General features: G+C 42.3%; 3 protein-coding genes across 5 annotated transcripts in view; 1 reads left to right on the forward strand and 2 right to left on the reverse strand.

The window, feature by feature from the left end:
- ppp2r2ab (protein phosphatase 2, regulatory subunit B, alpha b) overlaps positions 1-9499 on the reverse strand; it is a 12214-nt gene extending 2715 nt beyond the window's left edge. Inside the window, exons 1-8 of the mRNA XM_047570151.1 lie at positions 9169-9499; positions 6915-6983; positions 2887-2984; positions 2380-2545; positions 2033-2145; positions 1432-1609; positions 813-977; positions 483-652 (exon numbers count right to left, since the gene is read on the reverse strand). Coding sequence (XP_047426107.1) covers positions 483-652; positions 813-977; positions 1432-1609; positions 2033-2145; positions 2380-2545; positions 2887-2984; positions 6915-6983; positions 9169-9175 — 966 coding nt within the window. The 5' untranslated portion in view covers positions 9176-9499. The remainder of the gene's footprint in view (positions 1-482; positions 653-812; positions 978-1431; positions 1610-2032; positions 2146-2379; positions 2546-2886; positions 2985-6914; positions 6984-9168) is intronic.
- A 5411-nt stretch (positions 9500-14910) lies between these two features.
- On the forward strand, positions 14911-33279 carry gsna (gelsolin a). 2 transcript variants are annotated; one of them, XM_047568974.1, is made up of 17 exons: positions 14911-15076; positions 23283-23483; positions 24821-24975; positions 25251-25412; positions 25534-25683; positions 25760-25849; positions 25948-26080; positions 26713-27017; positions 27252-27385; positions 28030-28120; positions 28323-28349; positions 29663-29833; positions 30521-30695; positions 31278-31399; positions 31790-31867; positions 31965-32025; positions 32280-33279. In XM_047568974.1, the coding sequence occupies exons 2-17, from the start codon at positions 23288-23290 to the stop codon at positions 32447-32449; spliced, it is 2220 nt and encodes a 739-aa protein (XP_047424930.1). In that variant the 5' UTR covers positions 14911-15076; positions 23283-23287; the 3' UTR covers positions 32450-33279. The 2 variants fall into 2 exon arrangements, with proteins under 2 accessions (XP_047424930.1, XP_047424931.1); XM_047568975.1 differs by lacking the exon at positions 28323-28349.
- An 82-nt stretch (positions 33280-33361) lies between these two features.
- On the reverse strand, positions 33362-44706 carry stom (stomatin). Of its 2 annotated transcripts, XM_047568976.1 has the most exons (8): positions 44538-44705; positions 43920-43952; positions 43513-43622; positions 43270-43342; positions 39282-39364; positions 38864-39067; positions 36335-36469; positions 33362-35438 (listed from the first exon to the last, which is right to left on the reverse strand). In XM_047568976.1, the coding sequence occupies exons 1-8, from the start codon at positions 44590-44592 to the stop codon at positions 35250-35252; spliced, it is 882 nt and encodes a 293-aa protein (XP_047424932.1). In that variant the 5' UTR covers positions 44593-44705; the 3' UTR covers positions 33362-35249. The 2 variants fall into 2 exon arrangements, with proteins under 2 accessions (XP_047424932.1, XP_047424933.1); XM_047568977.1 differs by lacking the exon at positions 43920-43952 and having other exon boundaries at positions 44538-44706.
- Between the last annotated feature and the right edge of the window lie 27383 nt (positions 44707-72089).

Consider the following 72089-nt stretch of genomic DNA (forward strand, 5'->3'; position numbering starts at 1 on the left):
ACACTACACTACAAAAGACCCCTGAAGGTGTGCAGTGGGATCAGCAACCAAGAAGTTAGCAGCAAATTTTTGATTGTGCACGTTTTGAGGTGGGGCATCCATTGATCAGACTTGTTTGTCCAGCCCATCACACAGTAGCTTTGATGAACTGAGACCTAGGGAATTTGTAGATTTAGGAAACACCTTAAACAACACCTAAAAACCACTCCTAAACTATTGTTGCTTTGTGGAAGGGCGCGACCTGACTGGTCTGCAACTAAGTAGACCCATACACAACAACAGTGATGCACAGTGTGTTGGCACACCTTTCAGACCCAGTGTTAGTTATCAGCAATTTGAGCTACACTACATACAGTTCAGCAGAGTCCACAACCATCTGACACACAATCTGTTTACGGTTTTGGGAAACAAATTGTAACAAACTCCAAGACACAAGAAGTATCCAAGTACTCAAGTATTGAGCATGTATTTGTCATTCTCACCTGATAGGTCTCCACTGGCCTGTTTTCCATGTTCAGATCCCAAATCTTCACAGACAAGTAATCTCTGGTCATCATGTAGCGTCCATTGTGGCTAAACTTAACATCCGAGATGGAGGATATGATCTCGGAGAAGAAGGAGCGATTACTAGGATCTTCCGGCTCCTCAAACACTGGACAGAATAAAGAAAAGAAATAATGTCAAATTGTAAATGTCAATAATGCCAGTATTCTCCACAGACATCAAGTGCAAAGTTTAGTGACAATCAAGGTGCTGAGGTGCTAATCGATCCAGGATGACGGTGATTAAAAATGACCAAAGTAGGTACTCACACTTGGAGTGCTTGTCACACAATGCTGAAACCCTCATGTCACACAGACGGATGGTGCCTTTGCTGCTGCTGTACACAAAGGTGTTACACTGATGAGGATGGAACTCTGCTGCCGTGATCACCTCTGTTAGCTCCTCCATGTTGGCCGGTTTAATGTCAACAACATCTGAGGTTCACACGGTTAAGGAAGGATCTTTTATGCTCAGAGAATTGTAACAAGTTCGTTTAGTGGTCAATTTGACGTTACCGTCTGCTGAATATATCATTCAGACAGAAAATACAATAGCATCAAGTGTCTATCCTTAAATATTAAGGTTGACTATCCAGTCTTATCCCATTTAGCAGATGGGCACAAGACAAAAAAGGGCAACTAGAACAACCCATAGAGTTAAGCCCATCACATGTTTATATATTACTTTTTTAAGAGTCCTCAACATTGTTAATTTGACTAAATTCTTGTGTAAATTTTGTCCTTTTCCCACAAGCAGGCTTAACACTCAGTATCACTGAGTGTGAATTTCAGAACCCTGCTTTTAATCATTAGATCCTTTCATATTCAAATCAAGTTTCGTGTTTTGGTGAGGTGCACAGACCACTATTCCATAAGCATTAAAGGATACTAAAGCTGCGGTCGGTGATCTCAAGGTGCCAGAGGTTGATGCGGAGGTCGTCTGCGGACAGGTAGGTCTCATTGTCACTGTTGACTGAGATAGAGTTGATATGGTAGGTGTGAGCATTGGCGAACACCCTCCGTGGACTGGCTTCCACCATGAGGTCCATAGGTATTAAAACTGGCACCTGAGATAAGAACCAAAAGACATAATCTGAAAATCATGACACCAACAATGAATTATGAAGCTGTGAAAGCTCCAACTGGTACATTACTTTTCTATCCCAAAGCTCTACAGACATTTTACCCGATTATGTGGCAAGTATGTGACCTAACATTTTATGTTTGATTAGCTGCATAATATAAGTACTGAATAATGTTTTTTTTAGTCACCAATCCAAGCCATAGATTAAAAGAAGAACAAATAATTCTGACAGGAAACCAAACAAAAGCACTTCAGAGTTTCCGTTATCTTAGCTACCAGCAAAAGAAAACAAAGTCAAATCAGCACTAGAGAGTAGTTTGGTCATTTTTCACCGAGATCGTCCTCAAGAGCTCTTGGTTGACTGACTAGCCTCAACCCTCAGGGAGTGTTAGACAGAAAGACTGACCCGCAGTGATGTGATAGTGTTGGGGTCTTTGTAGCGTCCATCCTCCTCCTTGAGATTGTAGCCTTCTGGTCTCTTGTCTCGTTCACTGATTTTCCACAATTTAATTGTTTTATCTGTGAGGAGAAGAAAAAATAACAACACAATTCCATAATCAAAATAAGATTTGAAGAAAATGGGAATTTGACAGCTTTCAAAATGATTGAGTCCTTAGCTGATTAATAATGCACAATCACATTTTGAGAAAATAAACCTAAAGGCATAATAACCAGAAAGGTGAAGCCATTTATCCATCCACTACGTGTTCTCAAATACATGGAGAAAACCCTCGATTAAAATGACTAGTTTACCATTAGTTGACAACAGGAACTGAGCAGCATTTTTCTGCGGAAGCCAGCGAATCTTGTTGATCTTCTCTTCTATCTCCAAACTCTTCAAGTAGTCAAACTCGGGCTCATGGCTCTGGAAAGTGCTGTAAACATTGTACTCGCTCCGGAACTGAGGCTGATTCTTATTCTGTCAGAAGCCAAGGGAAATTTTATACAAAGATCAGGGGTTTAGTTGTTCATCATTTGACAAGTTTAATTCCAACAAAACACATATCCATCTTTTAGATAAGAACTGAAAGCTTTCTTTCAGTAAAGGCATAAAAGGACAATTGGCATGGAAATAAAGCATGTCACTAGTTAAAATTAGACCCCTAGAGGGTTTGCTTTTGAATTTTTTATTTATTTACAGAATATTCTTTTAAAAAAAAAAATCATCTGTTTTTTAAACTTTGTATGACTGAGTTCATAATGTGACCTTTTCTGAAATGACCCTGTGTGGGAATACAGAAGTCAAACATGCAGCTGTACCTCTATTTCCTGCTGGAAAATGACTACACGCCCCCCCTTGTCTCCAGTGGCTAGCAGCTCCCCTGTGTGGTTGAACTCAACTGTGGATATAATGTCCGCTGAAAGAAAAAGAAAACATGTTATAAATTACACTTTCGGTCATTTTAAAACTGGTGCACCAAGAAAGAACATTTTCTTTCAAATACAGATTCCAACAGAGGAAGCGCTGTCTTAATCCCAACTAACCCTGGATTTCACTGTGGGAATCAGTGAGCAGTAGATGGTCAAACATGTAGGCGGGAGAAGCAGAAGATGTCACAGTATGTAGAGCAGACGTTAAATGATGAGTAACCTAGTTTTTCCCTTTTTCGCTCCCATTTACTCCGGCAGCATTACACATTTTCCCCCAGCAGCAGTACGTTGCTTTATAACCTGAAGCTTACTCACACACAGATACACACTTGCTTAACCCTTTGTTGTCCATCGGAGCAGAAAGACAACGCACCAATAGTTGTAGCGAGGGGCCTTTATGAACGTTATTCTCTCTGAAGCACAAAGCAGGAGGTAATACTACTTGAGGATAGACTTGTGCCAAAGAGCGTACAACCAATGACTTGTAAATCTAAAACCTTTAAACATGTTAGCATAATTTATGGACTTGTGAGTCAGGTAATTGTTATTACAAATTATCAGCTGGAGGCAGTTCCAGACCTTGGTATTCAACCACAATGGTACTCCTCCAAGAAACTGAAACAGGATGTGAATATAAAGAAAAACACTTCCAGATTTCAATTTCTAGCATTAACTGAAAAGCATTAACTGAATCAAGATGAGATCTGCAAGAGCTGGAAAGCTTTCAGGTAAAACTGCAGTCAGGTGGGTAAGGTAAAAAAAAAAAAAAAAATGCAAATTTCACTGCAATCGAGCTGCAGGAAGGTATAACAGGGAGAATTGTTCGGGGGCCATTCTATGTGGCACAACCAGGGTTTCCATGGAACAGTCACCACAGGGAAACCTTACATGCAAACTTATCACAGACTTCAACAGCTGTAGCTTGTACTGACATGTGGATGATGCCAGATGAAACTTTAATGGTTTCAGAAACAAGTGCAATGGACAGCTGATGTTAAAATTGCTCATCAAAGATGTGTTTGAGAGAAAAAAAGAAGACGCATTTGACGAGAACTACACCTTGCCAAATGCTAACAATCTGGATGAAAATATAAACTTTAACCAGACAGAGATTCCTCTGAGTAGCAGCTTATTGTGGATGCAAAGGCTTTGTGGCCATCACATGTGTAAAAGAGGAATCAGATACTCCCTCGACTTAAACATATTAGTTATTAAAATCCAAAAAATGGCCAAAAAAAACAAACAAAAAAAAAACAAAAAAAGGCAACTGGACTAGTTGAGTGTTTCTGGAGACGGTTCACCACCATGCGTCGCCTTCCAGCAAACTCAGCTTGCCCAGTTGCCTTTGATTTAGTTTGTGTTTTGGATAAACCATGACCTGGATGACCGAGGATCTTCACAGACACGTTAGTTATTAATGATTAACGGAAGTCGCCATCTATTTATATGTGGACGCTGCATAAACCAGATACAATGAGAACCGTAGGCCGAACATAATGTACCATTTTGTTGTCACTCCACTGATGGAATGTGTAAGTGCTGAGAGACGCCAGATTGTTGTAGAACACCGTGGACTGAATAACATTATCACATTATTATAGTAAAGCCTGTCGCCATTCTTCTGATTCTAAATACATGGTCATGTTTAGTGTAACATTTTACAACGGATAAAGACCTATCTGCAAAACAATAAAACACAAAATACCTCCAGATTTGGAGAGAAGGCTCTATGAAACATCTGTTATACCTCAATAAATACAAAATATATGATCTTAATTGAGAAATCCTCACAGAGATGCATCAAGTGTGAGCAGATTCATTTGCATTTCCAAACTCACCAAGACAATTCTGATTCTTGGACTTTGGTGCCATTAGATTTCATAGATAGTTGTGGCGAGGAACAGGAAGTAAGCAAGTTAGAGAGCAGATGTCTCACAGTTCAGGGTGCAGACTGGAATAGAACCTGTGTTACTGCAGTGACAACTAAAAACCCCTTTGGTGTGAGTAAACCGGATGATTTTTTTTGTGGACCAGGAATATGTTCACTAACTCTGACTAGTAGTCTGAGTAGACTTGTTTTTGACAATGGTGGAAGAATTTTTTTTTTCAATCTGAATATGTGTGGTGGCTCACTCTCCAGGACCACGGGTGTCACTCGACAAGGTTAACGTTAACTGACTGCACCAGATTGGCCGCCCTGCACGCAATAACATAACGGATGGACGATCAGACACAATCACCTACTCAGTTTATTAACCTAAAGTGAGCTATCGGAGTGTCCCTCACCAACATACTGACGTACACTCACTCATTCATTTATGAGACAGACCTGCAGGTGTACACAAAGAATCCTTTCAGATACTTGGCCTACCATCACCCAAACAAAATACAACATTACATAGTACAACAGCACAAATAAATAATAAATCATTATTGATTGGATTCATGGCAAGCTTTATTGCTGTACTGTTGTTTTAGCCTGCATTTGTCTTAGCCAGATGCACCTAATCAACTGTTAGAATGCTACATTGTGATTCAGTAAAAGATTCTCAACTCATTACAAAGGTAATATACCTTACACTATACCACTAATGCTGCCATTTAAATTACAGTCGCTTACTTGCTGCATTTACATGGCCCAGTGCAAATAAAAAAAGCCACATGTTAGTTAAAACAGACTGCCCTAATCTGCCCAATCTGAAGGAAATTTACAGACAGAGGGGAGGTATACGCCAAATATTAGCACCCAACAACAATGTGAACATTTGATCAGACCGTTTCTCATTGACTGCAACACATAAAGTTTTCTGTTCACATTAAACATCACGTGAGGTGATGAGTTTTAGGGAGGTGCTGAAACATGCCGTTGGCAAAACCAGTTGTTCAAACACGTGTTCGAAAGAGATTAAAGAAATCTTATTCGCTGTCCATCATGAATGAATTCAATGTTTTCAATAAGGACTGTGGGGAAAAACAATCACCTTTATTACAGATTCAACACACCACAACCAGCAGAACAACCTTATGCATAACATGTGAACACATGCAAGTTGCTGGACCAATTTGTTTAGCATCAATGTAAGCTGTTCTAATCAGAATGGTTAAACACAGTAATAGAAATGGAAACAAAAAAATCCTTGTGTACTCTCCAGGAACCCTATCTGAGTGTAGTAATAACCACAGTATTTGATTAAGATTATATGCAGCAGCAGCATCTGAGCATTTGTCTGTCACCAGTGAACTGGTCTACTGAAAGATGCGTTGCCAGATTTCTGTGTAGTACGACATTTGCACCACAAGCAGCTAACATCAGAGTACAGGACACAGCACAAGCGGTGCTGCACTAAGCAGCAAGTCATCATTTAACAGCTGACTGCAGCTGCTTCACTTATACCATTCCTCTCTGAAATACTGAATTCCAACATGTGAAAAAAAAGTGCTTTAAAAATGTCCATATTTTGCAGCTTGACTGATCTACACAAGCACAACCTTCTAGTGACAAGAACGGCAGCATGGAGTGTTTGGTTTGCATAAGCACTACCATGACAGAGAGTTATGTTATTGGGGCTGCAAAATGTTTGGAATTTCAACACGGCCAAAATCTCCCCCCTCTCTCTCTAGTCATCTGCAAATGATCAGCCATTAAACCAAATCAAACAACACAGCTCGGTTAAGGGAATCACACTTAAAATTGAACTGTACTATACAATTGTGCAGTTTAAATAGGCAGCATGGCTCCTAATACCACTGCAAAGCTAAAATGGGATATATTGCTATATCTAGACAGTGGAAATGGAACAAATGAGAAGGAAGTTCGGCTACTGTCTGCCTACGCATAGCAATTTTTATTGCCCAACATAAAATCTCTGACACTTTCCCTCACATTCTAAACACTGAACAATTACCAAAGAACATACCTTCAGCTACGTCATCATCAATGGCTCCTTTCACCTGAGAGAAGCACCACTGCATGTCACCTCCAGGTCCTGGAAAAACATAAAAACATAATATATTCAAGTACAGGCTACCTACAGATTTATTACAGACTTTGATATCAAGATTTTAACTGACTCGAGATAAACTAAGGTGGCCAAGTTTCACAACGATGGCTCAATGTGTGATGACGTAATCAAAACAGAGAGAAAACTATGGAAACGTTTTGGTTACAACATATTGACTTTCAGGCAGCAAAGTATAAGTGATATGCCAAACTAATTTGCTCCTTGTACAAAGCTAAGTCCTACACAAAGCCACTTGTGAGTAACTTGTTTTAAGACGTATTTTGTTATTCTTCGGCTTTTAACCCAAGATGACACCCTACTCTTTTAGTGCTTTTAGTATTTTTAACGTTTTGTTCTTTTTGTTTTACGTCTTATGCTCTTATTCCTGCCTAGGTACAGCACTTTGTTTCAGCTGTAGTTTTCTATAAAGTCCTCTATACATAAAGCCGAGTTGAGATATGATGTTGGAACTAAAAACAAACAAGTAACCAGTTTCAAAAAAGTGTGCAGTCATACATGTGCACATATCCTCCCACAACTTCTGCAAGTCTAGACTCAAAGAAAATGAATTGACATTTCAGTCTTTTTCCATACTAATATTTATGTCCACAGATTACGATTACACGTTTGACTCCTGAAAACCCAGGTATATTATGGGCACATTAGATAGCCAACCAAGGTATGCAACTGTTATGAACAGGATAAAAGCCCTTTAATATTCAGTGATGTCTAAATAAATCTTTCCGTATAACGGCCTTGGAGGGAAAGTTTGGTCAGGAACACCGACTCAAATACAGTTCACAGTGACAATAGGTGAATTCTGTCCTGGAGCATCTTTACTTTAGGCCTGGTCACCTATTGTCAGGAGCTGTTCTAACACCAAGCTCCTATACATAAAAAAACATGAAAATACACGCTGCCTTTTTTGATAACCTCAATCACTCGCTTCAACAGGTTCTCTGTCAAAGCAGCTCATTGCACAACAGACCTGGGTGCATTCCGCATATTTTCACAGATGATTATAGGTCTTATTACACAATGAAGACGGGTTTGATTTGTAGATCGCTGCGTCCACCCATATTGTAACAGCTCTGCAAAGTAAGCAAGGACGTCTATGAGTCACCATGGCTTCACCACACACGAATTCTCAAATGAATCATAAAAAACAGGACAGGCTTGATACTGCACCTTGTTCTTAAAAAAAAAAAAAAAAAAAAAAACGTCTGAAAAGCAAACAGGTGTTCTAATGTGCAAATCATCGCACCAATCAAATTCAACATGGGGATAATGTGCGATGTCTATGGCCACAGAGCAGTGTCCCTCCCCCGCCCAAATGCACCAAAAGCACGAACTAAATATATTAATAGTGACCCATATTTTTGCTAAACGATAACGTAGCAGTCAACGCAAATCGGCTGCGAGACGATAAAAGGCTCGCGGGATTTTCTGATCCAAACTCCACAATCATTTTTACCTCTACTGCAAGTACCAGTAAATGAATGAAATGAAATGCTACGCTAGGCTAAATAAATACGGGTCCAGGCGGTTTTTATTCGAGGTGATAGGTTTTAGTTTTTTAGCATATGGACATTCTTAACACTGGCTCTAGACTATTGAGGTTGTTTTTATTAGCAGAAAAAAAGCACTAACAGTCTGCTCAATCTGCAGCAGGCCTGGGTTGCTAGCTTCCTGCATGTGGGCAATGTCAAAGTTTGCGCTAGCTAGCCTTGCTTGTAAAGCCAACCCTAGGATGTATGAAATATTATTTTCGGAGTGGACACGGCCAGAATTATCACCAACTACAGCTGTATTAAGCGAGACATTCATAAAGCGGTCGTTACAGATGTGAGAACTTAGCATTATGCGGCCAGGGATAGATATGTTTGGCTAACGCGGTGTGCATAGTTAGCCTGCAAAATGGTCCCGGGCCGGTGAAACCACGGTAAACAGCTAGCAGCTAGCTGGCTAGCGTTAGCCGGGGAAGACAGGCCGAAGGGGCGACGACACTGGAGTATGCTAACATTAGCACTGGCTAAGTTTGGTTAACTAAACAGTAACTCGTCTGTCTTAGCGAGACCTTGCAACCAGCGCGACTAAACAGCACGTCGGCACAGACTGTCGTTATAAAAACAGCGGCCTGTTCGCGGTGTTTACGGTTAGTCAGCATTACCTGCCATGACGAGACAGACAGCGGCGCTTGCCTCAGTCAGTCACGACCCTGCTTCCCACTCCCACGCGCCGATTCGTGGGATCTGAACTTTTTCTTCCGCGCAGTGTCCGCCGTCCGTGTGTGTGAGCAAGCCTGGACGCCGGGCTCCAAATTCGCCGGGATATTTTATCACTCTCCCCTATTTAGTTCCCGCTCCTCTCTCCGATGTTTCTCTCTCTATATGCGTCTGTCTGTCAGTCACTCTCCCTCCTACGTCTTTCTTGCCGCCGGCTACTTCGCATCCCACGAGTCACTTCTTCCCCTCCCCGATCAAGTCTCTCTCTCTCTCTCTCTTCCGCACGTGAACCAAAGGCTTTTTATAATGTGCGCGCACACAGCAAAGCGGGTGCGCGGGAACGCGCGTGCACGTCTGCACATAGACAGGGATATGCTGCAGATCAGAGCTGTCAAACTCGTTGTAGTTCAGGGGGCTGTACAGCCCAATTTGATTTCAAACCGCGTGTTAACCTATAAATAACGATTGATAACTCCAAATGTTTCTATTTGTTTTAGTGCAAAAAAAGCACATTATGAAAGTGTTTACATTTAATGAACTGCACTATTACAAAACATGTAATGAACAACCGGATATTTCTTAACTAAAAGAAGTGCAATTTCTGTGTAGTTCTGGGTCTCAATGTTGTGTTATGTCCACGGGTCTTACTAAAACTGTGTGAACCCGTGGAATGGCAGCTGCTTTTATTGGAAAAAATGCAAAAATGACACTGAAAACAATAACTACACTCTGCAAATTCATCCCGTGGGCCAGATTACACCCTCTGGTGGGCCACTTTTGGCCCGAGGACCGTATGTTTGACACTTGTGCTGTAGATAGTATCAGACTGTTCTACATACAGAGTATTAATGATGATTTACACAAACTTTATTAGTTACATTGAAAGTAGTCGTAGAAACAAAAACAAAAAGTAGTAGTAGTAGTAGGAACCCTATTGTTTTTGTCTGGATTATTATTATTGTTAAAACTTTTCATGCATGTTTAAAGGCACATAAGAAATGTGAAAAAGTAGTTGTCATATTATCCTTCTTTCCTTTCCTTTCCTTTCCTTTCCTTTCCTTTCCTTTCCTTTCCTTTCCTTTCCTTTCCTTTCCTTTCCTTTCCTTTCCTTTCAGAGGAAGCCAGATATCAACTTCTATCCATTGGTATGACGAATAATGACTTTCCATACATCCATTGTGTTTTACAGAGGATAATATAGATCATGTATCTCTTCGCTATACTTCCTGTCATTATGGTACGGGTTGAGCTCAAATATGTCTGCTCTGTTTAGAGCAGTAGATTGTGTCTACTCTTGTCTTTCTGTTCTTGAGCTTCATGAATGTACCTAACTGTTGTTTTACCCACTCCTAAGGTTCCTGCTGTCTCTCATCAGCTTCTTTAAAAGTGTCTTGTTTTCCGCATCATGCTGCTAACATGTGCTTTAATTGCCCCCCAGGCACAGATATAGTTTTCTGAATATCTGTCTTGTTTTTGCAGCCTAAGGATGATCTCTTTCACTTGCACAGAGAGCAGCTTTGAACAGTTGTGATTCATCAGAGAATGGACATGGACCTTCTGAGGGTGTTGTGTGGTGACTGGAAATACAATGCTGTTAGTGGGGGCCTTTGGGTTTTATGAGGTGAGAGGAGGAACCTCTGTGGATCATCCCACAGATAGTTGATCAGTTTTGGATCTAGTGAATTCGGAGGTCAGGTCAAAACCTTGTGCTGTTTTTCATGTTTTTTGAGTTCCTAAACAGTTTTTTGTGTGTCTCTGTGCCAGGCTGCATCTTGCTGCCATCAAGGAATGTTATTGTATTAGGGTGGGCGGGGGGCCTGGTCTGGTCAAGCCTAGGTGGGTAGTCCATGTCTGAGTAACATCCACAGGTCCAAAGGTTTCCTATAGCAGAACATTGAATTGTCACAATTGTCACTGGGTGTTATTCACTCCACCTGTCACCGGTCATAATGTTGTGGCTGATCAGTCTAACTATAACTTCTATTAGTTTAAAATGCTATAAACTAATAATGCTTTCAAAAATATAAATAATGATTGTTCATTTTTATCAATTTGATGGGGAAAACACATCAAGTTTATTTCTCTTCGAAATCAGGAGATGTCCCACAGAGCCATCAGCTCAGAACTGTCAGAAACCAGTGGGACCCAGGTACACCCATCTACTGTCTGCAGAAGTCTGGCCACCAGTGGTCTTCATGAAAGAACTGCAGACAGAAATCCATAACTCTGACATGCGACTGAACTATGCATGAAAATATAGGAACTGGGGTCAGAAAAAATGGCAGCAGGTGCTCTGGACTGATGAGTCAAAATGTCAAATACCTGGCTGTAGCAGAAGGCAGTTTGTTCACCGAACGGCTGGACAGCTACAATAACAAGTGTCTGCAGGCAACAGTGAAGCATGGAGGAGGTTCCTTGCAAGTTTGGGGCTGCATTTCTACGAATGGAGTTGGGGATTTGGTCAGGATTAACGGTGTCCTCAATGCTGAGAAATACAGGCAGATACTTATCCATCATGCAATACCATCAAATGTATTCTGCAGCATGAGCCCAAACCTACAGCCAAGGGCATTAAGAACTATCTTCAGCATAAAGAAGAACAAGAAGACTTGGCATGAGAAGTGATGGCATGGCCCCCACAGAGCCCTGATCTCAACCTCATCAAGTCTGTCTGGCATTACACGAAGAGACAAAAGGATTTGAGGAAGCCTACATCCACAGAAGATCTGTGATTAGATCTCCAAGATGTTTGGAACAACCTAACAGCTGAGTTCCTTCATAAACTGTGTAAGAATAAGAATTGATGCTGACTTAAAGGAAAAGAGTGATCAAACCAAATATTGATTTGATTTAAATTCCTTAATATGTTCATTCAATTCCATTTATGAAGCATAGCATAGTTTACAGCATTTTTTATGAAAAAACAAATATACCAGACTGCTGCATGCCTGCTGCTGTATTTTTCATAATTTCATTCATGACTTTCTGTGCCTTTAATTGCCTGTCAAATTTTGTACAATATTTTCAGGAAGTAAAGAACTGCTGTCTGTGTGTGCACTCTGGAGGGAACTGAAGAGCTTGTAAAATGCCTCAGCACAAAAAACACTCAGGCCTTCAGATGTACAAGCAGTAGTTTCACCACCCACATGGACACTTGAGATCCTTTATCTCCTCTCGAGAAAGCAAGCCGACAGAAGAAAAGAGAAATACAACGTTCCTAAGCTGCAGCTTGAAATGCAGGAATGTGAAGAATATCATGAAATGATAAGCCCGAGAGGGGGGGAAAAAAGGCACGATGTATATATTTTTTTTTTTTTTGCCAGAGGCTTGTTGAGTTGGTGTGGAGCTATCAAAGCTGTCAACTGAAATATCTTATTAGACTTACTGCAGCTGTCAGTTCACTCCGGGGCACTGCTTTCTGACCCAACTTTTCCAAAGACAAGATCTGCCTCAGTCTTTGTCACTCCTCCACCTGCCCAGCACCTGGCCTCATCACAGGAAAAGGAAAGGAAGAGAAAGGATAGCTGATGGAAATAATGGACAATCCTATTGAAAGCTTGCAGGCTGTGTTTCACTTGAATGTCCGTATCCAGCCATCAAACGTTTTAACTGGGACACTCTTTACCAGTGCCTTACAACTGTCCCACAACAAATTTCAATTAACAGCAGAATATGCTTCAATAAACAATGCAGCATTGCCAGTGGTTTAGCAGATACACGCCTAGCTTGCTGCCATTAGCTAACATATACTACTAAGCACCGACTAGGGGCAGCAGGACAAGTGTACATGTACAATCTGATAGAAGAAAGTTTCATAGGAATCTAGACAATAGCCGATACTAATGAAAACCACAGCTGTTAACCTCAATGTAACACAAGAGGACAGGGGGAAATTGGGATGGAGAAAATTACGAGCATTCTTCTACTAAGATCCAAAGATCTTAGGAGTTCTCCCCCGAGGGCCACAAATGTTAATACAAACTTTGATAAAACTCAGTTATGAACAGAGTTATTTTGTGAGATGAGTGAAACAATCCGCAGATAGCGCTGCTGCTGTGGACCACGGTATCTATATCTGTCCATTTTCGTCAGCAGTATATTTAGTAGTTGCCATTAAACGTCACTGAAAACAAAAACGTGCAAGAGGAAAAGTCAGGGGATCTGCAAATTCTGTAGAATAAATATCTCCAAACTTGGAGGAAGTGAGTACAGCTAAAAGCGAATGAAAACACAGCAATAGAGACCTTAAAGATTTTTCAGATTTTGTTGAACTGACATTTGAGTCCAACTCTAGTCCCAAATGTATATCTCTGGCTGTTGGCGGTTACAGGACATTCTGCATGCCAGGTTTAGGGCAGCACGTGAGCTGAGCTGACAAGGTGCAGTAACAAGACTTTCTGGTCCATGACTGGATTTTTTTATTTTAACCGTGTGCATGGGTTACACACGATTCATGTCCTTTCCTATTTTTAGAAAATTCTAGGCAAAGCTAGTATCTTATCAAAGCAACAAATGATGCAACGCTGTTTCCTCAGGGAGTGTAAAATGTATTTTTGTCATGTTAAATTCCATGAGGGCAACAGCCTTTGCTGTTCAGCCAATCAGAGAATGTCTTAGTTCGCCAGTTGATTTGAAGATTCTGGCCACTAGAGGGCAGTCAAGATGTGAAGATGTATTTTTCTTCCAGGTTGCTGGGGTGCATTCATATCTATATATTACCAGTCAAAAGTTTAAGAACACATTATTTCCTTTTCTTATTTTATTGAAATTTATGCAGTTTAATGTCTCATTTTAATGAAATGAAAGCATAGACTAAATAAACAACTGAAGTTAAAAAAACAAAAAAACAAAACATACAATTAATATATAACCAAAAATATATTCGAAACTTTCGAACCAAATATTTTTCAGAGAATTCTTACCAATTTTGTTGCAGAGGTTCCCTGAAATGTGAAGCTTTCCTTCCACTCTTGTGTCCAGTTAATCACAAACCAGCTCCATGGGGTTAAAGTCTAGTTTTTAGTCATGTTTTCAAGCTTTCCATCTTGTTTTTATCCTGAGGTAGTTCAGGCACAGCTTGGACTAAATCTTTTGGGCATTATCTTGCTGTAGGATGAAGCCAACTATACCAGAGGATACTGCATGCCGCGTGCGTGAAATGATGGCAAAACCAATTACGCAATTAAAAAAATGACGTGAATGCTGCATGCACATTTTACGTTACAGTGATGTCTGCAGTAGGTTTGTCTGGGTACCATCTGAACCAGACAGGGGCAGTGTTGTTCAAGAGGCTCTCTCGGTAGACTCATGGCCGGAAGTCTCAGTGCAGTTGAGATCCTTACAGCTCCTTCACCACAATATTAATAAAAACTACACTATTCATTATTGACACTGAGACTGCGACAGAGAAGTCCAGTCTCGGCTCGTAATGTCCAAATTAAAGCACCACTCTGGAATTAAATTCAGTAGGATAGATAAAGCCAGAGCATCCTAAAACATAGACTTAAAACAGAAGATCTTATATACTCTGAGGATTCTGCATGTTTCTTGTGCCTAGATAGATAGATAGATAGATAGATAGATAGATAGATAGATAGATAGATAGATAGATAGATAGATAGATAGAGTTGGGCCCCCCTCTGCAGGCGGTACAGCAGGCCTGCCGGGGGGGAGTGTCATAGGGAGTGTCCCGGGCCAGGAGCATAAACAGCGGCTCCGCGCTCCGCTGCCACGCCGACTCGACGCCTCTCTGCTCTCGCTGCAGCTTTGAAGCGCTCACCGCGGCTCAATCAGGTCCACACCCGTTTGCCTCTCCGTTCTCCCCCGAACACAACCCACAAACCCTGCATTCAGGTAGGACCCTCATTATAACCCCATTTTCCCCATTTTTTTTCTTCTTCTTCTTTTTTTTTTGTGCCGAATGGAAGAATGCAGCGTGCAGCACAGATTCAGAGATACAGGGGCGGTGATTTAATGGCTTAGCCCGTTTTGTCTAATGCCCGTTAGCTCAGACCTGAACAATGCTTTGACATCTAAAACAAGAGCGAGTCGTTTGGTTTTACTCTGGCCTGCATCCTTATTTTTGTTTAAAGCAAATTTAAATACACTAAACCCAGCTTTTATTTGGTCAAATTGCAACGCAGCGGTTTCCATATATGGACAGCAGTGAAACCCTGGATGATGACAGAAAATGCAGTGCAGTTAAACTGACCACAGACATGCTCACAGACTTTCTTACATAAATTCAGACGACCACGATGATATAAAAAACATTTAAACTTGCTGCGTTCTATATATAATAACACACACACATATATATAAAGTCATTTGTTTGAGCATCTCAGTTAAAAACAGTGAGACCCTCATCACCAGTTTCATACCCAAATTCTTTTCACACATCTGCGGTTGCTATGGCAACAACCAAATACTGAGGCTGTTTTTAAGGAAGTTTGTCTGGACATCCTGAATGTGGCTGCTTGTTACAGCGACCTGTGGGGAGTGCGTCAGACAGTGCGGTTTGCGTGTATGTAAATTTCTGAGGAAGAGATATAGATAGACATTGTTGGCCTCTTAGGCAGAGCTGTCGGATTCCTCTCTCCAGAGATTATGGGCTGCCTTAATTCACCGGCTGTAGACTACACCCTGCAGACTCATAAGCCCCGAACAACTGTGCGCATACTTTCTGGAGGCCTGAACTGGTGGGCATGCCACCATGCTACCCCATATTTAGAGCTAAAACTCAATTTGTGTATGTAACTACACAAACTACTTTGTCAAATCTGATCTCGGGTTTCTGGGGGGCCATTTAGAGCCACTGTCCTCGCATGAAATATAACAACATGTCCTGTGTTCTTTACTTAAACATACGTTATGGCTACATTTTCTTTCAAGCGATGTCTTGCGGTCACGTAGTCATGCACTGTCTGTCTTCCATGTCCTAGTAAACACTAATTTAGTGATTTGTAGGTCCGATGCTTTCTAGACTTCAAGGTGACCGTCTGAGCTGCCTGACCATTGTTTCAACATTCAAGTCTCTGTTTGACTGCAGTAGTCCTGCGGAAAGAGTGTAACATTTGTTGCCAACATTCAATCAGGATGTGAAAGGTTCACCCGTCACTTAAGTTGTTACTTTCAGCTTGTTCATTGTCAAACAGTGGATCACCAAGTTTGTTTGGATACTCAATAGGAGTGAAGGGTACACGTAAGCAGACCTTAACCACAGGGGTGGCAAATCAGAAACCTCTCATGAGCTGTTGGTTGGTTGGTTTGGCGAAAGACCTCAAGCATAACTTCTTTTCAGCCTTGATTTCTTCTACATGGGACCGTCCACACCTCTCACTCAGAGCACACACGGGCAATATTTTAATGGCTGCAGACACATTAACTGCTACTTTGTGTGTGGTACTGATAGTACACCATATCTTAAGGAAACTCAAATCAGAAAAACATAACTTTCTGCGTAAAACTGCATTTTCAGTTCCAGTCTAAAGTTAGAAATAGAATTAATGTAAGTGATTTGATTAATGAGGTAAAAGAACTGGTTAGAGAGTAGGCTACTTAGAGAGTAGTTTCCTAGATGCGTTTTCAAGTAGATTGGTCCTGAAATAACCTCATATCCTTTAATAACCACCCATGTATCATAGATACTATGTACAAAGGTATAAACAGCCATTTTGATTCTTGTTGTCTGATGCTGTGTAAACAGATGAGAGGGAAGCATAGCAGCTATAAAAAAATCTGTTGGGTCTTATCTGATGTGTCCGCAGCGAGCTGCAGGGCTACAAAACAGCATTGAATAGGCTGAGAGTAGCATGAGTGGAGAAAATGAGTCATCAGAAAGGCCCTTTCGTGAAGGAGTTTATTTTTTGTGTGTGAAAAACTCTGGATATGTTGTAAAAAACCCCAAATCCAGATTTCACAGTACTCTTTTGAGTTTGATTTTGAAGTGGGATACATGCAGATAAAGCAGTCATATGAAGTCATATGAATCCACACTTGCTGTCTCCCACTGGATCCAGTTTTCACTTGGGCCTGGAGCACAGGCAGACACAAAGACAGGCTAGTGAAAAATGGGGGAGGGGAACAAATAACTGAGGTTGGAATGACACACTAGTTGGAGGCAAAGGGGTGGTCGGGTTGGAAGGATGAGGCCACAGACGAGGGGGTACAGACTCTGTAGAGGTGTAGCGTGGGCTGGGCAGGCTGCACACACTAGCTGCTTATCCCGGGAAGAAGCACGTACTAATAGTCATGTGACGTGTTCTATTTAAGTTTGAAACTGTGAGAGCGCTGAGTCAAACAGATCCCCTCTGCTTGAGTCATTTTATTCAAGCTGGAGCAGCCCAAGAACATTCAGCGGTTAAAGCATGCTTTGGTCAGTGGATACTATTTAAACAACCAAAAACATTCATGGTTATTAAAAACTATGTCCTCTAACCTCATCCCTTATGAGAGTTTAATGACATTCATATCAACTAAATTCTGTAAAGTCACGTCTGTCGTGTGTGCGGCTGCTGACTAGAGATGGTTAACTATAAAAAGTGGATGCAGGGTGAAACAGCTAACTTTGAAGCTTTAAACCTAAATAAAGCACCTTGGTTGTGAAAGAGTTTTAGTCAGCTGATAACGTTAATTCATTTTTACGAAGAGAAAAGTGCTGGGCTGCTGACCAGCAATGATTAGCCTAGCTAAGCAATACAAAAAAGGAGGCGGGTGGAGACAGCTAGCTTCATTTTGTTTGAATAAATTTGAATAAAGCGTTAATAACAAGTGCTAACTTGGTTGTTAAACCGACAACTGGAAAATTAAACCGTGTTTAAGTCAGTAGATGCTGTTTGTACAACCAAAATGTTCATTAAAAACTACATTCTCTAACCTTTTCTCTCATGATAGTTTTTTTTTTTTTACATAGATGTTTCATTATGAGATGATAGCTTAGTGACACTCATATCCCTAAATTCAGTAAACTCATGTCTGCTATGTGTATGGCTGGTGGCAAGGGATTCGCATTAAAAAATAGAGGCAGGGGAAAACAGCTAGTCTTTCTCTATCTAAATAACGTTGAATAAAGTGCTAATAACACATGATTTATTGGTTACTTAATCTGTAATATGTAAGTGATGTTTATTAAAAATTATGTTAGAGAGATGATTAGCCTAGCTCAGAGCCAGGGTAAATGGCTAAACTTGCTCCCTCTGATTAAAGTTGAATAGAGGGCTAATGACACATGGCATCTTGGTTGTGTAATCTGAAGACAACAGTGTGGGTTGCTGACAAATGATGTTTAGCCTAGCTTAGCATTATAAAAATGGATGCAGTTGGAAACCTTGCTATCCTTGCTCGGTCTGAATAAAGTCAAATAAAGCGCTAATAACACATGCTAGCTGGGTTGTTTAATCTGTAACCAAAAAGTGAAACCACGTCTTAGTCAGTTGATCCTGTTTACACAACAAGAAACATGCTGTTTATTAAAAACTACATCTCCCTCATGTTAGTTCTTTACATTTGTCAATGTTGTGTCATTTGTAATACCAACTTTGATTCTTCAAAGCCTGTTCAGGGGTTCTGATGTTTGCTTTACTGAATCTCAGACAGTACCTAACTCTAGGATGAAACAGCTCAGATGTACAGAGACAGACAGAAAAGAAGATCAGAGGCGAAGGCTGTCATATTTATTTACAACCACTGAAACTATGATGTGCGGTATATGAAGATGCACAAAGAGTGATACTCAGGTGATTTTGTATACAAAGTCAGTCTTTTTGAATGAGTCAACTTTTCACTTTTCAAGTTTTTTTTTTATTAAAAAACACAGCTTTAGTCTCAGACATTGTTTTGAGCATTTCTAATAGGAATTGAGTGGGATATACAGAAAGAAATCAGGGGCATGGTGTCAGATTGAACATCTGTGCTGTACATACACTGTCTGGCCACTTTATTAGGTACACCTGTTTAATTGCTTGTTAACACAAATAGCTAATCAGCCAATCACATGCCTGCAATTCAATGCATTTAGGCATGTAGAGGGGATCAATGTCGAAAATGCCTTGTTGTCAGAGATGTCAGAGGAGAATGGGCAGACTGGTTGAAGATGATAGAAAGGCAACAATAACTCAAATAACCAAGGCTTATCAGATGGGCTTCAGCAGCAGAAGACCATACCGGGTGTCACTCCTGTCAGCTAAGAACAGGAAACTGAGACTACAGTTCACACAGGCTCACCAAAATTGAACAATAGAAGATTGGAAAAACTTTGCCTGGTCTGATAAGACTTCAGCTGCGACATTCGGATGGCAGGGTCAGAATTTGGTGTAAACAACATGAAAGCATGGATCCATCCTGTCTTGTATCAACGGTTCAGGCTGCTGGTGGTGTAATGGTGTGGGAGATATTTTCTTGGCACACTTGGCACACCAAATTGAGCATAGTTTAAATGCCACAGCCTACCTGAGTATTGTTGCTCACCTTGTCCATCCCTTTATGACCACAGTGCACCATCTTCTGACGGCTACTTCCAGCAGGATAATGCACCATGTCACAAAGCTCATATCATCTCAAACTGGGTTCTTGAACATGTCAATGAGTTCACTGTACTCCAATGGCCTCCACAGTCACCAGATCTCAATCCAATAGAGCACCTTTGGGATGTGGTGGAACGGGAGATTCGCATCACAGATGTGCAGCCGACAAATCTGCAGCTACTGCAGGATGATATCATTTCAATACAGACCAAAATCTCTGAGGAATGTTTCCAACACCTTGTTGAAAGTATGCCACCAGTGTAGATCTTAATGCGGATGTTCTTGCATTAATCGCTACTGTTTCCTGGGTATTTATGTTAGAATTAATATAATGACCATAGTTTATTAAGCAGAAGTTATTGTTTTTTAATGTCAAATGTTATGGTCTGCTTTGTTCCCCACATATTTGGGAAGTAGCGCTTAAGAGGATGTGGTTTCTACTTCACCCATACTTATGGTCGTTTTTGATAAACATTTTCATGAGATCTGATTATGATACAATAGCTTAGTGGCTTAGTGACACTCATATCAATAAAATCAGTAAATTCATGTATGCAAACTCAAAATGTATGCAGGGTGAAAAGAGCTTGTCATACGCTGAAAGAATGAAGTTGAATGAAGCGCTAATAATTTATAGTATCTTGTTTTTTTTGTTTTAAATCAGTCACAGGAAGGCTGGCAAACCTCACAGTGAATATAAGACTACAGGAAATCATTACACCCTGGGCAATTTACAGAAATCAAAAATGAAACCGAATGTTCTGTGACCAGTAAAAAACAATACACACATTCTACACGAGGTATTTGACACAGCCCAGCAGTTGGATCCGTATTAGGAGAGCTAGGTTAATCAGTTCCTGAGGAAGTGACACAGGAAAGTGCTATCTACCTCAACATTACCTCCAGCTCTTACGCAAAATATTACATAAGACATGCATTCAGAACAAAACATTTGTTTATTTTGCAGACATTATACTACTGTGCTCGTATACACCGAACATCACGTGACCGGGTGTTTTGATCCAGCATTGCAGGTTTTGGTTATCTGAAGGGCTGGACCATTTTATCTTGACAGTCCAGACTTGCATGCAACACCCTGACCAGGTGCTCAATAGGAACTTTTGCTGATTGTTCTTTGATAGCTCACAGGAAAACAGAGGCACTGAGGCTAACCTTAACAGGGATACTGCAGTATGAGCCAGGCAAAATCCACATTGGACAAGTTTCCTTACTTCCATGCCCCAAAACATGAGGTGATCAACATGAGACATCACTTTTGTTCTTGCTAATATCCAATGAGACCAGATCCAACTTATAAATATTATATTAAACTTGTCAAGAGTTTCAGAAATTGGCTTATAATTTTCCAATGCTTACTTTAGACCCTCTCAGAGGCCTTCTGTCTGTTTTTTTGCGGCACTAAAGCTGGAATGGAAAATCCACAAGGCTACTCTTTTTTTGTAGGAATATTCAGCTTCACGCTCTAATGACCATAATGGAATTTCCTAGCGGTCCCGGATGGTCCAGCTAAACCTGGATGTAGACACTGCACTGTGTGTTGGCACACAACCTTGTATAACTCCAGGACGTTGCTGTTTTGACTGTGTGTGTTGCTCTGTGAATTCAGACGGAGCTATAAATGTTGGAGGTCTTTACGGTCTGACACCTTTGTTTATTTTCCCGACAGACAAAACTGTCTAAAAAATAGCTTACTTTTCCACGTTGAATGATCCATAGCTGCAAGACTCTGCATTGAGTCTGTTACATAAGAGGAGAACACAGACAAGGGAAATAGAAACCCTACATTTGTTGGCCTGGTACTGTGAATTTCTAAGCCACTTCTCATCTCTTCCAAGGTCAGGATCAGATTCTTGCCATGTTTGTGGGCAGGCGGCTGCCTAGAAGAATGAGCGATTCTTGCTCCAGTGTGGACGGTTAGTCATGCAAATTGAAAGGCAACAGGTCCAAGTAGCATTCCTGTGGAAAACTGGATTCTGTGTTCATTTCATACCATGTGACCTCCAGTTTACACATCTAAACTATTTTACACAGCATATGAACTAACAGCAAAGACCCATTGATGGTTTAAATGTTCTTTAAGTATTTAATTATTTAAACAAATACCCAAAAAGAAGTATTTGACAGAAATGCACCACGAAGGGTCACAGAAGCCCCTTTCATTGAGGTCAGGTTCTAATTTGAGTGGACCCAAAGTGTTTCCCGTCCCAGCTAGCAATTAATATGGTGGGTGGAGTCAGTGTCGGCTGGAGTCTGTTGCAAAATCCTTGGCATATTTTATGAAAGCATTGCCTCACAATTTACTGCGTAATTCTACTTTGTTAAGATTTGGGTACAACCGCAAAAACAGTTGCCAAAAGAATTCAGATATTTCACTTAAGCAAAAGCAGCAAAACCATTATGTATGCCCCGTTAGTCCTACAGTTATTCTTAAGCATGTATGCAAGCATTTCTTTTAAAACATGGTTGCCTTTGCTTTACACGGTGTTGAGTCAGTGTGGACACTTTTTTTCATCAGGGAAAGTTTGACACTCATTTTTAAACTGCCTTTACAGTAGGGCAGAGCAACACTACATCCTCATACTCCAAGTAATCTATTCTTTGAAATTACTCTCAGATTAACATCTCAAACATGCCAGAGCAGACAGCGTCTGTTTTACAAACAGTTTCCCGACACTCAGGACAAACATTTGAACAGGATGCCTGACAAAATCTCAAAAATCCGCTCATGCCACTGGGAAGTCAGTGGGTTGTGATCCAATGCAGCGCAAGCACCTACTTGAAACTCTTGTTTAGGCGCCATGTATCTTTGATACCGTCAGATATGGCAAAAGTGTATGGAATGTGTGTACATTAATGTTTGGGTTTGAGTGTTTGTACATTCATCTAAGTATAAGAGTGAAAAGTAAAATTAGATGGCTATAATATCCTTATGACATTTGATCTGATCAATTGATCACCAATTTTTTTCTGGCCGAAAGGCCTTCAACCAGTGTAGCTGTACCAGTGTAGCTTTAAGGTCTCGACGTTGACATAATGAACACAATATGAAGGCAAGTCTGCGTGTAACAACTATCGATTTGTTACACGCACAGTGTGAAAATAAAATGCTTGCAGAGCAGCGTCCTGTTTTCTATTCTATTTCTACTCAGTGTTTCAACTGTTACATGAGTCAGAGTCATAACTGGCAGGACTTCCTGCTGCAGCTGGAGGAAGCACATAGGCACCAGTGACTCATTCTGCTGTATTAATATATAACTACAACCATAAACTTTATCTCTGTATCCATAACAACTTCTGAGCCTTCAAGGGAGTGGCTTTGAGTTTTTCAGAGAAAATCTCTCACTTCCAGGGAGTCCCCATCTCACTTTCACAAGGTTGTTTTAAAGCTCTGCAACTTGTGTCGGTGCAGCAGCCTGTTTGGCCGGCTACAGCTTGTTGCTACGGGAGCGCACCTGTATGTTTAGGTCCGGAGAGAATAGGTCAGCACTATATATCTCAGGTGTGTGATTTCATTCCAGGCAGCATGGCAGCACAACACCCAGAGTTCGAGCGGGCCGGACAGAAGCCGGGTCTCCAGGTGTGGAGGGTGGAAAACTTTGACCTGGTGCCCGTCCCTGAGAACCTGCACGGGGGGTTTTACACCGGAGATGCCTACCTCATCCTCAACACCATCAAACAGCGCTCCGGAAACCTGCAGTACGACCTGCACTTCTGGCTGGGTGAGCACAGTCAGACAGACGTTAACTGTATTACAGAGGAATATGTACAGAAATAATGGGGAAATATGAATAGTGTGTTTGTTTTTTAATTGACATGCATATTCAACTCTTTAGTCCTTAGTTAACTGAATAAGTTTAACTCATGCAGCTCTTCCTAAATGTGAGTCTGATATATTATGATGTTATCGGATACAATATTCAAATATATTTAACCATATTTTGAAATATTTCTGGAGCCATTTCCTTGTTTTTTGAGAGCTCATCTCATTTCCATGGATGTGTGGGTTAACACAGAAGACATGATCTCGATTTTCCATTACAGCCTCGACCCTGTTTGACTCACAAAGCTGAAGCTGCAGTGTTGCTGCCCTGCAGCTTTTACTGCTGAAACCACCCAGAACGAGTCATATGACAGAAGTCGCTGTAGGCAACTGCTTGGTGTTGAAACGCCTATGATTTACTGTTTAAGCAGAAGATGGTTTGGTAATAATGACAGCTTTATCATTTAATCAGTTAAATTGCCAGTGAAGTATTCAGATCTTAGTTCAATAAAAGCAGCAATACACTGTAAATTATTCAAATTGCAGTGGAAGTTCTGCATTCAAACATTCAAATGTTGACTTATCTAAAGCTTATCAGCAAAATGTACTACAGCCTTACAAATTATTACCGACAAGTTCTCCTGTACAGCTTAGTGTATAACTATTTATCACGTTTTTAAATTAGATTAACTTCATTTAAGATTAACTTAGTGTCACTCTGGGGAATTCAAAAGTGCTAAAAGGAAATTCAAGCAGATGCCTGTACATGTCAAAATATCCCAACATCAGAATAGCCCACAAAATACATTACAATTAAGAAATAGATCGCCAATAATGGAAAACGAATCATTTTTTATTTTCGTCAGGGTCTGTTTTAAGTTCCTGTTATAGGTCGGACTGGTATCTGGAAATGAGTATTGGCAGGTATCTGACAGGGTCGTCCTTTACAAAGCTGAGTCAGCTCCGTGTTTTAATTGATTTCATTTGCTTTTAGTTTGTCCGATTGATCATGGAAACAGCGTTTACCCATAAACAGGATGCAATGTAACCTTCCAACACGCTACTGAATTTCAATGTGGGACCATGAATAGCATATTGTTAAAAGTTTTAATGCGTCTGCTGGGTTTTGGCCCACTGCTGCTCCCACATATTGATCTCTCGACTGACCGAAGTCCTCACTGCGAGAATTCAACCAACCAACACAATGTGGCTGTCTGTGTAGGTGTGCAGTATGCCTGCTGAGAGACGATAAGGACTGGGTTAACATGCAGCATGTCTGTGGTTTCTCTGGCGCAGGTGATTTCTGCACCCAGGATGAGAGCGGCTCGGCGGCCATCTTTACCGTCCAAATGGATGACTTCCTGGGGGGGAAACCCATTCAGTACCGTGAGGTGCAGGGATACGAGTCCAAAACCTTTCTGGGATACTTCAAGTCTGGAATCAAGTACATGGTAAGATGCCATGTTCAGACACGGTGTCTGCAACGAATATGATTATGATTATGATTATTCTTTTAAATTTTCCTTTGGCGCATTTTAATCGTTGGATTGTCCTGCTTGTTTAAATGTTGTTTCGTGATATATTTTATAGGACTTGCACGTCCCCATTCAGTCACTGTAAAATTACCTTTAAATTATGTTAAGATTTTCCGACTTGTGATGCCGAAAAACAAAATCTGACTCCACTGATATACAGTAGTTTTGTAACGGGATGTATTACCTTTCAGAAAGGAGGTGTGGCGTCTGGGTTCAAACACGTTGTCACCAATGAGGTGGTGATGCAGAGGGTGCTCCAGGTCAAAGGTCGCCGTGTTGTCAGGGCAACCGAGGTGGCGGTCAGCTGGGACAGCTTCAACCAGGGAGACTGCTTCATTCTGGACCTGGGAGATGTGAGTCAGACCGAGAAGATTATTATTATTATTATATGGAGAAAATGCTGTGATTTTTCTTAAGTTCCACTTTATTCACATGCTTTTTTTGTAATCTGCTCGTCTTCTTCTCGCCTCACAGGAGATTTTCCAGTGGTGCGGCTCCCAGAGCAACCGCTTCGAGAAGCTGAAGGCCACTCAGGTCGCCAAGGGTATCCGTGACAACGAGCGCAGCGGCAGGGCCCGAGTTTATGTCTGCGATGAGGGGATGGAGAGGGAGAAGATGTTAGAGGTGAGATTGGTGAATTATGATGACCAGTACAGTCACAAACTGAGCCGGTTGCTAAACTTGCCGCTTCCGTGCCTAGGTTTTGGGACCCAAACCAGATCTGCCTGAGGGGGCCTCTGATGACATCAAGGCTGATGCCTCGAACAGGAAGAGAGCTAAACTCTACAAGGTGTGAGCATGGAGGTGTTAAGAGATATAGGTGATTGAGAAACGCCATGCCGCCAGCTGCCCTTCAGTTTAACTAATAGCTGACATTACCTCCTACAGGTGTCCAATGCCACTGGAGGTATGACGGTTGCCCTGGTGGCTGCAGAGAACCCGTTCGCACAGAGCGCCTTGGAGTCCGGTGACTGCTTCATTCTGGACCACGGCTCAGACGGCAAGATCTTTGTCTGGAAAGGTCAGTACAGGGCGGATTCAGTTTACATTCATTTAGGAGTGACTACAGTCTGTGGGGCACTATTTCTTGGTCAAACATGTTGTTGCCAATCTTTTTGTGCTGCCTGCTGGCTGCACTTTTATATTTAATGTACAGACACTTGGGTTGAATCAGTCTTTTTCAGACATAAATCCGTTCCCTGAAAGCCCAATGTTTTCTTTCATCTGGAGAACCAGAACCTGTGTGTCATTTTTACTTACTGCCAGAGACGTTGAATGCATAGAACTCGGGTTATATTAGTAAATTTTATTTCTCCGTCATAGGCTCAGCCATATTCGTAGTTGCTATAGGTTCCTCCATCTCCAATGCTTTTCTACTGGTGCCAAAGTGTAGAAATGTCAACACACAAAACTAATTTAAAACTCTGGCAAACTGCAAAATAACTTTGCCTGGCTCATAAACTCGTAACTCGTAAACTCGCAAGCTTGAAAGAAATGGTTGTTCATTTATATTTATAAGTGCCACACTCCAGCTTTAACTCAGCCAGTGGAAGTATTTCTGCCACTTGTAATTGGAATTCTTTGTCAAGTTTCTGCGAATCCCGTAACATTTCCTCTCTTATTTCAATAATCCTCACTATCCTCTCTCTACAGGAAAAGACGCCAACATGGACGAGAGAAAGGCGGCGATGAAGGCTGCCGACGAGTTCATCAAGAAGATGGGTTACCCCAAACACACCCAGGTCCAGATCCTGCCAGAGATGGGCGAGACACCGCTCTTTAAACAGTTCTTCAAAAACTGGCGGGACAAGGATCAGACCGAAGGCCTGGGCGTGGCCTACATCGCTAACAGCATCGCCAAGATCGAGAAGGTGCCTTTCGATGCCGCCACTCTCCACGATTCTGCCGCCATGGCCGCCCAGCATGGCATGGTGGACGACGGCAGCGGAGAGAAACAGGTGAGTGACGTGTTCATTTGCGTTATCACCACAAATCACATCCAACATAGGCATTCACTGGATTTTAAAAGAAATTTTTACTCGGACTTGCAAAGTAAATGAGGATATTATTGTGGAGTTTTACCATGGTCAGTTTTAGGTTTGTGTGCAGGCCCCATCCTGCGTAACTGAACTCCTTCTTGTGGAAAATCCGCAGCCTGTTACATGTGTCTCTGTCATCTTCCTCCCCTGTAGATCTGGCGCATCGAGGGAGCCGACAAGGTGGCGGTGGATCCATCCACATACGGCCAGTTCTACGGAGGAGACAGCTACCTCATCCTCTATAACTATCACCACGGAGGACGCCAGGGACACATTATCTACATGTGGTGAGAATCTTGGGTCGTTCAGTCTTGAATCACAAAACTGGGAGCAAAACATAAACTGTCTGAATGAATACTGAAAGGTCTTTAGCTGCACAGGAGTTGTGATGTGGTTTGTAGTGATTCCTCCTGGGTGAGCTCAGTAGGATCCAGGTGAAACTGGGGGAATTAATGATTGAGATGCTGATTGTTAAGCATGAGGAAGTGAACTCAGTCTCAGACTCTTAAGTGCTGCTTACTTTCATTTCTGTTGGAAATCTATACTTCACATAGTATATTATGCACTGTTACAAATGATCATACAGTCTCCTGTGACATTCAGAGTCTTGTTACAACATTCCCTATCAATGATTTCATGTCTTCTGTCTGCCAGTTTACACTCAATAAAAACGTCTTTTAATCATCAACCCTTACAGCATCAGGGGATGGATCTAAAACACTCAAATAAACAAATGATCCTAGTTCTCAAAAGTTCACAAATTAAACACAAAGACAGTTAAAAGATAAATAAGACTAGTTGGGCTCAGAGAGAAATTAATCATTTTATGTTTTTTAAATAAATGTAATTTTAGAAGAGGTGGTCAGCACTTAACCTCCCCCCGGTTTGTTCCTCTCATCATGTCTTGTAATAAATTCACCTTGCCTCCCAGGCAGGGGATGGACTCCAGTCAGGATGAGATCGGAGCCTCTGCGATCCTCGGCGCCCAGCTGGATGAGGAGCTTGGTGGTGGTCCCGTGCAGGTAGAACATGTTTTTAATCAACATTTTCTGTCTTCATAAGCTTTTATGCATTTTTATCATCCACTTTTATTAATGTCCACCCTCTCCTGGCTTATTCAGTACAGTCGCATCCTGTCTGAACTTTACATCCTTTCACTTTTTTAATTCTCCCTCCTGGTTTCCCTGCCGCTGCTTCTTCCCTCCCGGGTTCTTTCTGTCTCAGGTTGTTGGTGCTCCTATAACCACTCAGGTATTTCCCCTCCCTCCTTTCCCCCCCGTCCTCAATCTTATGGCGATATATATTTTTTTAATGATTTGTCCAGAGCCACAGATTAGTGGTAGCCTCTCATCTTCCGAGATAAATAAGATTATCTTGCGGCTTTTTTGAGACTGAATGAAGAAGATATTGAATTAAATCTAATTTATAACGGCACAATCTCTGTCAAGCACAAACAGGACATTCCAGTGTGGATGTTAATGGGAGGCTCCATCCTCCTCTGTCGCCAACTCCGTCTGCTCGCACAGCCCTGCTCCTAAACACTCCAACACTATTATGACTACTTAGCCTATTAGTTTGTGCTCATGTTTAGATAGTGTGAAACGGCAGCCTGGGAATAACTGTGGTGATCATGAAATAAGTTCAGTCTGTAGTGGCTGAATTATAGCGGCTCTGGACTCAATCATGCCTCGTGTTTGTCTTCACTCTGCATGCACAACCTGCCTTGTTCATACCGAGCCTGTGCTGTGGCATGTGTGTGTTTCATTCCAGCCATTCGTGTGGACACATCTGCAGCCATCACGTTTATTCTTCCAGATGTTTATCTGCCTTGACTCTCAGATTAGAGAACAGAAAATTAGAGGTGGATTTAGTTACTCAGTGCCGGTTTCATTTTTGAGGTGGTAAGACAAAATATCCGGGTTTCAGCACAGATGTTTTCAGTGTTAAAGTTTTGATCAGTGCCAGCGCCGGAAAGAAACTTCACAATGATGCCCAAACAGGAAACAGGAAGTTGCATCAACTGCAACAAGCTACAAAGGAATAGTTGATAAAACAGCAGCAATAAAGCAAAATGTGTCTGTTTGTTAAACTGAATATAATTTCCTTTTTGTAATATTGTGCAAAGTCATGAGTAAATATGTATCTTCCCTCCTCTTTTACTCATTCAAGCACAGGATCAGTGTAAAACTACAGCACGATTAAAAGAAGTAACTTGAGCACCTAACAGCTATGAAGATCGATGACTTAAAGATGCAGAAAAAAAGAGAGTCATAAAAATTTTTTTCCCCAATCTCTTCCTTTGAATCCTGATTTCACACATCTTGTGGCAGTGAACTCACGCCTCTGCTCTATGCTGCAATCTTGTGTCAGTAGTTGAGATTGCGGCAGCCGTTTTTTTTTTTTTTTTTTTTTCACGGCTTCATCGCAAAGACACAACGAGGGAGAGTGTGTCTGGTCGCACAACACTGGAATAATTCACAACGTCAAAAATGCATGCGGTGTTTTTGTGACGTGAATTACCGTGACATCCCCCTGATCAGTTTTCATCATCATTTGCGCATCAGGTGAGGGTGGTGCAGGGCAAAGAGCCGGCCCACATGATGAGTCTGTTTGGAGGACAGCCCATGGTGGTGTACAAGGGAGGAACGTCCAGAGAAGGAGGTCAGTCCGCTCCCGCAGAGACGCGACTCTTCCAGGTGCGCTCCAACTCTGCGGGACACACCAGAGCCGTGGAGGTAAGACAACACAACATCAGACGTGCATGATGCATTTCAAACTCAATGTTATTGATCCCCAGGTGGGAATTTAGTCGTTACAGCAGAAAGGCAAGGCAGTGCAAAAATACGAGTTACAACTAAAATAAGAACATAAGAGAAAAAATATATAGAATAGTCAGTATATATACATACATATATATATATATATATATATAATAGTACAAATACAGCAAGATGATGTAACTGACTGACTGATGTAAGTGAACCAATCAAAGTAAAGTAAGCAGATGAAGAGCAATAAAACAGTGCAGGCTGGATATCCATGTGGACATTCATGAAAGATGAATGATGTTATATGAACTTATATAACATATTTGTGAGCCATTTTTATGAGTACACACCAGGCTTTGAGGGTGGATGCCAACTGACAAGCTAGGCAAGTTGAAAAGCATAAAAAGGAAAACTAATTGTTACAGTTGTTGTTTTGACAGGAGGGAAAGTATAGTCCTTAGACTTATCCTTAAATAGCTTTTTTTCCTAGATTTAGCAAGCAATGCTTTTGTTAAGTAAGCGACATCTCACTTTAACCAGATCTTCACTTTAGACGGACTTTAACAATCCACAAGGGAAGTTACTTTGTCACCATATTTGTCACTGACTCTTCTATATTTTTCTCTTCTGTATATGTTTGTTTAATTCTTGCAGCTTGATGCAGCGGCGTCCAACTTGAACTCCAATGATGCTTTCGTTCTGGTGACCCCCGGCGGTTCATTCACGTGGGTGGGAGTGGGTGCCAGTGACACAGAGAAGCAGGGAGCTCAGCAGCTCTGTGACATCCTGGGGGTGTCGGCCTCCGAGCTGGCTGAGGGAGGAGAGACCGGTGAGGACACACAACGAGCACACTTATCGCAAATGATATTTTCTCTCTCTTTGTTTCCGTCTCACAGTCAGAAAAAGTTGCCAGCTACAAGCTTCAGTAACACACTGTATACAACTGGAGCCAAGCTAGCTGCTAGCTATTACCAGCTAAAGAGCCAAACGCAGCAGAGCCACTGTTCCAGCTTTGTGTCTATGACACAGCTGTCAAACATACGGCTCGCAGACCCAAAGCGGCCTGCCAGAGGGTCTAATCTGGCCCGCAGCATGAATAAAAAAACAAGGCAAATTTTCACTGAAAATAACACCCCTGGCCTATTCACACCTACACCTACTCATTGGAATGAGTGTTTTTCAATCAGAAAAGGATTAATACTTACGTGTTTGTTAGCCAGTTAGCTTGGAAATTTTACAGTTTATAACCCAGGATAAAATTCAACATTATTTTAATATTTTTGGGGTTTTACGTCACTTCCCGACAGAGCCAGGCTAGCAGTTTCCCTCTGATAGCAGTCTTTTCCAAGTTAGAGCCCTGTTTTATTACTGACAAGTAAAACAACCTGACGCATGTCCACCACATTTTTAGATGACTTCTGGGATGCTTTGGGTGGAAAGGCAGAATATCGCACCTCCACCAGACTCAAGGACAAGATGGACGCCCACCCACCGCGACTGTTCGCCTGCTCCAACAAGACTGGAAACTTTATCGTAAGTCTTTGGTTTGTTGTCTGCTGTTCTCCATTGCCTTTGTTGCTAAATATGTAACTTAAAGTAATGTAACTTTCTTAAAGCATCTATCTCAAGGATTTCAGTCCTATAAGCCCAATGAAGAACACCTTAGTTGGAACTCACTTTTTGCCAGTTCAATGTTTTTGTGTAAATGCGAAGCAGTGGGGAAATGGTCAGCGTGCTACGTTATCTGATGATGAATTTATTCTGTTGAGATTAGCAGTATCTTATTTTCTGAATGTTTCCACACAACATAACAACATAAAATGTACAAATACTGCAGTGCTTTTATTACTGCACCCTTGGTTCAGTCACCATTGTGTTAGCTCATGTGCTCTTTAAATTGGACTAAATCCTTTTTCCTCTCAGATTGAGGAAGTACCTGGAGAGATTACCCAAGACGACCTGGCCACTGATGATGTCATGATCCTTGATACCTGGGAGCAGGTAAAAAAAATAAAAAAAAAATAAACAGCTTATGAATTCAGAAGAGAATCAATATCAAACAACCAACAAAATACATAACCCTTTTCCTTTTCCTTAGGTGTTTGTTTGGATCGGTAATGAGGCTCAGGAGGAAGAGAAGACCGAAGCCATGGCATCTGGTAAGGAAGGAGTTCAAAAACAGACTTTACTGTATCTACAAATGCAACAGAAAACAATCATTTGGCATCTTTAATCGCATTCTCTGATGTGGTTTCGTTTTTTTTTTTAGTCTTACACATTACACATGTGCATTTTTCTTACTGAAAATGAAACCAAAAAAAAAACAAAAACACACAATTCAAACGCTTCTTGTTAACTTCGAGATCACCTTCCAACCGGCACTAATTCATTAAACATTCCTCACCTCCCTCAGCGGTCCGGTACATCGAGACAGATCCGGCCAACAGAGACCGCAGGACGCCCATCGTCAAAATCAAGCAGGGCTTCGAGCCTCCCACGTTCACCGGCTGGTTCCTCGGCTGGGACCACGACTACTGGACCAGCGACCCCCTGGAGCGGGCTATGGCTGAACTCTCCGTGTGAGAGCTCATGTGATCCCCCCATCCCCTCCCTAATATCAGCCTTGATCCTTGTCCTCCCCCCACCCCCACTCTGTCACTTTTTTATGCTGCCAATACACCCTGAAGACAAGAGGAGTGTTTTTATTTTTTAGTTGTAGCAGTGTTTGAATTCACTGTGTGTTATAGCGGTGCCTTCACACCAGTTATGAAGTCAACCAATAGAAACGGGGCTTTAACAGGTAAACAGGCTTTCTGTTGGCTTTTGCACTAAAAACAGTCGGTTAATAGAACTGTTTTCATTTTATATTAGATTCATAAAACCAGTTTACTAGTGACAAACATACAGCAAGACACAGCGAGTTTGGCTTGCCGCATTATTAGAAACCTCACTCGTAAGAAAACACAACTTCTGCCATTTTGTGAAACTGCTTGTCCTCGGTATCCCAGCTGTCATTGGGCGGGAGGTGGGGTACATCCTGGACAGGTCTCCAGCCACACAGACAACCATCCACACTCACACCTACGTCAGGATCTGAAAACAAAGCCTATGAAAATCAGTATACAACCAATGCCTTAATATCATTTCCTTCATTTTACAGCAAGACTGCTATTTTAGAATCAAAGGTACTGTTCCATTTATATAATGTCCTTACAGTTGTTTGTACCTTTATTTTAGAAGTCACTCTTATTTATTTAAAAAAGAAAAAAATCTCACATTCACGCCCACTAAGTTTGCTTTCTGTTCTCTTAATAAGAATCCACCGCTTTGCCGCTTTTAAAACCAGCTGTGTCTCTGTGACCGTGCGGTTTCCCAAAGCCATGTCGTCATTTCAATTAAACCAAATAAAAACACCTGTGTTCAAGTGTCTCTCATTGCTTTTACAAACATTTACTTTCCACCCAGACCTGGAAGAAACCAAATCTAAACACAAACTTTTGGACAGCATCTTTATTTGAGGATTTCATATATTGTGTATATACACCATATATCAAGAGGAAATGATATCAAACATTAGCAAACTGCTCATAAAAATACTGTGAGCCACAAAAACCACCATGCATTAGTCCTGAATTAAAGAAACATTGATGTGCAAAAACGGGTGCACATTAATGACCACAGACAACAACAATGCAGATAAGGCAAATGGACAATCAACACGAACCACAGAGAGTCAGTGATCAGCAGCACAACGTGGTTGCGCTGAGGTTATGTGTTCACTTCCTTTCTTGTGCAGCGCTAACATAAAACTTATGTTACTGCAGTACAATGTAACAGGCTTTATATTCCGTATTAAAAAGTAAAATAACAGGCTCCCAGGTCAGTTATAATAACTACTACACATATATGTATAAGAACACTACTTGGTCAGACAGACACTAAAAACTAGAGAGTACATTTAAAAACACAGCTACACTATAAAAGTAGACAGATTAATAGCGATTGTAAAATATTTGGTATTGGTGTGTGTTTACAAAGAAAAGAGGGCAATAAAAACTGTCAAGATGGAAGTGCATAGAAGTGTGAATAGCCTGTAACAGGAATCCATGACAGGAAGTTAAAGCGTTTGACTGAAAGATTGGCAATTCCTGCCCTTCCCAAGCAAACAGTGAAGCCAGAGAGGAGGGTGAATTAAAATTTAAGGGGACTGGCAGCTACGCAGGAATGGTCATCTAAAGTGTCTCTTAATATTTTTTCCAACCCTCTTAATATTTCAAATTGATACACGATGTCAAAATCGACCGTCTAGATTTTGTCAACATATCGTTGATGAACACCAGCACGAAGTACAAGCTTATTCAAACACACCGCACCTGCTGAAAAGTTAATAAAGATCATCTCGGGGAAAAATCCAAAGAGATCAGCATGTCAGCGACAGATTCTTTCAACTTCTCTGTGAAAGTTGAAAAGAAAAGTGCAAAAAGATTTGACAAAAACACTGCATAACATATACTGTACATCCTGGCATATGTTAAAGCATTTCTAAGCTTAAATGCTGAGGTTATGGCACATCTAACATCTAAAACGCATACTCAGATGTTGTGAACTGGCGCTAAAGCTAAAGCTAAAGCTATGTTAATAGAAGGGTGGGAAATGACTGCAGCACTTTGATGCTGGCAGTGGTCGTGGAAGGAGAAAAAATTTAATGTGTGTGTTTGCGTGTTTAGGTTAGGCCACGTATCCAGCAGGCACTTAATGATGATGATATCCGAGGTTAAATAGCTCGTCCTCTGATAGCAATGGATCCTTGGCCCATATTTGCTGTAAAAAATACAAAAAAGAAACTGCAAGACAAACACTGAAGTCCCTGACTGTTTTTGGATCAACTCTGACTCCGACACAAGTCAAACTAAGTTCAGTCAGTTATTGGCACACACGCCCTGAGCTGAAAGCTGCAGATTTTGTTGGGTGTCTGGCACTGTTGGCTCCGGCCGACCCTCTTCAGTGGCCGCTAAGCTGACTGAGTCAACTCAGTCGACGACGGCATGCCAAAGAGATCAGATTCAGCTCAATAGCTCCAAAAAAAGCAGACGCAACATAAGACGAATTTCTGGTTTTAACTACTCTAAGGAACTAAACAAACACACGTGTGGTTTCTGAACTGGCACACGTGCTAGTTGGCTGTTAGCTGAAGTTGGTTAGATGTGTTCAAATGAAATGAGCATTTAAGAACCTGCAGTTGCCCTCCACTAATTCCTCAAGGAACCATAAGGACCAACTTCCCACCATAGTAGACGCAGGGCCTTAGTACTTTCCAGTGTTAAGTGATGTATGTTGTGTGAGTGTGTGAGTGTGTGCATGTCAGCGGCGTGTTGTTTCGGACTCAGTGTTTCATGAAACCGTGCATCATCTCCAGCGGCAGTGGGAAAATGATGGTGGAGTTCTTCTCTGCAGCGATGGTGTTGAGGGTCTGAAGGTAGCGCAGTTGCAGGGCTGACGGAGACTCTGCGATCACCAGGGAGGCCTCCTTCAGGGCCCGCGACGCATTCATCTCCCCCTCCGCTGCTATCACCTTGAGACAGAGACAAGAGGGTCAGGGTCAGGAGCAGGACAACAGCCGTCAATCAATATTTCAGAGCAGACTGAAATAAATTTCTTTCTTACAGTGGGGGAAATAAGTATTTGATCCCCTGCTGAATTTGTAAGTTTGCCCACTTCCATAGAAATGATCAGACTCTGGTTTTTATGGTTGTTTACTGGTTATGGGTATAGACAGAATATCAGTCGAAAATGCATAAAAAACACACAATCTAAAAGTTATAAATTGTTATGTATTTTATTAAGGGAAATAAGTATTTGATCCCCAAGCACAACACAAGTCAGTACTTTGTAGAGAAACCTTTGTTGGCAAGCACAGCGATGAGACGTTTCTTGTAGTTGGTCACCAGGTTTGCACACAGCGCAGGAGGGATTTTGGCCCATTCATTCATTCATTTGTGTGCAAACCTGGTGACCAACTACAAGAAACGTCTCATCGCTGTGCTTGCCAACAAAGGTTTCTCTACAAAGTACTGACTTGTGTTGTGCTTGGGGATCAAATACTTATTTCCCTTAATAAAATACATAACAATTTATAACTTTTAGATTGTGTGTTTTTTATGCATTTTCGACTGATATTCTGTCTATACCCATAACCAGTAAACAACCATAAAAACCAGAGTCTGATCATTTCTATGGAAGTGGGCAAACTTACAAATTCAGCAGGGGATCAAATACTTATTTCCCCCACTGTATGTACAGCGATGCTACAACAGCATTTTTGGGAAAAAAAATGAACCTTATATGCACCATAAAAGTATAGCCTTTAGTCATAATTAAGAGTCCTGACATGGGAACACAAACGAACACTGTGACATGTTAGAGGACGTCCCTGTTTAAACTGACTGACAGGGAGACAGAACATCGTACCTTGGCCCTGGCCTCGCGGCTGGCCTCAGCCTCAGCCGCCATGGCTCTCTGCAGCTGAATGGGCAGCTTCACATCTTTGATCTCCACCCGCTCCACCTTGATTCCCCAGTCGTCCGTAGCATCGTCCAGAGAGGACTGAAGAGACAGAGAGACGATACACGGTCTGTTCAAGCACATCTACGAAGGCTGTACGCTAGTTGTGAAGCTTCTAATCTGAATACGACGAACTAAAATTGCAGTGATGGAATAAAAACGAATTCATAAAACCCACAAACTAGCATTTATCATAACTGTCCAGCAGATGGCGCCAAAGGAGATTGAATATTTCTCTCACAAGGAAAGATGTCGGTAAAGATAAGGTTAAGGATGGTGTTAATGTGAAACAATTTGATGTGGTAGCATGTGCATGTAACGCACACTCACAGACCAACACACGTTTGTAAAATAACATGATACCGTGAAAATTGTACAGTAGGTTAATACCTACAAATATCATGTAGTCACATATAATATCATGGGGCTGGGCAGTGTAGCAGTTCATACCAAATACCAGTATTTTTCCTGTTATGATATGAATTTTTAATATACTCCATACTGGTGTATATGATTGTACAGGCCGAAACGCTGCGCTGTGAGACACTGTTTCAGAAGGACAATTTTCAATGTAGCGCTATATATGCATGGTGCGACTGCGTCAATGCGAGGCGGGGTGAAGATGGAAAGGTCCGAAAAAAACAAGCGGTAGAATGAGAGGACCCTAAAGACACGGAAGTACTTGTTTCACAAATGGTGCCGCGTCAGTCGTGGGGGTTTTTAGGGTGACCAGACGTCCCAGATTTCCGTCAGATGAGGACGACCTATCCCCCAGCTAAAGCTGTCCCTGAATATGTCCCCGATTTTAGCTTTTTATGAATGAGAAAAAAACATTGCGCAGACTACAACAGCAGTTATTAGACAGACATATTAGTATAAATATGTTTAAATATGAATAAGTATGTCAAGATAAGTGAAACTGTAATTGTCCATGTTTCTTTATTTCATCTTGATAACGTTTAATTCTTTTTTTTATCTCCGAGCTGTAAATGTCCCCGGATTTCATTTCAGAACACGTTGTGAACGTGCAATTATGCATGAAAAAACAAAAAAACAATACCGTGATACTGAATTTTGAAAAATGCTGTGATAGACATTTTGAGTCATAGTGCCGAGCCCAATAGTAGAATAACAGAGGTTGGCCTCTGTGCTTAGAACCAAAGCAGCTCTGTTCTTGCCGTTGTACTTAATCAACTGTGACTGTGAAGACTGAAATGTAACAGCTGCAAGAATTGTTACTTTTGTTTGTGGCTACAAACTGAAAGACAATGACATCAAAGATAAGCTGGTCCCAACTTCTTCCAGCAGCGAAACATCAACCTATAGCATTCTTGAACCCATCATGACATCGCAACATACTGTATGGCGACAATGTAGCTGACCACGCTCAACAGTTTAGTCTTTGCTGCTAGTGAGGTATGGTAATGATTTTTGATGCATTTGTGCTGCTTTAGGAACTCACAAGTTAAATTTGTGCTGTAGTCTTGCCATCTGAACTGCAGATACATCACCTTGGTGATAACACATACTCAAATATGTCTTGATGTCCAAATGGCCTGTTAACTGAATCCTACTTAAACTAACCTGCTTGCGAACACCTGCAGACAACTCCGGCAAAGTGTGTCAAACTCACGCACATTAGTGTGAAAAGTGGACAGCTGGTAGTTGTCCTTATTTTACCGTTACACTAATGACAGCTGACAGCTTCTGTCTGCAATGCTGGCCCATAATACTGCTCACCAAGAGTGTAAGAAATTACCTAAAATCAAGCTTCGAAACTAAAATTACACAAGACCAATAATAACTTAATTTTTTTTTTAAACGCGTAGGAGTTCACATGAATAAACCACATCCTGATCACTGACATTCATTCCGAGAGAGTCAGCATTAGAAATAAATATTTTATCATTTACAGTAGCACAGCATAAACTGAAGTAAATGTTTAATGAATAAATAAATAATTAAGCTCAAAGGCAAATTAAAAGTTGCGCTCAGAACAGAACCGCAGGAATAGCTTTGCTTTTTGTTTACAGACATTATGAATTTAACTTCCGTTTGTTAGTTTAACACCGACAAGCAGGGGTAACAGTTAATGTATACAGCTGGTGAATACGGCGTGCCACTGCTATTCTTATACAGCTGGCTTTTCTCTATGAGTCCGTCTGTTCGTGGGCTCATATGCGGCACTTGAACAGAGAGCTACTTTTGGCCTCGCTTGGCCAAACACCTTGAGCACATATCACAGGAATCGGGAAAAGTGTAAAGGCGATATCAAGTAGTGACCACGTAAAAATGTAGAATGGGTTCCCTGAAAAGCTACCTGACGTATTAGATGAACTCTTTCCAGCATCTTAAGCAAACCTGTGTACACACCGGTAAATCAGGGAAGCATATAATTTGTACTAGCATGTATTTTGTATGAAGAATGAACTCTACCTGCATGCTGTGTGCAATTTCTTCACGGTCAGACAGGATCTCTGCCAGGTTCTTGGTGCCCAGGACGTTCCTCAGCGTGGTCTGGGCCAACAGTCGGGTGGCGGCGTCCGCATTAGTGATGTTAGCCACGGCCAGGGTAGCGTTCTGGACCCGGTAGTACACCACACCATCCACGCTCACTGTCACGGAGTCTTTGGTCAAAACCTGACAGTGGGTACGAAAGAGCAGGATGTAATTAATACACGTCAAACGGTGAAAATGTGACTTGGGCAGTCAAATGCTTCGTGTGATTTTACTTATTAAAGAGCTCATAATTAAAAGCCCATAAAAGCCCACGCGATTAATTTGATGCCATTTGAATTTGTGTGAAAGTGACAAAGTGCTTGTTTAATGGAACGGGGAAGCGTGCGTGTCACACCTCTTGTGGCGGGATGTCGAAGGTGATGGTGCGCATGTCCACGCTAATGAAGCTGTCGGTGCAAGGCAAGATGAAGAACATTCCTGTGGAAACACAAGAACGCAAATAGTTCCAACAGAATCCAAAGCCACGGCAAACACAATAATGAGGAAGCTTCTCCGCAAATGTTTGAAAACACCAGGATGAATGGAATTCTGGCGGGAGGCCAAGTCGAGCTCTCTTTATAAGACTGCAGCTGCGCTGACAGAGAGGCAAAGCTGCGGATACGGGCAGCTTTCATTAGCCCGTTTCAAGTCGCTATGACTGAATTAGCGCATCAAACAACACCGGGCATGTGCCTGAGTGAAGCAGACATGTGCTAGGTGAGCAGTCATTTAGCAAACATTAATACGGCACCAGCTAGAGAGACGTTGGCTGCATTTCCCGTCAGAATATTGTGAATTTAAGCGGAGAGATCACAGCCATTTGTTCAGGGGAGGAAATGAACGTAACAGCAGCTTTCCTGTACCGTTTCCAGAACGCGGTTTTAGTTTTTGAAAGACGAGAAAAAAGGCCTCAGCTGCTCTCACACAAACACTGCACTGTAGAGCGGGGAAAAAATACACTAATGTGTTTGTTCATCAATAAAAATCGGTGTTGTATTATACAAAGAAATAAAAAAAAAACTAATGTTAATAACAAATGACCCTTGTGAGGTGGTTTTAGACAAAATACATGGACATGTGCTGAAAGCAGCTGCTGCAGATGGACAGGGAGGTTATAAGGCTGTGGGCCACAATGGGAAACCAAATGGCGAATTTAACTTTGCCGCTGGGTCCTCCCGCTCCTCAAGAATGTGTTTACAAGCAGAAAGCTATTATTAACCCTGTGCTGTCATAAACGGGGTCCCCTGGCTCTCAGAGGAGTCACATTTCAGCATTTTGAGAGGACACTGTCTGGTTTTTAGATCTAGAAAACAAGAAATCAAACGTAAAAAGACAGTGAGTTATGAGATGTATGCAAATCGCACCTCGTGGGAGTCTGTGTTTTTACTAACAAATGAGCTGCCTTTCACGACAGAAGTCACATCATGGAAAACAGGACGAATTAGACATTCAGACTTCGAACAGACGCGCGAGAAGCAGCGCTGCCACACATATCGCACATGTTCAGCGCATTTGTGCGCATACAGTGCAGGTCACATTGTTGACGTTTAGCCGATATATGTTCTTGTTCATATCGTGCCTCCAAACCTTTCCGTTTTAAAATGGTTCTTTTTGTCATTGTGTTCAGCAGGAAGGAATGGGAGGGGTGGGAAACTACACACACACAGAGTGGTTTGTGTTTTTTACCAAGCATTAAAACATATTAAACACATACCCACACACAATAACATTGACAAAGACAGTGAAATATTCATGGTCATTTCATTTCACACATTAAACATAATTAAAATTACAATAAATACATAACGAAGTAAATAATTGTATAATAACGTCACGGCTCCTCACAACAATGTTAAAATTGTACATGCTGACGAACAAAAACTCCAATAGCGGTCTCCACACTCTCAAATTCTTCTGCCTTTCCTCTAGTTATGCAAGTCCAGTACAACACAGGATGCCATCTCTTTCACCCACACATGTATAGAAGGAAAATCTGGTTTTTCCCAGGATAAAGAGATCATTCTCCTGGCCTGCAGGAAACCAAAGTCAACCAAAATTGAGCTAAAAGTAAAGTTGCCTGGATTTAGCGGGTAAAATAAGTACCACTTAATACAAGTGTCCGTAATGTTGGGACATCAACGATTCCGTTTGACCGGGGTGATGTAAGTTCTCATTAACCACTTATACTGTGATAACTTCAATCTTGTATTGATCGATTGTTTTTGAGCTTTCAAGCACTTTCCCAATCCCAATTCCCAAAAATGTTTCCATTATGTTTCCATTATAAAACTGATTTTTCCAATCAGCTGTACGTATATCTTCTTGCACATCTCGTCTCCATGCTTCTAGTATATCCATAGTGGACTCTTTATCAAATTATATTAAAGTTACATAGAACAGAGAAATCTGTCTCCTCCCATTAGGTTTGAAAGAGGAAGATTTTCCAGATGTGATAGTGGCGGTGGTTCAGATAGCATTCGCTTATAGTTTGACTGTATGACATGTTTAATTGTAGATGTTTAAAAAAATATTTTCTTGGAATATTATAGATTTGACTCAAATGTGAGAAATTTACCATTCATGTAAAGGTCCTCTATTTGGCATACACCTCTACACACCCAGTGGTGTTCAGACCTTGTTCAGTAACTAAGTAATCTAGTAATTTAATGATTTACAGATCTGCTTTTTAACCTCCCAAACTGCTCACAGACTCTTGGGTCAGCTCGCATTTTCACATTAACTAAAGAGAGGTGTCTACAAGAGCACAGATGAAACATTCCTGCCCCAACATGAGGTAGAATCCTATTGTTGATGGATATTACAGCCATTAAAGTCATGACTCAAGTTCTCCTGAAAGAACAGATGCATCATTTTAAGCAGGCAGCACCACTGCTGTTGGCTGCAGGTTGGGGAGACCCAAAGAATTAGTTTGGAGGAATTGTTGATAAAAACAAGTGTTCAGCCACACGTTCAATTTTGTCAATAGTGCAAACCACTGCGAGTTACGGTAATTCAAACACTGCATGCTTTAACAGATTGCCAGGTTTCTGTTTGGTTTCCAAGCTGAGTCCAGCTTAGAAACCTACAGTAGGGATAGGGCTTCTCAACGACCCTCACTTGTTGAATGTTTCCACGACAAGTTATAGTCATGTAGAAGAAGCTTCCAATATCCGACAATAAGGTCTCAGTTGACAAAGTACAGTACGGTCCCTGTTGTTGAATGCCGTGTATGAAAATGGCTATGATTCCTGAACTGATCATTTGAAATAGATACAAACATCCCCAATTTAAAGCGGGGCAGTGCAGAACCAAAATAATCAAACCATTTTTCACTGTACAAATACCCAAGGAATGATCTGTTTACTATATTCTAGCTATGCTCTTTGAGTGTGAGTTGTCATGGCGACCAGTGTCTTTAAACCTGCTGGGAAACTAAGTCATCGGCTCTAAATGAATTTACTGCATCAAAGATGAAGGATCCTCTGATAAATAGAGCACGTGATGCCTCGCTGCTGTTTATAGGCACCACACCTTAGAATCAGTGTCCTGACTGGAAAATGACCAGTTCTTGGTCTCCTCACGTTTAAATGAAGATACTGCTCAGTATACTACCTGAAAGACTCCCATTGAGCAGCAGAGAAGAAAGCACACTAGTTACTGTTTATTCAATGCAAGGCTAAACAAATCCTCGTGCACATGTCTATTTTCCCCCTTGCTTGGTAGAAACATATGTTCCAACAAAGACTAAATGAATCAAATATGATCTGTTTGTCTTATAAAGGACAATAGATTTAACTAACAAATTAACTTTGTCATTTCTGTGATCTGCAGCTTCGTTGCAGGACGAACTTCATTTTAGTTTATCTTTGCTTCTACTGCCTGGAGTCACTGGTTAAGATTGTAGAGTGTCTTCCAGAACATAGTTTGATCACAAAAAATGTTTCCATCATAAAACTGATTTTCCTAAACTCTTTAAGAGAAAACAACTGAACTTCTTGTTTAGGAAAAACCACTGAAACTGGTTTCATATTTTATTTGTTTAAGAAAGCTCTTTCTCTCCATTAATGTGCGCAATCTAGTTACAATAAATGTCATGTTATCATACAGTTTATAGCATCTTATTGACTCTCAACCAAAACGTGCCTTGGTGTTTGTTTTAGGTTCCTAATGACAAATATATAACTGTAATTTATGAACATATGTCACGACATCTGAATCATCAATTAGTCCAGAGGGACACAGGGGATATTTTTGGTAGCAGAAATGTTTGACTTATCAGTTGCGATTGTAGATGGAATAATACTCTTTTGTTGGTGAATATAATATGTAACATGATTCCTGACCTGGTCCTTTGGCTCCTCCTCGCACAATGCGCCCCAGGCGAAAGATAATGGCTCGCTCATACTCCTTCACAATCTGAATATGAAGAAAAAAACAACATACTAGTCTTTCTATCATTTAATATTACATGGGGGTCGGTGCTACTGTTGAATGGGCATCAACCAGTTCCGCTGCTAGATTAAACAAATGCAAAGCTTCAAAATGTTGAAGAATTAGTTTATAGGCGAGATCTGACCACAGCTGACCTTAATGCACATCCATATGGAGATGGGCAGAGTCGCCAGGATGAGAAGGACGGAAAAAGCCATCAGCATGCAGCCACACAAGCCGACGTCAGCGTCGTCACTCTCCAAAGCTGTGGGACATAAGACAAACACATGATCTAAGCAAACACATCCATGTGTTCGAAATCATCCGCAGGAAAAACTTCTGCAGGACACAGTCTTGTCTAAAATAATAAAACGAATGCAATCATGCTTCAGATCAACTTCCACCCATCTCGCATGGGACTAGTCAGATTTATTGTCCCCTCTACTACATGCTGATTTTTGGAATTTGCTTTTACTACAGACAGACAGTAACCCACATCATCCACTCTGACTGAAGCACCAATTGATCTATTATGCAACCACACCATGGCTGAGATCCATACCTTCAACATAATGTAAACCACTCTGGATTGAACCTACAGACAAAGTTAGATATCAGAACTGTCAGGAAGGAATAGAACACATATTAATAAATCACTAGCCTGGCTTGGGGCTAAGGGAATTGCTAAGCTACAATGTTACATCCTACCATACTGATGGTAATAATTAGTCCTGACCTAGTGAGTCCTCAGGAGCAGCTCAGTTGCTTTCGTGTTTATATTTAAATATAGCCTAACCAAACAAGGAAAATGGTTAGATGCGAGCCGAGCCACTCCGCTGTTGCGTTATGACGCATTTGTTTCATGTTGATAACGTTAACTCTGTGATAAAGGCTGCTGCTTTACACGCCGTTACACGGCGGCTTTACGTTAGCTTGGGGGGTGGTCGTTAGCTAGCTGCAGTGTTGATATGTAATGAGCCAAAATGGGCCGCTGACGCTACGTTAGCGGGTTTGTTAGCCTTTTCACACCAGATATGTAAACAGCCGTCAAGCGCACGCCGTTAACTGATAAGACGAATAACTTGGCATTCAACTAAATTCGCTTTAGCGTGGGTTGTGTAACAGACCCCCCAAGATAAGTTACCCGAAATAATTCAGTTAGAAAGAAAGCTGCCTTTACCTGCTTGCCGTTCTCGCCTTTTGGTTTCTTTCATCGATTGCTCTGAGTTTTCCATGTCCAGGCCAAATAAAACGTGAAACGGGAATGGCAGGCAGGCGACGGGAGTGTGTTTACGTTAAAGAGTGTAAACTGCTGCTCTGTGTGTGGGGGTGGTCCGTTAAATCTCTACTCTGGGGTGTGGCGACGCAGGACGTAGCCTGCGCGGTGCAGCCTCACAAACTCATCTTAAAGGTTTTTATTTGATCCAATGACAGAAATGTCCGACACCGTCCTATACCAGCAACGTTTATTTAAAATAAAACAAACAAAAACACACACGCAGACAAATGCCACACGTGAAGGGTAATAGACAATTTATGCTTCTGCGTTAATTGACGCAGAGACTCGCTCCTCCCCAGAAATCAAACTATGCGCCGCGGCAAATTTAGGGGGCAAGAGCTGAGCTGTGACTAGTTCGCCTTGTATTTTTTTTGCATGTGTGGCACACCTAAAATATTAAGGTCATCAAGCAAATTTAAATATAAGATAAAGATAACACAAGTAAACAAGGTTTCTAAATGATTTTTTGTTTTGTTTTGTTTTGTTTGTTTTTTAGGGGTCCAAAAGATCAAAAGATCAGAGACCAATAGATCCTAGACATCATACTAAAAAGAAATTCAGGAACAAATGAGAAAGTAAGTAATTGACATCTATCAATCTGGAAAAGGTTATAAAGTCTTTTGTAAAGCTTTGGGACTCCAGCCAAAATTAGATTAGATTAGATTAGATTAGATTAGATTAGATTAGATTAGATTAGATTAGATTAGAGTCTTTATTGTCATTGCATGGTAGCATATAACAATATACGTTGTACAACGAAATTGAGGTACGGCTCTCCCGTCAGTGCAAAAGATAAATATTCAATAAATAACTAAACTAGACAAGGCATGTACAACAAACAACCCAAAGGTGACTCATCCACTGCTGGGCAAAAAGAGCATAGAGGCTCGTCTTAGTTTAGCCAGAAAACGTTAATAAATCCTTTCAGCAGAAAACTGTTGTTGGAACCTTATTAATGTGTGAGCAAAATAGTATATTAGGTTGGTGCCTCTGTTTGGATGTGCAAACTTTGAGAGTTGCTGCAAATCGGTTTAAAAATATACAGCAGCCTACATCATCACTGTGGTCTGGGTTGAGGTCAGGGCTTCACAGGTCCATTTTACAGGCTTCCTCACATAACAGCGGTGCAGTGGGAGTAAAGCAGCCTTCTCAGTGAGACAGCTGGCTCCTAAATTAGTTAGCACTTTCAGCTATCTACTCTTACCCGACTATTCAGGGGCCACAGTGCAGGATTGGTTAACAGCTGAAAACAGCCTCTAAAAATAACCTGCAATTGAATGACTGCACTGGACAGCACTGGATGTTCAGAATTGTACAAATTTATATATCCACTCATCTGAGGCACTGCTATTTTTATGACGAGGACAGGGTGGCAGGTTATTGTGATTATTAATGTAAAACATGAATTACCATTATTATTTTTTTATTCTTATGTTGTCTATGGCGTGAATTCTGTGGCTGATCGGAAAAAACAAAACAAAACAAAAAAACATCCATTAATTATTTTTGTTATTTTAAAGTCACCAAGTCATAGTAAGCACACAGCCAACATAAGTGAAAATACACTGCATAGTGACTATTAGTTACCTTGGTATTACCGTGCTTGACTGAGAGGTTAAATCAAGTCAAACTGGCCTGCAGCATGAATTTGCAAACTGCGAAAAAAACACACAGAAGACTGGAATCAAAGTCAATGAAAACAACTGCTATTCCTAATTTGTCCACTGTAGTAGAAAGAGAAGTGGTCAGAACATAACACTGAGACCCAGGACCTAAAGAGCAGATGGCAATGTGCCCAAATTACTTCTTCTTTGCACTAAAACAAAAGGGAAAAATCTGACGTTGTAGTTCATACTTATAAGTTATTGTGTTGTTTTAATACTGATCTTGAAATCAAGTTGGGCTGTATGTGGCTCCAGAACTAAAATGAGTTTGACACCACTGGGGTAGATAGGTGGCGGCCCTAGAGGGGGATGTGGCGTATTGTCGATGCACATAGGGTCTTCATAGGTTTAAATACAACCAAGTGGACATAGGAGCCTGCGCTGTCATAGTAGCATCTGCGTCAACGTAATGCAGAAATCTAAACGGCTTAAAAGGTTGCTGCATGATTGTTATTGAAAAATATGCCAAAAGGTATACTTTGGGTATAGGTATACTTTTTTTTTTTTTTACCTTTTATCCCCGTGGGGCTTGCTTGGTTTGCCTATCCTGGTGGTGAAACATGGCTCAGAAACAAAGACTGGCATTTTGTTTCACATGCTTCCTTTTCAGTGCAGGCTATCCCACATTTAGTCAACAGTGACATCTTGGCTAATTGTTCATGCAATAAAGGTTGGCATTTACAGGAGTCTGTAATCTTCTCTTTGGCTCTAAATCCAAATAAATGATTATCAGTGTGACTCTGCTATTATGAATAGGATATTTTGGACGAAAACAAGCAGCCACTGTAATTTAAATCGCTTCACATATCCCTACAGAACATGCACAAATGACAATAAAGCCACAAGGATTACATTTTATAATCAGTTATGAAATACAACATTGGAGCAGATTTGGAGCGTATAGACCATATGTAGACACCAGTTGGGGAAATGCTACAGTGCCTTCTTTTTTTTTGGACCAATCCATATTTGTAAGCCTCTTTAGTCTCAGCACCAACAATTTCAGTGTTCGCTGTTTATTGAGTTCAGGTGGTGGCATGCACAGAAAATCCCGACAATTCCAGTAAGTGTGATTATCCTGGGAACAGGAGAGGGGCGGTGGCTGTGCGTTTTGGAGTGGTCCAGAGCTCCATCCCATATAATCCTCTTTTAATTAGGACGAGAGAAAAATGTGGGACCTCTCCTGGATTAGTCACAGCACATTGATAAAGCACCAAGCTGGGACCAGTGTACAGGACTGGTGGCCAATGTGGCCAGTTAGGTACAGCAAAGACACTCTCAAGTGTGAAAAAAAAATACCCTACCGTCTCCCTACGGCTACCTGGAGTTTGGCCTTCCAGCTTCAGAAACTAAAGCGTCTCTGGGTCTCTGGTGAACTGGGAGGATAAGTTACAGCATATGATTCGCTCATTTCCAGTCCTTCCTCCATTTTCACTCTCACTTGATAGGCTACTGTATCTGCAGCCACACTTTCTCCCTATTATCCACCCTTTTTGCTAATCCCACAGGGCACTTTGTCCTCCTCATTATCTTTCCTAATCCCTAACTATCTCTCTTCATGCTCTATCTGTCAATTTCTCCATCCCTCTTTTTCTTAGCCGATAATGGAGGTTCTGCCTGCTGATGGAGATTGGGCTGAACAAAAGAATCAATTCAGAGCCAAGTAGCCTGTGCTGCCCACACAAATGTTCAGACACGTCTCACAAAGGCAGTACCAGTGTACAACAGTAGTAATGGACAAGATTGTTATTACAATGATTCAGGTCGCGGCCAGGAAAATCTTAATGCAAGTGACACAAGGATAAATGGCACCATCGTCGTGCAAATGTTATATTTAACTTTTTAAATATGTTTGTTATGTTAGAACCAAAAAAATACTACACAAGAGATGGGTGATAGTCCACAAATAGACAACAAACACAGCTGGAATAAGCAATATGACTTGGAGGTACATACAATGGCCAATTCAATAGGTACACCTGAAACTTAGTGAAAACAAATGCATTGTAATATAATAGTCCTGCGATAAATCTGAGCTTCATGAAGGTTAAAATAATATAACAGGATGAGAACGGTGGTAATTGAAGTAGATGATCAGTATGTAGGGTGTAGTTTGTGATGCTCTGGTACTGGATAGGATTGAAAGTGTTTCTGTTGTTTCTGTTATTTAGCCTTACTCACTGATTTATGGAGTCATCTAAATAATAGAAAGTAATAGAAATGTGTCGATACGACACAAGACAATTATAGACTATATACCACAGCCTTCAAAACGAAAACAACAACTCTCAGTTATTTTAAACTAATGCCGAATAACACAACCTTCACTAAGCTAAGATTCAGTGCAGGTCTGTTATATTAAAATCCATCTACTAATCTATCTAATGAAATGGCGAGTGTGTGTCATTCTGTCCAAAAAAACAAACAAACAAAAAAAAAAAAACACCCTCACCACCTTTGGACATAGGCTAAGCATATTTGATATGCGGTTGGATAAGTCACCACTAGAGGTCATTGAGGTGGTTCCATTGAGTTTCCAGTTTATAGTGTCACTGTCAGCACTGGAGAACAAGCAAATTTAAATGATCTGAAAAACAAAAATATATAGTTTTTATTCTGAAGAGTCGAAAAAGGAACTTGTTCTGTGGAAAAACAAAAGCAGACTGTGGGTAGGGCGATTTGTTTTATATATAGATCTCAGGATAATCGTTCAGGGTGACTTTTACTGCTGCACAGATATACATGAACATTTACGTAGTTTGTGTAAGGAACAATACTGAAAGCAGAATATGTTTGATGCATCATTTCTACAGGTGATGCTTTGAAAGGTTTGTGTGCTGATATCATCACTTGACAATAGTACCACATGTGCATTCACAATTTCTCCACCCATAATAAGTCCACTATCAGAGCCAGTCAGTATAAAATACATCAACTTGTTTCCTGCAGTTTTTTTCTCCACTGGGCCATCACCTGTCAGTTTCAATGTTTGAATGCAGCAGTGAGAAGAAGTATTTCCTTACATTTTGCCAGCAGCAGCTTGTTTGATAAATGCACATGAACTGGAGAACAATGACTCTGATCGATCAGTGTGAATGGAAATCCAGAGAGATGGTGAGATGATCATTCAGTTACAGTAAAACCAAGCAGAAGGGTTACTATAACCGACGTCAGATGTAAATGCGATTTTGAAAATGGAATAAAGTAACCCTATCTGCTTAGTACATTATATATCTTATTTTATGCAAGACAATATCTATATGGGCTATTTATTTCATCAGGGACATTTATGACTGTAGTATTTTAAAGCATACAAGTAAAGTAACTATTTTTGACGTATTTATTCTCATAGTGAGAACTATCGCATGGACCATTGGCAAATAAATACAACTGCGGACTGTATTATGTGGAGAATGAGTTCCATATACCAGACAAATGAAAACCAGAAAGACGTCTTTCCAAAGAAATATGTGACTTCAAAGGATTATAATGTTGACTGAAAATACAATAACATAGCGTAAACTGGGAAAATACTGTAGTTTCAGTGGATATTTATATAACAGCATAGTCTCCTTTTATCTGTAAACCTGCATGACACGATTATAGTAAATGAAATACAATATATAATCCATAATGAGACGTGGGCCAAGGGTGGAATCCTGTGGGACTCCGGTTTTAGTCTGTGAAAAGTCAGTGAAGAAAAGCATTACCATTGCATTGTCCTTTGAAGTATAAAAATACTTCACCATATCACATTCATAAAGTGGGACTTGAAGTTTTTCTACAAATACAATTAGCACCATATTGATAATTAGGATGACAACCAAAGAGTAATCAGTGGAAGTAATTAGATGCTTCAAGAACTCCTGAGCCAGCAGACAAATCTGAGAACTGCTTAACCATTTATGGGGCAAATAACCTTATGTGGTAACTTCAGCACACATTTTAAAAAAAATAATGAAGCATGTGGTTTTCACGCAGCCAATCAGAAAAGATCAAGGCAACATTCTCAGGTCAATTCAGGGTCAAATGTGGTCTTCAAGGTCCAACCCTGCATGAACGCTGAGCACAATTGCTTTATTAGGTACCATGAAGAAGTGGCCTAATGTTGTCTAATGAGATAATGTGTGTGTTGACAAGTGTCTGAATCAGCACGTATGTTCTAATACATATTTACATTTGCCCTTAAGGGCACAGAACCTTATATGGCAAATTAATTCGTCTCAATTTTCTTCATGAAAATTAAAAATTTTGAAAAACTTCACAAGTAACAAAGTGTTTTCGTGACCCACGATAACACTCGAGGGTTGATATTGAGAATTTCCAAGTATTTCAGTTAGTGCCCTATGAAGATCAGCTCCTCACTGTTATCCAGAACAATTAAAAAAAAAAAAAAAAACTGAATCATTAGCAGGAAGAGGATGTTAATTAAATATGCAACGTTATCAGAATAAACAATCATAGTCATAAATTCCTGAATGGCTTAATCAAAGACATGGTGGATTATATGGTAAAACAACCAACCATGCTTTAAAACCTTGGTCATGTTTATAGTGATTGAGGAAATAAAAATAACTGTTTAAACAAAGTTCAATCCGGATGCATTACACTACACTAAAAATGTTGCAGTGGTGGTTTCTGGACCACATCAACGTCAGGTAGGATCACTGAAGCGGAGAAGCACCAGGCTGAAGCAACTGGTGGACAAACGTCAGTGGACTTGAACTCTTCCTGCCTCAGAGCCTGTAACACTGGGTGGCAGTGTGTCCCTCTAAACAAAACGGGATTTCACCTTCTGCCTCCAGCAGAGGAGCTCAGCCTCTGCGAGGTGAGAGGCGCTGAGAGTTGACCAGTCTGAGGACGAACGGAAGCACACGGTCTGGCTCACCGTGCGTTATTATCTGTGTTCTTCATGGTAATACGCATTCATCAAAATTAATTCATTAGTCTTTTGATGTAGTTAAAACCTGCAAAGCCGTCATGTTCACTAAAAATATTTTCTATATTGTCTTTTCTAAATATTTCTCTTTACTACATATATCACATCATGTATATTTATAATGCTCAAATAATTGTATAAACTGACTAATAATGTGAAACTCACAAAACCTGTGCATAATTCATATTAAGTGCAAAAAAAATAAAAATACATCAAATTTAAATAATATATTTTTTGTTGTTTTACTTATTGACTGTAGACTGGAATTAGCAGCTAACTACAATGCTAGCGTTTTGTTCAGACGGCGCAGAAAAGTAATTTACAATGCCGCCTAATCTCTGGAAGGCTCGTTCGCTTCGCAGTGTTTCATCCAGTGAGCTCTTCCATATAAACAATGCATTATACTCTGAGCCCGAGGGGATTTATCAACTCTGCATGGAAGAGCAAGTAGGGTCAATTATAAAATCACACTATGTATTTTTTTTCCCTATTCTTTTTTTTGGAGCGCACTTCCACAGAATCAAAGGCAACATGAAAAGAAACAAACAAACAAACAAAAAAGAAATCAATCTCCACTATTATATGTAAAAACCAGATTATCCTGGAGAAGTCTGCAACAACTGCAAATAAGCCTCCCAACATATGATTTTACTCCAAAAGTTGACGGTGAAGATAGAGGTCACGGAGGTCAGAGCCGAGATAAGCCGAGAACTTGTAAATCCTGTCAATCTGTTTTCAAATTACCGCAGTAACAGCATGCGAGGTGTTGTTTCCGTGTATTATGGTAATGTAATAGCTGAGGCAGGCCTTGGTCTGCAGCTCCTGTTTGTTCGCAGGTACTGCGCTCGCTGCGTTTGGCATTCTGCTCCACTTCTCCCACTGAAATGAGTTCTCCCTCTCCCTCTAAACTTACAGAGGATGCACACAGCTGTTCTCCCCTGAGCTGGCGTACATAAAACATAAAAGGCGAGCCTATATGAAAAATGCACAGAGCGCTGGAATATAATGTGCTTGATATCCTGCTGCTGTCGGGCAGGAGAGAGATAAAGAGAGAGGCCTGCCCTGGATAGATTCCTTTTCTGCAGAATTCGTTTGACTGCAGGCTTGGATGGATGCCTGCGCAAACATTTACTCACCGCGCTCAATCCATGGATCACATTACAAAGATTGATTGTTCACTTGCCTCTCACCCTCCTCTGTTTCATTGGCCAATATGAAATCAAATGGGACTTTTTGAAAGAGGAATCTGAAAGGTAGAGTTGTTATGCACAGAATAAGTGACTGTGCTTCTCAGGCAGATGTGGGCGTGTGTGCCTGTGTGTTTTGAGCAAATTCCTCCCATTGTTCTTGTGTATTCGAGATGAGTTGAAATGCTCAAGTGCCAGGCAGTGAAAACAAATCAAAATGATTGTAACAGTTGAAAGAGTGGCACGTAGCGCAGTGTTCGTCTTCCTCATGTCGCCGTGTAAATTAGCGGAGCCGCCGTGTGAACTTGTAAGGCAATTAAATTGCGACGCGCAGGTACCTCGCAAACCCGCCGCCGCGCAAATTGCAAAGTTCACAAAAAGTGAAATTAAACAAGGGAAACGCTGGATGGCGCGTGCTCACGTCGGAGAATTTGTAGTCCAATTAAAGCTCGGTAGGTTTGCGCGCAGACACTGCATCCCGTGGCCGTGCCAAACGTTGGCTCACGATTATGATTTCGAGCAATTGCCAAATATTTACGCAGTTGTTTTTAGGCCCTCTGGGTACTGTATCAAGAAGCCTAACTAAGAAAACAATTGTTCAGGAGGCAGAGCGAGGAACTCATAACAAAATAATCTGAAAATGCCTCCGGTCCCTGGGTGCACTGCCGAGAACCAGATCGAAACAGACATTACTCTCAGTTCAAGGTGACCCACAGCTTTTACCCCAGTCTTTTCCGACCAACTACACCAGTCAAAGCGAATCAGATCCATAACATGTAATTCTGTGCAGTGGGCAGACATGCTCCCCTCGTGTTTTAATCAATAGCAAAGTGAAGGCGGGTTAAAAATGAACGCAGGCAAGACGAGGGATGTTGATGTGTCAGAACTGCTCGGGTGGAAGTAAAGAGCCCAGATCAGGTGCTGTGACCTCGGGGACGGAGGGCCGGCACACAGGACGCCGGGTTTTCTCCTCAGCTAACTTGCTTTCAAAATAACCAAACTGCTCCCGGGGACCCCGAGCTGCAGCAGATTAGCCCCCCTCTGCTGCATCTTGTCCTCTCCTGCCAACACGTTCGCGCTCTCTTTTCCATTTCCCCTCGGTGTCTTGCTCCCATCATCATTTTCCTACCCTCCTCTCGCTCGCCCCCTCACATCGTTAGCATTTAGATAGTTGAGAGCAGAGGAGCTTGGGTAATAGGCTTTTCCCTTCCCTCCGTCCCTCTTTCTCCTCTTGCTCAAATCAGCTGAAGTAAGAGGGATTAAATCAAAAGAACAACAATGATGATGAGAGCAACTGCGAGGGAGAGAAAGAGGGAATCAGGGGGTGGCGGTGCATAACGCTTGATCGGCTGTGAGCTCATTAACCCGGGCCTTGACAGAATTGATGTTAGAGGTGATTGGAGATTATCACATTTAGGAGATACTTCATCCCTTTATCTCTCTCAGCTGCCCCTCCTCCTCCTTTTCCTCCTCGCCTTTTTTTTTTTTTTTTCCCTCTGTGGTTTTCTTTCTCTCGATTTCATCCAGGTCAGCTGTCCGCGGTTCGATTCTCCAGGGTGCCGGGGGGGGCGGGAGCCTCACGGATGCCATCAACACCGGTTCCCGTGTCTGCTTGATCTCCTAATTCTGCTTCATTTAAACTTCATCAACTGTTCCACTGGACCGGAAGCGGAGAAGAATGAAAACAGCTTGTGTGGAAACAGCTTTTTCTCCCTCACTCCTCTTTTGTTGTTCGATCTGATATGATATCCCCAAAGCTGCTGCAGCAACCTCTGCCAACAAGGCCCCCCTCCTCCCCCCTCCCCCCATACAAACACATACTCCACTTTCTCACCTAAAAAGCCCGTTCATGCAAATACACCTGCACTGCAAAGAATATCCACCTTCATCGAGACTGTTTTACTAATAGAGTCTTAAAAGTTGCGTTATCTCCAAGCCCATGAACAAATCTGGCAACGTGCGCCTTTCAAGAATCTTCTCATGTCTTAATAGAGGACAGGATTACCGAAGCAGAACCCTTGGCCCTTCGGTGTGTTTCAGAGTACACCGAGATTCTAGATACAGCTCTTCCATGAGATCTTTCTTCTCCGAGAGGCGAACACGATCCCTTAACGGTATTTTCAGGATGGAGCAAGAAATACACATGCAGAAGTTTTCTGATAAAAATTTTAAAAAACTGTACTGTTTCAGAACTTGTTCTACTGGAAATCAGAATGCCAGACAGTTAATAGTAGTCACTTAATCAAAAGCGTGTTTTAAGTTTTTTTAATAGGAATAGGATTTTCCATTTTGCCTCTAAATGGGATTTTAAATGTTTGGTCATACAAAAGTGTGTAAATATATAATTTCTGAAGAGCATTTGGGAAGTCTTCTTACACTGCATGCATGTGTAATGAAGATTTTTTTTTTCAAAATTTTCTCTCGTTTGTCGATAATCATTGACTCTGCAAAAAAAAGTCTTTCTCATCAAGTTTATTGCTGAGATCCAGAAACGCCAACATTTCACAAAAACAAAGCCCAGTGAGACAAAAACTAGGTCAGTCAACAACCTAGCCGAATTTACCAAATTTTACCAAATTTAACGTAATTAAAAACAAGCACACTTGAAATTCTGGCAATAATCTGTGATCAGTGTAGTTTTTAAAGGCAAATTTCAACAAAATTTTGGTCTTTAAACTGTGGTGGGATTTTTGTTTTCTGTAATAATTTCCAGTCTAAGTTAATTGTCCAAAATTTTCTTTCTGCATAAGTTTGACTAATCAATAAGATTCTTCCCAATTCCTCTTATGTGACATTTGATGTGACTTCATTCCCTAAAATTAGCAATAAACCTAGTGAGGACATTTTACCAGAGGTAAAGAATGGCAGTCTAAGTATGCTAGACTTTTAGACTAAATGAACTTGGTAAGACAGAATTTCTTGCAGTGTGCTGCTGCTACTACAACCCCACAAACTCGCACACAAATTGGGGAAAAGTCACTAATCCTGCAGGCCCTGAACGCTGCGCACTCCCCTCCCACCTCCCTTCACACTGGGAAATTTAGCATGCCCCCTCGGCTGAGGCAGAAAATGAGATTACTGTATTTAAATGACTATGGTAATGGCGAGCATGCTGCCGGGCCCCTGTAGGATAAGGGATTTCTCCTGTGCTCATTGTTAGCAGTTTTGCAAAGTGCCATCGTCCTGCTCCGGCTCACAATGGGGATGTCATTTAAAAGACATTTCTCTTTCTTTCTCGCTCCCCCCCACCCTCCTTGCTTCTTTTTATGCCCCTCTGTTCCCCCGTCAGCCCCATGTACCAGTCCCCAGGAGGGCCGGTCTGAGTGTATGTGCGTGCGAGTCAACCTTCCCGACCCACCAGTCCAGACATAAGGTGAATATTCTTGATTCAAAGCCGCACTAGAGTGATTGGACACGGTCAGTCTGTTTTGGAAGACATAATCCAATCTATGTTTGTAATGAAGTGTACTCTCTGAGGACTGACACCATGTGTGCGCTTGCAGATGCAGAGGCCAGGTGGCCGGGAGGTCAAGTTTTAGTGGTACCTGCACGACCATGAGAAAACAAAGATTTATTCTGTTGAAGATGGATTGAGAGGTTTGGAGTGTAGATTCACTTAGCCTGAAGTTCAGTCTGATAAACACAACATGTAAATAGTTGAATGCAGAAGTGGAATGGACTCAAAGGACTCAAAGGATACCAAATGTACTTTACAGATTTTACTAATTTTGAAGTCAAACAATACTGAAACAATCAATTAGCATCCTAGCTGCTAACTGATTAACGGAGGACATGTGTCGTCTCTAATATTCCATTTATTGTCTTCTAATTTGTCTGCGTCCAGTACCGATGTTCATGTGTACACTCCCATTGTGACTGTTGGTCACATGGCCACCAAAGACTTTTAAATCAGTGGGTTTTCATCTAATGGTTTTGTGGCACTGGCCAAACAAGAAAAGAAATTAATTCAGGACTTTGTGATGAAAAGTTACAAACTAAGCCAATAATCAAAAAGGGTTTACAGATGAAGCAAAATGCAAATAATAAAATCTGCTTCTAAAGTCACTCTGTGACTGAACTGAGGAATAAAGACGAGATAAAGATAAAGAGCCAACATGTGAACACAGGGAGGATTAAGCATACACAAGTCCTGGACAAGGACAGTGATATTTCTTAAGCCTAAAGTAAAAGAATAATCATTTTCTGGTCCAGTTGAGAACTTCTGTACTTCATTCATCCATACCCATCGCGCATCTGTATATGCTGTTAATTGGTTTATTCACTTCAGACTAAATTACAGAAATACAGATTTTGATGATCAGATCAAACCGCAGCATTCAAAAGAATTCCCTTTATACAAAACATTTCTGTCACTGCACGAATGAAATGACACGCCTGGCAATAACAAGTGGATGAAAGGATTACCGGCGGATGAACACATGATCGGGCCTGATAGTGAGCTTTCTCCGGCGGATGCTCTGTGAGCCTGTGTCATGGTCGCACAGTCGCCTGCGCGGCCTCATGTCAAGCACCTGTAACTGTGGGCTGACACCGAGGCCACGTCTGCATAACTTTCTCAAGGTTTCACTGACCTCTCAGCAAATAAATTCAGCGTGCACCCACAGAACAACACTGGCTGTAGTCCTGCTCCATTTCAGTGATCACTGATCTCAGGCTGATGATCCAAGCTAATTGTGGAAATTATCCCTGTGCTAATGCTGATAGTCGGTCCTCGTGGAGTTGCAGCGGGGCTTTAGCAGGGGAGGGAGCTATTCATAAAGAAAAAAGATGAGAGTAACGGAGGCAGGGAGGAGGACACTGGAGAGAGGGCTGCGCAGAGATGCAGCGGAGGAAGAAAGAGGAATGTGCTCAGAGGGACGGCAGGACGCCGACTGCGAGCTGTGATGTTGCTGTTGCTTTTTCCTCTGCGTCACAGAGCACTTCATCATAGGTGGGTTTTTCTCCCGGTCCCGTCCTCTGCTATACGCACCCTCCCCACCCCCTGCCGCCATCCCCATCCCTTGTCTCCCCCTCTGCCTCCCGGGCCCCCTGCCGCAAGTCTGATCTATTGGTTTTCAGCGGCGTGCCGAGCGATAAATCATGGGAATGGGGGCTGGCGATGATTAGGTTGCGGGGTGCAGAGATAGAAGGAGAAGAGAAAAGAGGGGACGGATGGATTGGAGGAGTCGGAGGAGGGAGGGGGAGGAGGAGGAGGAGGAGGAGTAGGAGGAGGAGGTGAAGGTGGGCCCGGCAGCCTCGTGCACAGAAGACAGGTTACTGATGGTGTTTGTTTCTCCCAGGCCTGTACCTGTGCAGGGGGCAGATTCTCCTGGGTGTTACATAAAGGAGCTATGGGTCTGCCGGGGCTCGACGCTGCCTCCAGAACACATAAACTGAGCCGGAATTACCAAGACGATGAGATATATATGGGCACAGTAGCATTGCTTATTCTGGCCAAGCCCATTATATCAGCCCCGCCGCTGAGACGAAGAGGAGGAGGAGGAGGAGGGGGAGGAGGGATGGAGAAGAGAAAAGCGACTGAGATGAGCCCATGGGAGCAAAAAATGTAGATTAATACTGTTGCATATTCAACCACAATTAAAACTTCATTTGTCTAAATGTGTGGACTTTAGCCTCATTTAAGCCTTGGTGGCTTGGTAGTTTTTTAAAAAGGAGAATTTAAGAGATTGACCAGAAACTATTTAGGCCCCAGCAGGAATAAATACATCAAGTTCTGTTTTTGTTCTGGGACATGTTAAAAATGGATAGTTGCACCTCAACTCCAGGAAATTGAGCTCCCTGTCAATTATTGATACCCTCCCCCAAATCTGATTATATAAATACTGAGAGGAATGTTGATGAGATTTGTCTGGAATTCGAGCAAAACTTGAGTTTATTGCCTCGTTGACAGAGATTTGCCAGTCAGGCACGCTTTAGCCTGTCACCTTATCTCAGGTAACAACCCCCCCACCCCCACTCCCCGCCATGTCTGGGGCAGAGCAGTCGGAAAACACAAACATGAGCAGGGATGATAATGAACAAGCTTGTGTGTGTGACTGAGAGCGGGATGTGCCACAACAAGCCCCCCTCACATTGTACAAGTCGGTTTTTCAGCTCGCCCATTTAATGGCTGTTCTCTGTTACTGTATGTTTCATCAGCGGCGCAGGGTGGCAGGTGGGAGGGATCCTGCCTTTGGAGGAGCGGAGAGGGGCTTTGTTTGCTTTAGTTTACACGCTCGCTCGTTGTTTGTTGCATGTTGGTGCGCCAGCTTCCGCGCCATCAGCCTCCCCATCATCGAGGCTGACAGCTCCGCGGCCATGTTTTGAAGGGAGCGCGGAATTAAAAGACGGAGCGTGGTGGGAGAAACGAAGAAAGGATCCAGGTGTTGCGCTCTAACCTCACCTGCCAAGATCTTAGGAGCAGAAATTCTTTTTAGGATGGCTGGTTTGAGGTTCTGAGCGAGGCTACAGAAGGAACCTACAGAGCTAATGTGGGTGATTCTCGTCTTTTTCTTGGGTGCAGGAGGAGAGGAGGGGGGCCCGGGATTACAGAGATGATCCTGCCATTCATCCTAGCTCTAAACAGAGCCCCGTCTTCCCTCCCCAAACCCTGCTAATTCCCTTTTGATGAGGCGTGCTAAATAAATCCTATTTCCACGCCTTTATTCCCCACCGACTCCTGGAGCGTAGATCAGGGACGCAGATTTCAGGGGCTTCTGCCGCCGTTTGGGACCCACAATGGAGCCCGTCTGCATGGCGGCCCACTCCGTCCAGTCAGCCTCATTATGCTTTCACCCCAACACATGCCCAGTGGCCCACAAGCACACACACACACACACACACACACACACACCAGGCAGAGTGACACATTTACACATACAGTTCCTCACAAATACGTCATGATGGCTTCGTGCAATTGCCGGGACAAATGCCGGACATCATGTCATGTACTTCACATTTGCGGTTGCAGTGTAAAAAGATACTCCAGGTGACTACGCAGCTGTGTTTGTGTGTGTGTGTGTGTGTGTACGTGTACTGTACATCTCCCTCCTGTCCTGTCGGCCCTTTCCACTCTCACATGCTGAGCCCCTGCGCTCGGCTATGACGCTAACAAGCTCCTCCGTCTCTCCTGCTCTGTCTACGCCGGGGCCCTGTTATTAATGGGGACCAGCTGGGAGTGGTGAAGGTACATGCACAGCCAGACAAAGCCCCATATATAATCATAAAGTCATAACAAACGACCTGATGTAAATGAGGATGGGGGTGTTTCGAGGAAGGCTTGGTTTGGAGGTTTGGAGAGAATAGTGCCACGGTTGCTGGGGTTTCGCTAAATGGAGAATGGAGGTGTCATCTGACATCAAAACGGCCAGTGCCCTCTTGGCTGGCTGGCAGACCTGCCTACCTGACCTCTGACCTCCCCCTGGACGTGGCAGACCGGGGGTCAAGTCTTGAGGGGCAGCGCTGAGTGCTTCTCAGACGGCTCATTTCTCTGCTGATGGAGCAGTTAGAGAGAAGAATGCTACCTCCGTACGTGTCCAGGCAAAGAAAAGACGGCTTTTCCAGACTCTCTTGATGGCTTGGACCTCTTTGACATATGGTACCACTGTAGTGCACACTTCAGGACCTCTCTGGCTTCTAGATTCCTGGAGACATTTTTATTTTGAGAGGAGACAATGATGATGTTACGTTAGAGGCGCTGAGAATCCCGCCATGCTCGTCTGCAATGTGCGTGCACTGGTGAGGCTTACGCAGACACATGCTTCCAATTAGCTGGGCTTCTTCATGTAAATGCTTCATAAATTATCCCCCCTGCCCCGGGATTAGGTGCTCATAAAGAGAGTTAGCATCTCAATAAACAGCAAAGGTTGTGTACGGAGAACAAATTAGAGGGTCGGTGGGAGAAAGAAGAGGAAGGGAGGAGGCAGGGTGATGGCAAGAGGTGTTGTTGGAGTTAGGGTGGCGTTGAAATATGAATAATCCAAACATGTATTCGTAAAAACTGGTATCATGTGTCACGTGAAAAATGGTGACATTCAGACTCTTGCTTTTTTCTAAGGTGCTGCAGCTGACCTGCTGGTCACACATACCAACTTTCCGATTTCAATCATGTTTAAGAATACATGTTATTATATTACATTCAGATTTTAAGTCAGCATTGACAAGAAGTTCAACAAGAAAGCTCTGAACACATCTGAAATTGTGAGGATTTTTGTCAGCTCTTCAGCAATACAATTATATATTAAGTTATAATAATATTACAAAATAAACTAAACCAATTAACTTAACTGGATTAATATTAATTATTAAGAGATTAAGATATTTAATCGCAATTTCTGTAGTTAACGTACATTAACTCAAATTAATAACACTTATTTTTTCTCTTTTAACTGTACGTGGAAGGAATATTTTTTATGTGTGTTTTATGCTGAGCAACATTTCAGCTGCTTGGAAAGCTCTCGAAATTGATATCAAAAATAAATGAAGAAAGCTTTGCTCATGTTGAGAGAACCACGTGGCAGAACATAATACATCGTTGATGTTGTGTCTTTATCCATCTCTTCTTAATAGCATATTTCTTCCACTGCTTATTTTGGATTTTATAACTCTAGAGGATACGCTACTGCCCTCCGTTTGGTAAAAATGTTAACTATGATCGTACTTCAGATTCCTCTTGCCCTCCGCAGCTTTCCAGCTTTTTAGATCACTTCCCTATTTCCCAATCTACTGTTTGGGCCGAGGTCATAATAACAGCGTAGACGTCTTCATTTGAGTTAATGTGTAAATGCAAATTTCACTTCTGTGATATATTATATAGGAGTTGAAATATTCAGCGCCATTAACCCACTAATAAGCCAGCTGCAGATGTACACAAAGATATGTGGCATCCAATTCTAAATATTGGTATTATGTACAGCATATTACAGTTTAAACTGTATACACAGACATCTTGAAGAATTCTTTACAGAATTATTTAACTACATTATACTGCTTCTGTTATCACATGAATGTTCAAAGTCGCCTACCACTTTTTGACATCTGAAAGTTATTTTCTCATGCAAGTCATGTTATAGCTAATCACACCGGCTGGAATAAAACAAGAAAATCTAACTGAATTAAATACCTTTATTGTCACTGTAAGGATGCACAGTACTGGTTGGAGCCTGCAGTGATGTCTTCTTTTAATTTGTAGTGACACAGAGAAGAGCATTAGATCCTCCCACGCTGGAACATGGAGAATGAATATTTGATATCGGTTAGATATAAGACATTTAATTAAACAATAAATTATGCTGAATAAGTATTTGTCATTTGATTATTAGCTGTGTTTGGATGCTTTAAGCACTAGTTAGTTGAGGTGTGTTACATACAAAACTGAAAAAAAAAAAGATACATAACAACTTGTCATTTTTTCCTCCCTTTAAACACGAGTCAGTCTGTGACCCACCTTCTCCTAAATGGCACCGGCTGTCTGTGAAATACGTGACTGGATAATTGGATAAAGCAGCGTGCCTCTGTTCAGTCTAACAGATAATAGTCGGAGCATTATGAGAATTAGGCAGTTTAGTTTGCGCAAAGGTGCGCGCTGCTAGAGGAGCTTTTGAATCCTGCTGAGAACGTAAAGCGTCTGTAAACACAAAGCACAAAGAGCCTTAACGCACTAAACCTCGGGCCACACTGGCCACACAATGGACTGTCATATTGAATTGGCGGTGAAGCTGTGGGAGAGAGACTGGTTAAGAAGACGCAGGGTGGGAGTTAAGCTGAAAGAGAGAGCGAGAGAGAGACCAGTGTGACAGACACTTGTCCATGTAACAGCTCTGCAGAAACTCACACAGGGCTCTCAACAACACTCTGCTTTACTGTCGATCACCAAGACACTCAGCAACACCGGCTGTCACCTATACATGTAATATAAATGCAATCTCACTTTTTCTCTGTGATGTATATCAACCATCTCAGAGGGCCAGACAGAGACTGACACACATGCGCACACGCTCTCTCACACACTCACTTTTGAATACAGCACCGCACAGACAGTCAATAACAGAATGGGGTGTGAGATTAAGCCTAAGCCCACCTTCTTTTCATGTGGCAGAGCAGCCGCTGCCCCGAGATCTGGCACCAGATGGCGCTGTGCCGGTCGGTGCCAGGAGATAATCGGGACAGATCGGGCCGCATTACTACCCATTATCTTCTAATTATTCTTGTGTGGAGCGCTGATCCTGCCGTTTGTGTAAGTGGATGGCACAGAGAGCCTGTCGCCCCCGGCAGCACGAAAATCCTCCCCACTTCCCTCACCCCCTCTGGGGATGGAAGGAGAGATCAGCCGATGGAAGGAAGTAAGGAGGAGCTGGTGGGTAAGGCAGCCAACCTAAGAGATGGGAGATGCGTCTTTGTGAAACATAAAACACAGCAACCAATTCTCATAAGGTGACACCAGCGATGTTAGAATGAGGAGTTCCCATTGACCTTTGACCTCTCGGCTGGTGACACATAAAGCAGCGTCTTTGACAAAACCAGGGCGAGAACAGCTTCTTTCTGCCGTGATGACTCTATAAAAGCACGATAAGGATACAGTTCAAGTCTCCCAGGCTCCATTTGTACCGCGCCTGTCTGGAAACAGGCCCCAACCCCCTTACCCCAAAGGATAGCGCTAACTGCGCACAGGCATATGGCTTACCATGTGCTGGGTCCCACGTGCACACTCTTAAGCGCGATTCTACCCAGAACATCTTCGCTTAATTATCAGCATTTTGTTCAGCATCCTCCTATTTTGCATATTAATATCTGTCAGCTCAGTACGGAATATGAGGAGATGAAGGCTTAGGCTAAAATACAGCCGTAAACACAGGCTTCACCGAGCAAGAATGTACATGTTGAGCTGCATCAAGTCCCACTGGGAGTCCAGGATGATGTGTGTGTGTTTTCATTACCTTTTAACCAGGTCTCAATGGTGCATGAGTGTGTGTATATGTTTGCAAAGTGTCAAAACCTTTGAGGTAAGCGGTTCACCAGTGAGCATGTATCCATTGTGCGTGACTCACGGCCAGCAAGACATGCTTACCCACTGGTATACATATTTGCAGGTGCTCACGTGCGTGCCCGTGGCGTGTGGTACCCATCTTTCCGACTGACATGTAATAAAACACGGCGTGGCATTGTTGATCAATCTCGCCAGCCCACGGGCCGCACAGCGAGGGCATGTACATGCAAATGAGAATAGCTAAATGCCACTGAGGGGGTGGGAGAGGGAGGCAATCACTTCAGCTGACAAACTGCACAGGAAGGGGGGATGCAGTTGGAACAGGGGAGTGTGTGATGGGGGGGTGGTGGGGGGGCCCCCGATATCCGGGGGAAATTTTTAATGCAAGGTGATCCAAGAGGAATAAAGACTGCGGGTTTAATTACAGCAGGCACAGCGAGAGATTAGCTCATCTTCACCACTGTTTAAAATTACAGGTTAAAGAGAACGATCATAGCAACGACTGCTGCGCTAAAAATTCGGGGCTTCGTTAAAAAAAAAAAAAAATATTCAGAGAGAGAGACTGTGTGTGTGGCAGCGGCGGAAAAACCAGAGGGCTGTGATTAAAATGTAGGAGAGGCTTCAGCTAAGACCCGAACCATTCTCCGCCAAGCCGGGGTCAGGTCAACTGATCTGGGGGCCACTTGGGCAAATCCCAAACACAAACACGGCAGAAGAAAGGCGCAGAAAGCACGAGGAGGCTGGTTGTACAAAGAATGATAGAACTCGTCCATGGGAAGATGAACAGCCAGGGAGCTCATGAAGAGAGAGCTGATTAACCGGCTTTTAGATCTCTGGGAAAAATCCGAAGGATTGCGCCTCAAGCTCCACAAATCCTGACCCCTTACGCTGAATCTATCAACCCCGGGAGCCCCTGTGAAACAATGAGAAGTCTATAAGCTGGCCCAAGCTGCTCCATTGACGGTTCATTAAGCTACAATGAGGACAGATAACTACTGCATTGCTGTGTTGGTGGCTTTCACTTTACACCCTGAAAGGGCTTTTAGCTTACGTCACCCCACCTTTGAAGCACAGGGCATTCCCCTCACATGCTAAGCTGTGGAGGGCCATTCAAGAGGCAAGAAGCGAAGACTGATGCAGGTGGATGTACGCTACAGCTGTCAAACATGCCATCGTCAATTCATTTTTATCTACCCATGACGAGGAAATGGCATCAGAGAAGAGAGATACAGAGAGAGGGAGGGAAGTTCGATTTTAAGGCTTGAGCCCTAGGCGTCACCCTACTTCAGAGGGCCTGAGCCTGATCAAAGACGGAGGAGCGGGTCAAAGATCAGAGAGCAGCTGGGTGGAATGCTAGCTGGAGAGAGATTGTCCTGTAAATGAAGCCCACAGGTTTCATCTCTGCAGTAGCCGGCATGCCAGCACCGGTTAACGACCGCCACTGAAGTGCTCCTGACAAGCTGAGCCAACAGTCGCCTGCCGAGCATCGGCAAGCGTCTGTGGCTAACCGCTGCTCGGGTTATTGCGGTGTACATGGCACCGCTGCCCGACTCTAGTCAGCCGTCATCAGCCTCCCTGACTGAACTGGTGGTAGACACAAGTGGTAACCCCGTGTGAGGCTGAAAGGAAAAGCAATGAAAGTATTCAACTACAGATTAATAGAAATCGCTTTCATTTTACCACAGCTAGGGATGGGTAACGTTAAATTGCATTTACTACCATTTACCATTTCATCAGCACCGGTGCCATTATGGTACCAAGTATCGGTACCCATCCCTAATCACAGCTCTTTCACTAGCTCCTTGAACCGATGAAACACAAGACAAAAAAGGGAAAAAAAGAGATAGTGGTGAGGGGTGCATTGTTCAAAAATGTTCTTCCAGTGATGAGTAGAGGTTTGTCTCACAATCCTGCAGTTCACTTCAGGATACAAATGTCTCAACACTGGGAGCTAGAACTTTGAGCGGCTTGGCAAATCAGTGACTTCCCTCCACCAAACTCTGCTCACGAATGCACGTAGACATCTCCACGTTAAAGCAAACTTTACAGCGCTAAATCTGATACTTTTCTGATAGGAGAGCAAGTGAGGCGGCTCAGACAGACTGATTCACGGTGGCATGGAAGTGTGCATACTCTGTTTGCCGTACAAATGAAGATTATTTAGAGGCAGTCAGCAGCTTTAAGTGCAACTTTAAAAAGAAGAGGAAAGAGGCAAAGCATCAGTTTATCTTATTTAAGGTCGGCTTGATGCGTAAAGGCCTTGGTGTCAACTCTAATGAAAACCCTGCACAAGGACCAGACAGATCAAAAGAGATTTGTAATGTTTCTCATCAGTTATGCTTTGATGAGATAGTTCTGAACTCAAATGATCATTTTCTTAAAAAACGTATTCCTTCGCTATTTGTATCCAAACTTGTGTCATATGTCAGAGTTCTTGCAATGCTCAAATAATGTCTAGCCCTGTCCTTCCAAGCATAATAAAATGCTAAATGTCATGCGCGCCATTGTCATACGTTACACTTGACTTCAGCTCTACTCCACACCAAAGCAAACAATTGCTCACCAGACACTTTTTTGTTCTCCTTCAGTAGACGGGGTCGAAACTTCCCATGAGGCTTTGTGTTTTTCTTAAGATGGAAGTTCAAAGGAGTGTCGGGGTCAGTCTCGCAACAAGGAGTCACCTTTTTTTCCCTCCTTTTTTTTTTTTTTTTGTTCCCGGTCTGCGAGTGTCAGTCAGTGGCGAGTCGTGACCTGCGTGACGGTAATCAAAGTGAATGGCGGAGTGAGCCAGGTGGTAATTGTGTATTATTCAACTTACGCAGAGCACGCCACGCTGCTTTAGCCTGTTGATCGCTTATGTATAATTTAGCACAATCTGTGCATGTATTATAAATGAACATGGTTTGCGAAGTGGCAAATAGAGTGCAATTAATGTCCCGGAGCTCAGAGCATGCAGATTGACTGTCTTTAGCCTATTTTTTACCCCCTTGCTCATTTCTCTCCTTTCGTCCTTTTAACCCCCCCGCCCCTTCTCCTTCACTTCCTTCTTTTTCTCCCCTGTTCCCCAACCTCTGCCGTCTCCCTCTTTCTCTGGGAGTCAACTTTATAAAGCAGTGTGAGCGAGAGTGAGTGAGTGAGCACTCTGGAGGCAGTCAATACCTTATCAACTCCTGCCGAACGCTGACACCTTGACGTCCTTGACAGCAAATTATTACTTTTTCATGACGCAACCAGGTGCAATTACAGCAACATCTTTGCGCTGTATCCTGCTGCTCCTGCAACTGTCAAAAGGCGTTCCTGGTGGGATCCTGGAGGAGCTGAGACATCAGTCTCTCAGTCCCTCCCAGATCTCTGCAAAGACAGACTGACAGACAGGAGCGAGATTGGGGGACCGGGTGCTAAGAGAAAAGAGAGGGAGCCATTCAAACATGCCCAAAGATTCAGTAAATAGTTGCATTCTACTCAAATTCCTTTTTTTGCGAACACTCACTGGTTTGTTTGGAGGGCTGTTGACTGACAGTGAGAATGTGGCAGAGTTTTGTTGTTGTTGTTCACTAGATGCAGGTAGCGAGCTAGCTGCTGCTAGCAGCCCAGTAAACAACCTTGTTTGTAATGTCATCACACGCTCCTCGCTCTCCAAGCTTCACACCGCAAACCCTGTAGGCTTGATTATAAAGTTTAACCGCACTTTAACGCACAACAACACTGAGGAAAAAACACCAGGTAAACCTCAATTAAGACTTCAGAGTGTCACTTTCTCCCCGTGGCGCGGCAGCAGAAGAAGAGAACACAAAGAGCCCACAAAGCCTGTGATGCCACCCCTGTGAATATGGGGATGCTGGGTGGTGGGGGAGAAACTTTGCCATCCTGGAGGTGGATGTTGCCTCATGTCTCTTTGTGTGTTTGGTGTGTCCCCCGGTTGGGAGCAGAGGAGGGGAGGCATGAGGGTGGCGGTAGCAATACTGCAGGCGCGCGCGTTTGTGTCTGTGCGCGCGTGTTTGTGCGCGTCTTCCACGAGAAGGACAGGCAAGAGGAACGAGAACAAACCACGAACGTGCTACAGAGACACCTGAGAGTCTCGCCTTTCATCTCAGACTCATCATCCACTGATCCTCACGCCTCTTCCTCGCTTCCTCCCCCACTCAGCCAATTTCTTTCCGTTTCCCTTTAACGTGCCATGTGCCTCGCAGATATTTTCCTTTTAAACACACACACACATCTGGCTTATGTTGGTAATGACACCTCAGTGAGCTATTGGTTTTCCTCGGCCCTCTGTGTGTTTTTTCTCTCCTCCTGTCGCCGCCCCTCCCTCCATTCCACCACCGCCCCCCCACCACCCCATCTCTCTTCAAGCACTCTCTTCTTTACTCCCCCAGGCCTCCCCCCTCCTCCTTCTCTTTTTTCCTGCGGTGTCAGACACAGATTTATTCTGCCTGTGATGCGTGTAGAGCAGAGGAGTGTGAGTGAGCTGGCGGGAGGGTGGGGGTGTGCGTTGGGGGGGTGGTGGCAGGGGGAGTGGGGTCAGCAGGGGGGGAGGTGTGTGTGTACAATAAGAGATAAGATCATGGCTCCCCGGGGGCTTGTTTGGCCCTGTACCCGATCCATCAAACGCCCGCTCCAAGTGCCAAGGTCAACTCTAATGAGCATTTTCTGGGGTCTTATTCTCGACGCCCGACACCCCCACCGACACGTGCACCAGCACAAGAGCACAGCGCTCTCTAAACACACCTCGGACATACCTGGTTAGCCGCAGGATGGATGGCTGTGACAGGAAATATAACATGCTTGCATGCATCCCAACAGGTATTTTACACAGCAAACCAGACATCACGGCAGGAGAGCAGGTGCTCAGGAGAGCAGGGCCGACATGAGTGATCCATGTCAGGTGTGAAGTGTGGCAGGTGTGAGGACGAGTATCCAACTTCAATACTTTTCGAAACACCAATCAAAACATGTCTAGAGCATCAGGCATCAAATACGTCAATTATTGAAAGATGGAACTGGACGATGGCGCGCATTCCTGTTTACTTGTTTGACCTCTTCTTTCACTTGTTTTATTTGGGCGAAACTCGCAGCCTGAACAGTTTTAAGTTTTAAAATGTAGTAAGCTTATACTGAACAGTCAGTCCGGTTTTATTTTGTAGAGATTCCTAGAGACATTCCTCAAACTAGTAAAGCAATCCTCAGGTGTTGTTACGGAGCAAAAAAATTAATAAAAAAGCAAATGGCCAGTTGTGGAAACTTTACATACGGCACTCAAAAAACCTCCACACTAATTTCCCCTGTTGGTTCTCTTAGCGTCTTCTTCTTCTCCGGGTTAGCCGCACATTCGGACTAAAGTGGGCCACAGTTCCAGGTAGGTGGGCTTTTAGCAGGAAAGAGTCCCTCATCATCACCTCATCACGTGCCGATCTGCCAGAAGTTGTTAGGATTTGAAGGCTCGCCGAGTGTGGGCGTGCAGCAGAGCATGTGGAGCATACTAATGAAGCAATAAAAGTCACGGCGGGAGGGGCGAGGGTGGGGGCTGAAGGCATGTTGGAAGGGAAGGTAGCGGCGAGTGAGGGGGGGGATTGGGAGCCTCTGACAGGAGGTGTGATAATTGAGATGTTGCGACCCCACATATTACCTGCATATTGGCCAAATTAGGTAGCAGGGAGTTTAAGGGCAGGAATGTCGGAGCCCCCGCCCCCCCTGCAATGATCCACATTATGTGCATGTGAGAGAAAGACAAAACTAGAACAAGGCCTGACATTTCTTTTTTCAGTAACTTTCAACACTGTGAACATCAGCTCGCATCTGTAGGAAAGGTTCTATGTGGGAGTGAAGGAGGTAACACTTTTCTGTACATTTGGTACTTACCGAAAACTTTGTATATTGATAAGTACTATTCAATATGTGAACTGCACTGCATCACGGCAGACTTTATACTGTTGCAGACTTAAACAATGATAGACTGCGTTCCTGTCTACAGTCAATAATGTCACAACATAATCACAAAGATGTTCATGTATTCAATCCATATACAGACTTACTGTAAAAAAAAATAAATAAATAAAAATCTTTCAAGGATATATGATCAACTATTTTGTTAATTTACATTTTTAAGACAACAACACCAAATATTCTCTGGGACCATTTTCTTAAATACGAAAATTTTCCCTATTTATCTCTTTCTAAATCAAATAGCTTGAATATTTTTATTGGAGGGTGGGGAGGGGGGTGGCAGCGGTTGGACAAAATGAGTAATTTGATGGCATTATTCTGCTCTCTGGGAACTAATGAGGACTTTTTACGGTTCCCTGACATTACTTGATAATGATGAAATGACTAAAATAAGTTGCACCCTAAAGAGAGAAGCCATCAGCCTCCTGGTGGAGCACACCATTACCGCTATTTTAACAGGTTTCTGCAGCATCTTGTCAAACATCGGTTTAATTACTATTGCATATTCTGCTCCTCGTGTGTGTGTGTGTGTGTGTGTGTGTGTGTGTTTGTGTGTGTGTCCTGAGTGACACTCACAATGTGATTCATGGATGTAAGAGCAGCCTCTTCAGCGCCCCCACTTTCCCACATGGAGGGAGAAGGCCAAGGGCCCGGCCTGCCCGCGTGTCCCCAGGCAGGGTAGAGGGTAGGGGGTGAACTTGGACTCTCAGGAGCTCGGGGGGGAAGTCTCTACACTGTCCACCGGCTCCTGTGGATCTCCCTGTGGCAGCTGCAGGGGACCCTCTACCCAATGTGAGCGCACCAATATGCCATCACTCAGGAGGAGTGTACATGACAGATTATCATTGAACTATGACATGCAGGCAAGTGGAAGCCGACTTCCTCTCTGACTATTACTTGCACCTGTGCGACTGCTAAAATGCACAATTCACTGGTTACAGCTCCACCGATTTTCCTGCTTTTTCCTTGTTTTATATAAATAAACGTGCACTCTTTTTGTCGATAATTTGGTGTTTACTACTTACTTGTTTGTTTGATATGATTAATTTGGTCGTTACACATGTGCGACGCACACACACGCCACCATGTGGACTATTAAGTGTTTTTACACATCATATCTTATTCTATTATATGCTATTATATCATATCATGATCGTATTGTATTGTGACATATTTTGACGTATCATTTCATATTATATGGCATCATAACATATTCTAACACATTGTATTAAAACGAGCTATTTGGAGACATGACCTCAGGTTCTGGTAAACCCACATGAACATTGACAGACTTAACTTCTGTCTTGTGTGAACATCATCAAACTCACTAATAATGTCCATCATTGAAAATTAGTACCATCTAAAAGTCATAACGGAGATGTCGGTGTTGGACAAGTTAACTGAAAAATTTAATTATTTACTCATCACACGTTATCCTGTTTCATCACTTCACTAATTGCTCAATGAATCTGTCAGTTTAGTCAAACATCTGTGATTTAAGGCTTTGAACAGCTCTTATAACTTCTATAACATGTATAGATCATCAGCAGCTAAAGTTAGATTAGTCATGTGGTGACTGACCAGAGAAGCCCTGTTATCAACTGAAGGATTAAAAACCAAATGTAGGAAAAGCTGCTGTTGCGTAGCTGGGAAGACACGACAAATATTTAAGACTTCTGAGCTGCTGAGGGGCTCTCTTCTTTTGGCACTTCTTTTATCACGAACCCAGAAATTATTGTTTTTTTTTTTGTTAGAATTACTACTTTGTTGTGGCTTCAAAAGCATAAATGTTGTGATTCATCAAGATATGTGCTGGGGAAAAGATTGTGGTCCGAGATAAAAAAAAAAAACCGGGCTTGACTGTTGACAAGCCCATTGCTCTAAAAGTCCCATCCATCCACCCCCACCTCCTCTCAAAAAAGTTTTATGGCGGACTAATAACATCCCGATATCTCTGCCTTTACTGCTCACATGTCAGTCATAATTTCCTCAACAGTTATGAAGGAGAAATCTTTACTACTACAAAGTAGACATAATCCCATTCCATAGAAATTTTAACACCTGGAAGGGCAGCCACTAATAAACTGGTGATACAAATCAGAATAAATTAAAGTCCTTTAGCGAAAACTAAAATACCAACAAAGACCAATAAATAAACAAAACAAAGTCAGTTAAAGCTAGAGCTCCTCTTCATGGTTTACGTCTAATGGGTCAAAGGTCAAAGGAAAGTTGGCCCTAGATTGAAGGAGCTGGCATTCCTCATGAGGGGACAGTTATGATGGATGGTTGTAGGACCACGTCCTCCGCCTCCCCACACCCCTCTCCATTGGCTCCTCACTCACCTCTCTGCCTCTTGGCACAGTCTCTCCATCCCCTCTTATCCTCTGACCAGATGTGTTCGCTGAACTCTGTCAAGAATAATAAAACACTGGCTGCAAGGGCCGCGCACACCGGGCTGACGGAGCAGGACAGGAGGGCGGGCGCATATTCAGACACCCGTGTGGACCTGCAATTAGAAAACAGATTAGAGCCCAATGGAGCATCCAACGTAGTAGAGCTATTAGTTTATTGTGTTGGTGAGGGGAACGGATGCATAAATAAATAAATTGCAATATGTTAAAAGTTAACAATTAGAATTGTAGTTAAGCTCCTGGTTCATTATGTAATTTTCAGTAAAAAATTGAAAAACTGATGTGTGAACCGTTTCATAAGCCCTACAACTAAATTACACAAAAT

This window comes from Mugil cephalus, chromosome 19, assembly GCF_022458985.1.
Source record: "Mugil cephalus isolate CIBA_MC_2020 chromosome 19, CIBA_Mcephalus_1.1, whole genome shotgun sequence".
In the NCBI taxonomy this organism is placed as follows: domain Eukaryota; kingdom Metazoa; phylum Chordata; class Actinopteri; order Mugiliformes; family Mugilidae; genus Mugil; species Mugil cephalus.

Excerpts from the sequence above, each read along its gene's own strand:
- gsna (XM_047568974.1), top strand. The coding sequence starts at position 23,288 with ATGGCAGCACAACACCCAGAGTTCGAGCGGGCCGGACAGAAGCCGGGT. Across the intron at positions 27,386-28,029 it reads GGACACATTATCTACATGTG|GCAGGGGATGGACTCCAGTC; the intron begins GTGAGAATCTTG and ends CTTGCCTCCCAG. Across the intron at positions 28,350-29,662 it reads GTGCTCCTATAACCACTCAG|GTGAGGGTGGTGCAGGGCAA; the intron begins GTATTTCCCCTC and ends TTTGCGCATCAG.
- stom (XM_047568976.1), bottom strand. The coding sequence starts at position 44,592 with ATGGAAAACTCAGAGCAATCGATGAAAGAAACCAAAAGGCGAGAACGG. Across the intron at positions 43,623-43,919 it reads TGGTTTACATTATGTTGAAG|CTTTGGAGAGTGACGACGCT; the intron begins GTATGGATCTCA and ends TATGTCCCACAG. Across the intron at positions 39,068-39,281 it reads TCGACATCCCGCCACAAGAG|GTTTTGACCAAAGACTCCGT; the intron begins GTGTGACACGCA and ends ACCCACTGTCAG.